Source organism: Aegilops tauschii, chromosome 6 (assembly GCF_002575655.3).
Source record: "Aegilops tauschii subsp. strangulata cultivar AL8/78 chromosome 6, Aet v6.0, whole genome shotgun sequence".
NCBI lineage: Eukaryota > Viridiplantae > Streptophyta > Magnoliopsida > Poales > Poaceae > Aegilops > Aegilops tauschii.
This window is the reverse complement of record NC_053040.3, coordinates 152,920,738-152,991,441: the sequence shown is the minus strand read 5'-3', so window position 1 is coordinate 152,991,441 and position 70,704 is coordinate 152,920,738. Positions and strand designations below refer to the sequence as shown.

At 45.6% G+C, this 70,704-nt stretch overlaps 4 protein-coding genes across 5 annotated transcripts; 3 read left to right on the top strand and 1 right to left on the bottom strand.

Annotated features, from left to right (window-relative positions):
- The first annotated feature begins 33,479 nt into the window (after positions 1–33,479).
- On the top strand, positions 33,480–36,518 carry LOC109765332 (chaperone protein dnaJ 6). The gene is made up of 8 exons (XM_020324129.3): positions 33,480–33,769; positions 34,854–34,952; positions 35,029–35,130; positions 35,211–35,270; positions 35,362–35,468; positions 35,571–35,653; positions 35,834–35,924; positions 36,053–36,518. The coding sequence occupies exons 1-8, from the start codon at positions 33,659–33,661 to the stop codon at positions 36,264–36,266; spliced, it is 867 nt and encodes a 288-aa protein (XP_020179718.1). The 5' UTR covers positions 33,480–33,658; the 3' UTR covers positions 36,267–36,518.
- A 1,519-nt stretch (positions 36,519–38,037) lies between these two features.
- On the top strand, positions 38,038–38,719 carry LOC109765331 (uncharacterized). Its single transcript, XM_020324128.4, has one exon. The coding sequence runs from the start codon at positions 38,205–38,207 to the stop codon at positions 38,442–38,444; it is 240 nt and encodes a 79-aa protein (XP_020179717.1). The 5' UTR covers positions 38,038–38,204; the 3' UTR covers positions 38,445–38,719.
- Positions 38,720–39,039: 320 nt separating this feature from the next.
- Positions 39,040–43,635, top strand: LOC109765330 (zinc transporter ZTP29). 2 transcript variants are annotated; one of them, XM_020324127.3, is made up of 12 exons: positions 39,040–39,322; positions 39,860–39,918; positions 40,025–40,117; positions 40,207–40,296; positions 40,407–40,488; positions 40,590–40,645; positions 40,843–40,899; positions 41,600–41,640; positions 42,092–42,159; positions 42,240–42,296; positions 42,373–42,490; positions 43,189–43,635. In XM_020324127.3, exons 1-12 carry the CDS (start codon positions 39,259–39,261, stop codon positions 43,232–43,234), a joined length of 831 nt encoding a protein of 276 aa, XP_020179716.1. In that variant the 5' UTR covers positions 39,040–39,258; the 3' UTR covers positions 43,235–43,635. The 2 variants fall into 2 exon arrangements, with proteins under 2 accessions (XP_020179716.1, XP_040248177.1); XM_040392243.2 differs by having other exon boundaries at positions 39,053–39,322; positions 40,404–40,488.
- Positions 43,636–44,155: 520 nt separating this feature from the next.
- LOC109765329 (outer envelope protein 80, chloroplastic) lies at positions 44,156–55,513 on the bottom strand. Its single transcript, XM_020324126.4, has 16 exons — positions 54,840–55,513; positions 54,658–54,751; positions 53,835–53,917; positions 48,924–49,021; positions 48,742–48,811; positions 48,243–48,336; positions 48,081–48,162; positions 47,872–47,907; positions 47,286–47,439; positions 47,052–47,195; positions 46,750–46,820; positions 46,384–46,462; positions 46,185–46,300; positions 45,911–46,058; positions 45,175–45,244; positions 44,156–44,582 (listed from the first exon to the last, which is right to left on the bottom strand). Exons 1-16 carry the CDS (start codon positions 55,323–55,325, stop codon positions 44,428–44,430), a joined length of 1,980 nt encoding a protein of 659 aa, XP_020179715.1. The 5' UTR covers positions 55,326–55,513; the 3' UTR covers positions 44,156–44,427.
- Positions 55,514–70,704: the final 15,191 nt, after the last annotated feature.

Genomic DNA, 70,704 nt, shown 5'->3' with positions numbered 1-70,704 from the left:
GTGGCACTTGCTTCAGATGGATACCATAGTCCTTGAGAGTTTGCTTCATCCACAGAAGCTGAGCGCAGCAAGATCCAGCAGCAATGTATTCAGATTCAGCAGTGGAGACAGACACACAGTTCTGCTTCTTTGAAGACCAACAGACAAGTGATCATCCCAGAAAGTGACATGTGCCTGATGTAGACTTGCGATCAACCTTGTCACCAGCATAATCAGCATCTGAGAATCCAACTAGATCAAACTCTGAGCCCTTCGGACACCATAATCCTAGCGTTGGGGTGTAAGCCAGATATCGAAGAATTCGCTTCACAGCTAAGTGATGCGATTCCTTTGGTGCCGCTTGGTATCGGGCACACATGCAAACACTAAGCATTGTATCTGGCCTAGATGCACATAAATAAAGTAAAGAACCAATCATGGAGCGGTATACCTTTTGATCGAACTCTTTACCATTGGCGTTGGGACTCAGATGACTTTTTTGGTTGGCATTGGCGTCATGTATCCTTTGCAATCTTGCATTCCAAACTTCTTCAGGCAATCTTTGAGATATTTCTCTTGAGGTATGAAGATGTCGTTGCTCTGCTGATGGATTTGAAGACCAAGGAAGAACTTCAGCTCACCCATCATGGACATCTGATATTGCTCTTGCATCATGTGTCCAAACTCATCACTGTATCTCTTGTCAGTGCAGCCGAAGATAATGTCATCCATATAGATTTGGCACACAAACAGTTCTCCATCATATGTCTTCGTGAAGAGTGTAGGATCTAGAGAACCAGGTTTGAAGCCTTTGCTCTTCAGGAAGTCTTTGAGTGTGTCATACCAAGCACGAGGGGCTTGTTTGAGGCCATACAATGCCTTGTTGAGCTTGTATACCATATCAGGATGTTTTGGATCTTCAAAGCCAGGTGGTTGTGCAACATACACTTCTTCTTCAATCTTGCCATTGAGAAAGGCACACTTCACATCCATTTGATACAAAAGGATGTTGTGATGGTTGGCATAGGCTAGTAGTATGTGAATGGCTTCAAGCCTAGCCACGGGAGCAAATGTTTCATCGAAGTCAATCCCTTCAACTTGAGTGTATCCTTGAGCAACGAGATGAACCGTGTTTCTGACAACTTGACCATGCTCATCTTGTTTGTTGCGATAGATCCATTTGGTGCCTATGATATTGTGCTTGTGAGGGTCAGGACGCTTGACCAATTCCCACACATTGTTCAGCTCGAACTGTTGAAGCTCTTCTTGCATAGCTTGAATCCATTCAGGTTCCATGAAGGCTTCAGCAACTTTCTTGTGTTCAGATATTGAGACAAATGCAAAGTGCCCACAGAAATTTGCTAGTTGTGTTGCCCTTGAACGAGTGAGTGGACCAGGTGCATTAATGCTATCAATTATCTTCTCAATATGTACTTCATCTGCAACATGAGGATGAACTGGACGAAGATTTTGCTCTTGCTGATCATTGTCTTCATTTTGAGTATTGGCTTCAGGCTGAGCATTGTCTTCAGGTTGACTAGGCGCAGAAATGATGAGTTCTTCTTCAGCCTGAGCTTCTGAAGGTATGATTTCTCCAGTTCCCATGAGCTTAATCGATTCACTAGGAGGGACTTCATCTAGCACATTTGGCAGGTGCTCTCTTTGCGAGCCGTTAGTCTCATTGAACCGCACATCCACAGTTTCAACCACTTTATAGTGAAAGAGGTTCAAGACTCTATAGGAGTGTGAATCCTTTCTGTAACCAAGCATAAAACCTTCATGTGCTTTCGGTGCAAATTTTGAAGTGTGATGTGGATCCTTGATCCAACACCTAGCACCAAATACTCTGAAGTAGCTTACGTTTGGCTTCTTACCAGTCAGGAGCTCATAGGATGTCTTCTTCAGAAGCTTGTGAAGATAAACACGGTTGATGACATGGCATGCAGTATCAATAGCTTCAGGCCAGAACTTCCTTGGAGTCTTGTACTCATCAAGCATCATTCGAGCCATCTCAATGAGTGTTCTGTTCTTGCGCTCCACGATGCCATTCTGCTGAGGTGTGTATGGAGCAGAGAACTCATGAGTGATGCCTAGTGTATCAAGGTAAAGGTCGAGGCCGGTGTTCTTGAACTCTGTGTTGTTGTCACTTCTAATGTGCTTGATCTTGATGCCATAGTTCGTCATGGCACGATTGGCGAAACGTCTGAAGACATCCTGCACTTGATTCTTGTAGAGGATTATATGCACCCATGTATATCTTAAATAATCATCAACAATGACGAAGCCATAGAGGCAAGCAGTGGTAGTAAGAGTAGAGTGGTGAGTAGGGCCAAATAAGTCCATGTGAAGCAGCTCAAAGGGTTGAGATGTCGGCATGATTGCCTTCGAGGGATACTTGGCCCTTGTCATCTTTCCAGCTTCGCAGGCACCACACAGATGATCCTTCTTGAACTTGACGCCCTCAATGCCTACGACCGGTTTCTTCTTCGTGAGTGTGTACAAGTTCCTCATGCCAACATGCCATAGCCTCCGATGCCAGAGCCAGCACTCTGAAGCTTTTGCTAGAAGACATACGGCCAACTGTGGTCCTGCTGAGAAATCTACCATATACAGATCATCTTTCCGATACCCTTCAAAGACTAGAGACTTGTCAGATTCCATTAGAACAAGGCAACGATATTTTCCAAATATCACAATCATGTTCAAATCACAAAGCATTGAGACAGACATTAAGTTGAAACCAAGGGATTCAACAAGCATCACTTTATCCATGTGTTGATCCTTCGAGATTGCAACTCTACCTAGACCCAATACCTTGCTTTTACCAGTGTCAGCAAATGTGATGTGACTCTTGTCAGATGGATGTAAGGTTGAGTCCATGAGAAGACTTCGATCACCAGTCATGTGATTAGTGCATCCACTGTCCATAATTCATTCTGAAGCATGTGGTGTCATACCCTACAGTGCAGTTAGGGGGATAGGCTTCACCAAGGGTATTGTGAAGCATAAACATTTGTCGGACAAGCGGATTATGAAAGCTCAGATCAAGGTTAGGACTGATAGGATGATTGGCAAGCGATTCAGGAACAAAATACATAGTAAGACCATTTGGGCATTTTATCTTGCGCCCCACAAGATGTTTTAGGTCCCCAGCATAAACATCAGACGCCTTTGATTTCCGGCTGGAGACCTTTCCCTGCAAAAGAGAGTTAAGTTTTCTTAACCACCCACATTTTCAGGGGTGGCTTCGAAGCAATGAGTCTAAGTGCAGCATCTGAGAACTTCGGCTTTGGAGCCCTAGCAAATAGCCTTGAGGAGGTGAATAATACTCATATGAATAAGCAAAATAGTTCTTAGTCTTATGAACATAGTGGTTTGATGAAACACGCTCATATTCATTAGTCTGAGTATGATTTCCCTACAAAACATTGGCGTTAGGGTGACTCTGGTGAGTCCTCTGTCTGTATGAAGCCTTTGGACCATATGAAGCTTTTGGTCTGGGGTTTGTCTTCTTCCCAGGTGGTGTCATGATGACATTCACAGGAAGATTCTCAAGGCAACTTTTGGGTACCCAGATCTTCTTCATAGGTGGCCCATTCCTGCAGTTAGTACCAATATACCTGGCAAACACTTCACCATTCTGATTCTTAAACAATTTATAGTTTGCATCAAAGGATTCATCAATGATAATCGGGTTAGCACAAGTGAAGCCAGATAAGGTGGATGGATCCACCGAAGGTCCCTTTGCAGCAACCCATGTGGTTTTGGGGTACTACTCAGGCTTCCAGTAAGAACCATCAACATTCATTTTCCTCTCGAACCCAACACCCTCTTTCCTAGGGTTTCGGTTCAGAATCTACTTTTTGAGGACATCACATAGTGTCTGATGCCCTTTGAGACTTTTGTACATCCCTGTCTCAAGCAATGTCTTCAACCTGGCATTTTCATCAGCAATAGTAGTGGTATCCTCAATAGAGGGGTTAGTTACCACATCAGCAGTTGAAGATATTGCAACAGCAGTAGCAGTAGAACATTCAGCAACAGAGGTAGCATTATCACGCTCAAGGCATTTTAGACATGGTGGTTCGAATCCTTCCTGAGCGGGACTGATCTGTTGAGCGCGAAGTGACTCATTTTCTTTTCGAAGATCTTCATGAGCCGCTCTCAATTTCTCAAGTTCTTGCTTCCTTTGAAGATAATCGTAGGAAAGCTTTTCATGAGTTGTTGAGAGCGCTTCATGACGACTTTCAAGTTCCTCGTACTTAACATGAAGATTTTTTATGTCTTCAATTAAGGACTGAGATCGGGTCATTTCCGCGTCCAACAGGTCATCGCTTTTGTCTAGCAATTTTTGAATATTTTCCATAGCTTTCTGTTGTTCAGTTGCAATTTTAGCAAGTGTTTTGTAGCTAGGTTTGGATTCACAATCAGAGTCATCTTCACTTGATGTTTGAAAGTAAGCATCGCGTGAGTTTACCTTGGCACCATGTGCCATGAAGCAGTAGGTGGGGGCAGCGTCGTCCTTGTCATTAGCATCAGCGTTGGTGACGGAGCCATTGTCTTCAGTGTTGAAGATGGACTTGGCAACGTAGGATGTGGCTAGCGCCAGACTTGCAACGCCAAAGTCGGACTCCTCCTTAGACTCCACTTCTGCCTCCTCAGAAGCAGACTCCTCCTCTGACTCCATCTCCTTGCCAACAAAAGCACGAGCCTTGCCAAATGAGCTCTTCATGTGTGATGAAGACTTGGACGAAGACTTGGAAGAAGACTTTGAGGACTTCTTCTTCTTGTCATCAGAATCATATTCCTTGCTCTTCTTCTTCTTCTTGTTCTCATTGTCCCACTAAGGACACTGAGAGATGTAGTGACCAGGTTTCTTGCACTTGTGGCATGTTCTCTTCTTGTGGTCATGAGTAGAAGCTTCATCATTTCTCGAGCTGGATCTTGAAGACTTTCTGAAGCCTTTCTTCTTGGTGAATTTCTGGAACTTCTTCACAAGCATAGAAAGCTCCTTTCCAATGTCTTCAGGATCCCCAGAACTGCAATCAGATTCTTCTTCAGCTGAGGAAACAGCCTTTGCCTTCAAAGCGCGAGTACGTCCATAGCTAGGACCATAGATATCTCTTTTCTCAGATAACTGGAACTCATGTGTGTTGAGCCTCTCAAGTATGTCAGACGGTGTCGGCGTTCTGGGAACGGGGGTCCCCGGACTTGCCTGCCTGCGGCCCACAGCGTGGCTCTGCGAGCGGGCCCATACGGCCCATCTTCACCAACAAGCATTCGAGACCCTCGCGAGGGGCCAAGCCTCGCAAGGCGGACGACACAGGACCTCCTCGGGAGCGGCCTCACCAGGCTGGCTCGTGAGGGGCGGAGAGATCAAGGCAAGGCAAACCTCGCGAGGTTCCAATGACACAAGCCATGATGATCGAGACCAGGCGGGCGCCAGCGTGCACAGTGTCCTTGCTTCCTCTTTGGTGCTAAGGAGGCAAGCGCAGGCGAGGAGTACCGAGGCGTCAAGCAAAGGTTTCCATATCGGTGCAACGAGACCAAGACCAGCAGGACGGCAAGACGGAGGTCATCATGGAGCCCAAGCCAGCGTCACCACCAGAGCCTTTGGCAGGCGAAGACTACTTTTGTCAGGATAAGCTGTACTACCTGTCCCCTTTCAAATTGGCCGTTGTGGCATCCCTTCCCGCTCAATATTTGGGAAGAGGACCAGGGCCTCTATAAATAGGACTAGCCACCACAGTAGGAGGCGGCTCGAACTGATCTTGAGCAATCCTCACCCGCACACCAGCTCACCGAGCACAAGAACACCTCACCTCAGGAGGCTGTTCTTCCCCTTGTACTGTTCATCCTCAGCCCGAGAGGCAATCCACCACACCACACTGGAGTAGGGTATCACACCACAATGGTGGCCCGAACCAGTATAAATCTTGTGTCTCTTGTGTTGCGAGTTCGTCGAGCCAAGCTTAGATATCCCGGTGAGGCTGAGGGCGTGATTTGGTAGGGGGAGATCTTCGCGCGCACCCCAGTGTTCGAACCTTGAGGGTTTTGCCGGAACCCGAAATCCGACATTTGGCGCGCCAGGTAGGGGTGCGCCGGAGCTTTCCTTCTGACAATCTGTGCTTCGCCGCCACCGCGCTCCGCCCACATGGCAAGCGCAGTGCTTTCCGCTTCGACGACCGATGCTAGCGGCGGGGCCAGGGGGCTCCGAGCCTTGGCCCCCGCCTTACGACAGGTGCAGTGGCCGCCCAAGTTCAAGCCGGAGATGCCACCACGCTACGGCGGCACGGCGGATCCGCTGGCTTTCCTGCTGGCGTACGAGGAGGCCATCCTCAAAGCTGGGGGCGACGACAGGGTCATTGCTAACTGGCTTCCCATGGCCCTTGCGGGCGCACCGCGTGCCTGTCTGCTCACCCTCCCAGGATCTTGCGTGGCGTCTTGGGAGGAGTTGCGCGACCTCTTCACTGCACGCTTCGCAGTGCCGGCACCCCACGCTGTGGCGGCCCTCCTCGGTGGCTCGCAAGCGCCGTCCTCAGACCATCACATCAAGTCGTTCCTTCGCCAGATCGGCGCCACTTCCAAGCGCCCGGGGGCTCCCCTGGGCTGGGCCGCGCCCGAGGCCGACCTCACCTTCGACTCAGGGGATCATCCCGTCTCCACCGCCGGCTTGGGTATGCTCCCAATGCTTTGCACACCCACCATCTACAATGTGTCCGTCACCAAGACCCTCGTCGACGGCGGCGCCGGCCTCAACTTGCTCTTCGTGGAGGCCTTCAGCCTTCTTCACGTACCACTCGAGCGGCTCCGCCTCAGAAAGCCTTTCTCAGGAGTTGGCGGCGGCACTGCCCACTCCCTGGGACAGATCCGCCTTCCTGTCACCTTCGGCACGCGCGACAACTACCGCACCGAGCTGGTCGACTTCGACATCGCCCGCATCGGCCTCCCGTACAATGCCATCCTCGGGTACCCAGCCCTGGCTCAGTTCATGGCGGCGACCCATCCGGCCTACAACCTCATGAAGATGCTCGGGAGCAAGGGTGTCCTCACAGTAGTTGGGGACACCAAGGAAGCCCTGATGACGCTCAAGCTTGCCCTCAAGGCCGCTGCGATGGTGCAGCCCGCCGACGCGGACACCTCCAAGGCCAAGGAAGCCGCACCAACCAAGAAGAAGCAGTTGTTCACTCAAGACAAGGCAGAAACCAAGCAGGTGCCTATCGAGGAGGACGGGTCCTCGGGGGCAACCTTTACCATAGGCGCCAACCTCGAGCCTGATCAGGAGGAGGCGCTGGTGAAGTTCTTGCACGCGAACAAGGAAGTGTTCGCTTGGGAGCCCAATCAGCTGGTAGGGATCCCAAGAGGGGTGATAGAGCACCACCAGAAGGTGTGCCCCAGCGTGCGCCCCGTAAAGCAGAGGGTGAGGCGGCAGTCCACGGAGAAGCAAGCTTTCATCGTCCAAGAGACCCGCAAGTTGGAGGCTGCGGGTGTCATTCGTGAGGTTCGGTACCCCGAGTGGCTGGCGAACCCCGTCGTCGTGCCAAAGAAGGGCGGGAAGGAGCGCATGTGCGTCGACTTCACCAACCTCAACAAGGCCTGCCCCCAAGATCCGTTCCCGCTTCCACGCATCGACCAGATTGTCGACTCCACCGCCGAGTGCGACTTGCTGTGCTTCCTGGATGCGTTTTCAGGATATCACCAGATCAAGATGGCGGTAGAAGATGTGGAGAAGATAGCCTTCCTGACCCCGTGTGGGGTGTACTTGCATGCCATTCGGGATGTGCAACGCAGGCGCAACCTTCCAATGGCTGATGCACATTGCCTTGGGTCGGCAGCTCGGGAGAAACGCTGAAGCTTACGTCGACGACATCGTGGTGAAGTCTCGGGAGGTGAGAACTTTGATTCAGGACCTGGAGGAAACCTTCGCGAGCCTCCGCCAGGTGGACTTGCGACTCAACCCGGAGAAGTGCGTGTTTGGCGTCCCTTCCGGCAAGCTACTGGGCTTCCTCGTGTCCCATGGGGGGATCGAGGCCAACCCAGAGAAGGTCAAGGCCATCGAAGACATGAGTCCACCGCAAACCCTCAAGGAAATGCAGAAGCTTGCTGGACGGGTGACTGCGTTGGGACACTTCATTTCCAAGCTAGGAGAGCGCGCCCTACCCTTCTTCAAGCTGATGAAGAAGAAGGGCCCATTCGAGTGGACCCCGGAGGCCGACAAAGCATTTCAAGACCTCAAGAGACACCTCTGAGACCGGCCCCCCAGTGATGGTAGCGCCACGAACCCTCGAGCCCTTGGTGCTCTACCTATCTGCCACACCCCACTCTGCCAGCGCAGTGCTGGTGGCCCTCAGAGAAGCGCGCCAGGTCAAGGGCCCGCCAAGTGAAACCTCCAGGCCGAACGAAGCGGCACGGCACCAAGGCGAAGCTCCTGAAGCAGCGACTGCTTCGACGGACCACCAAGCCCCTGAAGCCGAAGACCCCGAAGAGACACCTCAACCCCCGGAAGCCAAAGACTCCGTCAGCTCTCCCGCCCTCGTTAAGCACCCAGTGTACTTCGTCAGCACAGTGCTGCGGGATGCGAGGGCATGATACCCCATGCCTCAGAAGATCCTACTCGCGCTCCTGGTGGCCTCGTGCAAGCTGCACCACTACTTCCAGGGTCACCCCATCAAGGTCATCTTGGCTTACCCGCTGGAAAGAGTGCTCAGGAGCCCCAATGCTGTCGGGCGAGTCGCTGAATGGAACATCGAGCTGCAAGCGTTTGACTTGGAGTTCAGCATGACTAGGGTCATCAAGGGGGCTGCGCTCGTAGACTTTGTGGCGGAATGGACCGACGTCCAGAGCTCGAAGCAGGCGAGAACCAATCCCTATCTCCAGGGAGCAAAGCCCCGGACGGCTGGGTCATGTACTTCGACGGCGCATTCTCACGCCAGGGCGCGGGGGCTGGAGCGGTGCTCATCTCACCCACCCAGGACAAGCTCTACCTACACCGTGCAGCTCTGCTTTCAGCAGGGCGAGAAGGTCTCCAACAACATTGCAGAGTACGAAGGCCTAATAGCCGGCCTGAAGGCTGCGGCGGCCCTAGGGGTGAAGCGTCTCACCATCAGGGGCGACTCGCAACTCCTCGTCAACTTCTCCAACAAGGTATACGAGCCGAAGGACGAACACATGGAGGCATACCTCGCGGAGGTGCGCAAGATGGAGAAGCAGTTCCTGGGCCTGGAGTTGCAGCACGTGCCCCGTGGCACCAATAAGGAAGCCGACGACATCGCCAGAAGGGCATCCAAGCGACGGCCCCAAGAGCCTGGCGTCTTCGAGGAGTGGCTCTTCAAGCCATCGGCAACACCGCCGCTCTCAAGAGCAGCACTACCTCGGGAGGAGCTCCCTCAACCACCTGCCTCAGGAGCCCCGGCCTGCGGCCCGACCTCGGGAGCGCGCTTGCTCTTGGCGCTCGAACCTCAGGAGGGGTGCTGGATCAAGGAATTCAAGGAATACCTGGAGAAAGGGACTCTGCCGGAAGAGGAGGAGGACATGGAGCGTGTGGCCCGACAAGCCACGACGTACTGCATCCGGGACGGTGAGTTATACAGGAAGCGGCCAAATGATGTTTCCCTGCGTTGCATCTCCAAGGAGCAAGGAAGAGAGCTGCTGGCCGACATACACGGCGGGGACTGCGGGCACCACTCATCGTCACGAACCCTCGTCGGCAAGGTGTTTCGCAGTGGTTTCTACTGGCCCACGGCACTCAACGACGCGGCTGAGCTGGTGAGGTCCTGCGAGGCCTGCCAGTTCCACGCCAAGCAGATTCATCAGCCGGCTCAGGGCCTCCAGACCATCCCACTCTCATGGCCATTCGCGGTCTGGGGGCTGGATATCTTGGGCCCGTTCCCTCGAGCGCCCGGGGGCTACCGATACCTCTACGTTGCCATCGACAAGTTCACCAAGTGTGCGGAGGTGGAAGCCGTCCGCACCATCCCAGCTGGCTCTGCGGTCAAGTTCATCAAGGGTCTCATGAGCCTCTTTGGGGTCCCCAACCGCATCATCACCGATAATGGCTCGCAGTTCACCAGTAATCTCTTCAAAACATACTGTGTTAACCTTGGAACACAGATCTGCTACGCTTCAGTGGCGCACCCCCGGAGCAATGGTCAAGCCGAACGCGCCAACGCGGAGGTCCTGAGAGGCCTCAAGACCAGGACCTACAAGAAGAAGCTCGAAGCCTGCGGCAGGGGCTGGCACGATGAGCTCCAGTCTGTGTTGTGGTCCATCCGCACCACCTCCACCAAGCCAACGGGCGAGACCCCATTCTTCCTCGTCTACGGAGCAGAAGCAGTTCTCTCTCACGAGGTCAAGCATCGCTCCGCACGGGTCCTGGCATTTGATGAGAGGCAGCAGGACGCCACGCGGGGGATGGACCTCGTGCTGGGGGAGGAACGCCGCCGCAAAGCTGCACTGCAGGTGGCAAGATATCAGCAGGCGCTGCGGCGTACCACTGTCGCAGCATCCGCTCCAGGACGCTCGAGGTGGGTGACCTCGTCCTGAGGCGGGTGCTCTCCAGGGAAGGGCTGCATAAGCTCTCACCCATGTGGGAGGGCCCGTTCAAGGTCGTCCATGTCTCCAGGCCTGGCGCCACGTGCCTGGAGACGCAGGACGGGGTACCCATCCAGAACGCTTGGAACATCCAGCACCTCCGGAAGTTCTACCCATGAAGAAAGGCCGAGCGCCTGTGAAGAAGGCCCAGTGCCTGTGAAGGTCTCCGCTCGTGACACTCTCAAGTAATAATGAGTGGGGATGTACACGCCCCGGAGTCTCAGGAGTGCCGCCCTCGGGCCTCGGGGGCTCCCTTCCACGTCCTAGTGGCAGCACTTAGCTCCGCGCTGGTGAGAAGACATGAAGACTAGACTAGGTGCCGGACGCGGCTTTTCATTTGCTTTCCGCAGTTGGCTCGCCCCTCTTTAATTGAAGTTTGCTTCTGGTGTTCTTTGCTGATTTGGTTCCGTCGCCCTCTTCCTCTGTTTTCGTCTTCAGTTCAGCCTGTACTCTCTCTCTCTCTCGCATACCTCGCGAGGAGGCTGGACAGGTGCCCTCATGAGCGTTTTTCCTTTTTTTGCTTTTCGCGAGGCACCCTCGTTCGAGCTCGCAAGCTGGCTCACCTCTCCTAATCCGTGCCCCTCGGGTACCGCGATACGAAGCGCTGGGTCAAGGCCAGCGGCGCCTGCGACCAAGGCTCGGGTAAACGACAAGCCTCCTAACGAGTTTTTTGCAGTTCCTAAGCGCCTACCAGGCCAAGGAGGCCTCGACCGGCACCAGGAAGCAAGCACCTCGCGAAGAGGAGACTACTCTAAGCACGTCAAGCTAAGTTATCTCTACATAAAACGACGATGTCGCGACACAGCACAGGAATGATAAACATAGCATAATAACTGAGAAATCATAGTTCGTTGCACGCCCCTCCGGGGCCCCATACTGGTTTCTTTCTTAATACAGGAAGGAAAGGAAGAATGAAATAAAAGCAGCGCATGCCCCCACAGCGGTCCGCGAGGGCGGGCTCTTGGTGCCGTCCCGAGCTCAGCCGGACCCCTCCTCGCGCTTCACGGAGGCGCGGCGACGAGACGACCCGCTGCCGCCTTTGAAGCGAGCGCGGCAGCGTGGCGGCTGGTCGTAACCACCGCTGCTGGAGCTGTCGCCGGAGGAAGAACCGCCGTAGCTGGACGAGACGTGGTCGGCACCAAGGGCGGGTTCGCCTTCATCCTCGTCGCGACCAGCGCCAAGGACGAGCACTTCGTCGTCGTCGTTGACCTCGGGGCAGCACCCGGCGCGGTGACCATCTTTCCCGAACACCCTCACATAGAGGGTCGCATCACCGTCGTACTTGAAATGGAGGGTGCACCGCCTGCCCAGGCCGCGCGCGCGGGCAAACGTCTGCCAGCCGCGGGCCAGGGCTATGTTGCCTGCGACGGAGACCTCAACCGCGACCCAGGAAGCCCTGCTGCAGCAGCCATCCGCCTGCAGCCAGAGCCCGCCTGGACCTGCAGCCGGCAGCTCGACGGCGAAGAAGCGCGGGAGCTGAAGCCAGTTGCCGGTCGGGTCCTCCGACCAGACGACGAACTCCGGCAGCACCTCCGCCGAGTGGAAGCGCGGCCGGCCGCGCGACCACGGCACGTCTCCCTTCACCGACAAGGCTGCCACGACCGGGGCGACCCCCACACCGCGAAGCGGCACCGCCGCGGCTGCGGAGGGCCGCGGCGGGGGTCGCGGTGTGCTTGCGGGGACGGCCGCGTCCATGCTTGGGCACCGGGGAGCCGGGCCCCTCCTGACGGGCCTTTCCCTTCTCCGCGGCGGAGAACCTCTTCGACGGCGCCATTGGTGTCGCTACTGGCAATGGAGCAAAGGGGGAGAAGCGAGAGGAATGGGAAGAGATGGGCGACGGGGGCTCCGCCCCCCTCCACATTTATAGCAGGAGAAGGCCAACCAGCACCCCCACGATCGCAGGCAATTATGGTTTTACCTTGCATGCAGCAGGGACTCGTCAAGTCGGGCAGTTGCCGAGGCAGCATGGGGAAGCGGAGACGCCCACGTCCAATCAACCGTCACGCATCAACCGAGGCCGTAGGCTATTGGGGCCCGCGGCGCTCCGCACTTGCCCTTTGGCTTCGCCTCAAAGCCAAGTCCGAGCACGCCTTGGGCCCGGGGGCTACTGTCGGCGTTCTGGGAACAGGGGTCCCCAGACTTGCCTGCCTGCGGCCCACGGCGTGGCTCTGCGAGCGGGCCCGTACGGCCCATCTTCACCAACAAGCATTCGAGACCCTCGCGAGGGGCCAAGCCTCGCGAGGCGGACGACACAGGACCTCCTCGGGAGCGGCCTCACCAGGCTGGCTCGTGAGGGGCGAAGAGATCAAGGCAAGGCAAACCTCGCAAGGTTCCAATGACGCAAGCCATGACGATCGATACCAGGCGGGCGCCAGCGCGCACAGTGTCCTCGCTTCCTCTTTGGTGCTAAGGAGGCAAGCACAGGCGAGGAGTACCGAGGCATCAAGCAAAGGTTTCCATATCGGTGCAACGAGACCAAGACCAGCAGGACGGCAAGACGAAGGTCATCGTGGAGCCCAAGCCAGCGTCACCACCAGAGCCTTTGGCAGGCGAAGACGACTTTTGTCAGGATAAGCTGTACTAGATGTCCCCTTTCAAATTGGTCGTTGTGGCATCCCTTCCCGCTCAATATTTGGGAAGAGGACCAGGGCCTCTATAAATAGGACTAGCCACCACAGTAGGAGGCGGCTCGAATTGATCTTGAGCAATCCTCACCCGCACACCAGCTCACCGAGCACAAGAACACCTCACCTCAGGAGGCTGTTCTTCCCCTTGTACTGTTCATCCTCAACCCGAGAGGCAATCCACCACACCACACTGGAGTAGGGTATTACACCACAACGGTGGCCCGAACCAGTATAAATCTTGTGTCTCTTGTGTTGCGAGTTCGTCGAGCCAAGCTTAGAGATCCCGGTGAGGCTGAGGGCGTGATTTGGTAGGGGGAGATCTTCGCGCGCACCCCAGTGTTCGACCCTTGAGGGTTTTGCCAGAACCCGAAATCTGACAGACGGATCGAGAGTCTTGAAGTCAGGGCGTTCTTGAATCATCAGGGCTAGGGTGTCAAATGAGCTGTCAAGTGATCTCAGGAGCGTCTTGATGATTTCATGCTTGGTGATCTCAGTGGCGCCGAGAGCATGAAGCTCATTTGTGATATCAGTGAGTCGATCAAATGTGAGCTGGACATTCTCATTGTCGTTTCTCTTGAAGCGGTTGAAGAGGTTGCAAAGGACACTGATCCTTGAGTCTCTCTGGGTTGAGACGCCTTCGTTGACCTTGGAGAGCCAGTCCCAGACTAGCTTCGAAGTTTCCAGAGCGCTCACACGGCCATACTGTCCTTTGGTCAGATGACCACAGATGATGTTCTTGGCAGTATAATCCAGCTGAACGAACTTCTTGACATCAGCAGGGGTGACACCTTCACCAGTCTTGGGAACGCCGTTCTTGACGACATACCAGAGGTCGACATCAATGGCTTCAAGATGCATGCGCGTCTTATTCTTCCAGTAGGGGTAATCAGTGCCATCGAAGAAAGGGCACGCAGCAGAGACCTTGATTATCCCTGCAGTCGACATAGCTAAAACTCCAGGTGGTTAAACCGAATCACACAGAACAAGGGAGCACCTTGCTCTGATACCAGTTGAAAGTGCTAGTTATTGACTAGAGGGGGGTGAATAGGCGTTTTTTATGAAAGTCTTCAAAACACGGGGGCTTTGAAGACAAACGATAGAAATGAACCTATTGATATGCAGCGGAAGGTAGACTACACTAGACAAGCCATAGTCAAGTAAGTAATGAAGTGAAAGTACGAAGACTATAAGCAGCTAGGTAGTATAGATCAGGATGGAAGATAGTATGAAGCCAAACAATAATAGTCGTCACACAGTGAAGTCAATCAGATAAAGCAAGCAGGCAATGACTTCACGAAGACAAACTGTAAGTAAAGAGAGGGAGAAGATAGAACCAGTAGCTTGGAGAGGATAGGGATTTGTTGGACCAGTTCCAGTTGCTGTAACAACTGTATGTCTGGTTAGGGACGTTGAGATTCAACTCAGAAGACCGCATTTTCACCTTATTCCCCTTAAGCTAAGGACACTTAGTCCTCGCCCAATCACTCTGGTAAGTCTTCAAGGTAGACTTCCAAACCTTCACAGACTTTGTTCACCGGCAATCCACAATGACTCTTGGATGCTCAGAACGCGACGCCTAACCAGCTGGAGGATTCACAGTCCTCAACTGTAATAAGTCTTCTGATCACGCGGACAGAAAGACTTCAGTGATGCCTAACACTCTTTGGCTCTGGGTGTTTTGGGCTTTGTCCTCGCAAGGATCTCTCTCTCAAATGCTTCGGAGGTGGGTTGCTCTCAAACGACAAAAGCCGTGCACTAACTCTGAGCAGCCACCAATTTCTGGTGTAGGGGTGATACGTCTCCAACGTATCTATAATTTTTTATTCTTCCATGCTATATTATATTCTGTTTTGGATGTTTAATGGGATTTATTATACACTTTTATTATTTTTGGGACTAACCTATTAACCGGAGGCCCAGCTTGAATTGCTGTTTTTTTTGCCTATTTCAGTGTTTCGCAGAAAAAGAATATCAAACGGAGTCCAAACGGAATGAAACCTTCGGGAACGTGATTTTCGAAACAAACGTGATCCATAGGACTTGGAGTCTACATAAAGCAATCAACGAGGAGAGCACGAGGCGGGGGGGCGCCTACCCCCCCAGGCGCGCCCTCCACCCTCGTGGGGCCCATGTTGCTCCACCGACGTACTTCTTCCTCCTATATATACCCATGTACCCTGGAAACATCAGATACGGAGCCAAAACCCTATTTCCAGCGCCGCAACCTTCTGTAACCGTGCGATCCCATCTTGGGGCCTTTTCCGGCGCTCCGCTGGAGGGGGCATTGATCACGGAGGGCTTCTACATCAACACCATAGCCTCTCCGATGATGTGTGAGTAGTTTACCTCAGACCTTCGGGTCCATAGTTATTAGCTAGATGGCTTCTTCTCTCTCTTTGGATCTCAATACAAAGTTCTCCTCGATCTTCTTGGAGATCTATTCGATGTAATCTTCTTTTGCGGTGTGTTTGTCGAGATTCGATGAATTGTGGGTTTATGGTCAAGTTTATCTATGAACAATATTTGAATCTCCTCTGAATTCTTTTATGTATGTTTGGTTATCTTTGCAAGTCTCTTTGAATTTTCAGTTTGGTTTGGCCGACTAGATTGATCTTTCTTGCAATGGGAGAAGTGCTTAGCTTTGGGTTCAATCTTGCGGTGTCCTTTCCCAGTGACAGCAGGGGCAGCAAGGCACGTATTGTATTGTTGCCATCGAGGATAAAAAGATGGGGTTTATATCATATTGCATGAGTTTATCCCTCTACATCATGTCATCTTACTTAAAGCATTACTCTGTTCTTACAAACTTAATACTCTAGATGCATGCTGGATAGCGGTCGATGTGTGGAGTAATAGTAGTAGATGCAGAATCGTTTCGGTCTACTTGTCGCGGATGTGATGCCTATATACATGATCATACCTAGATAAGCCACTAGTGAAACCTATGGCCCCCGGGTCTATTTTCCATCATATTAATCTTCCAACACTTAGCTATTTCTATTGCCGTTTATTTTACTTTGCATCTTTACTTTTACTCTTTATCATAAAAATACCAAAAATATTATCTTATCATATCTATCAGATCTCACTCTCGTAAGTGACCGTGAAGGGATTGACAACCCCTTTATCGCATTGGTTGCAAGGTTCTTATTTGTTTGTGTAGGTGCGTGGGACTCGCGCGTGGCCTCCTACTGGATTGATACCTTGGTTCTCAAAAACTGAGGGAAATACTTACGCTACTTTACTGCATCACCCTTTCCTCTTCGAGGGAAAACCAACGCAGTGCTCAAGAGGTAGCAAGAAGGATTTCTGGCGCCGTTGCCTGGGAGATTCGCGCCAAGTCAAGTCAAGATTTGACTCCCAGCAACGAGCCATTTATGGCGCCGTTGCCGGGGAGTCTACGCACAAGTCAAGACATACCAAGTACCCATCACAAACTCTTATCCCTCGCATTACATTATTTGCCATTTGCCTCTCGTTTTCCTCTCCCCCACTTCATCCTTGCCGTTTTATTCGCCCTCTCTTTTCCGTTCGCCTCTTTTTCGCTTGCTTCTTGTTTGCTCGTGTGTTGGATTGCTTGCTTGTCACGATGGCTCAAGATAATACTAAATTGTGTGACTTTACCAATACCAACAACAATGATTTTCTTAGCACTCCGATTGCTCCTCTTACCGATGCTGAATCTTGTGAAATTAATGCTGCTTTGTTGAATCTTGTCATGAAAGATCAATTCGCCGGCATTCCTAGTGAAGATGCCGCTACCCATCTAAATAGCTTCGTTGATTTGTGTGATATGCAAAAGAAGAAAGATGTGGACAATGATATTGTTAAATTGAAGCTATTTCCTTTTTCGCTTAGAGATCGTGCTAAAGCTTGGTTTTCGTCTTTGCCTAAGAATAGTATTGATTCATGGAATAAGTGCAAAGATGCTTTTATCTCTAAGTATTTTCCTCCCGCTAAAATCATCTCTCTTAGAAACGATATCATGAATTTTAAGCAACTTGATCATGAACATGTTGCACAAGCTTCTGAGAGGATGAAATTAATGATACATAATTGCCCTACACATGGTTTGAATCTTTGGATGATTATACAAAAAAATTATGCCGGATTGAATTTTTCTTCTAGAAATCTTTTAGATTGGGCCGCGGGAGGCACTTTTATGGAAATCACTTTACGAGAAGCTACTAAACTCCTAGATAATATTATGGTTAATTATTCTCAATGGCACACCGAAAGATCTACTAATAAAAAAGTGCATGCGATAGAAGAAATTAATGTTTTGAGTGGAAAGATGGATGAACTTATGAAATTATTTGCTACTAAAAGTGTTTCTTCTGATCCTAATGATATGCCTTTGTCTACTTTGATTGAGAATAATAATGAATCTATGGATGTGAATTTTGTTGGTAGGAATAATTTTGGTAACAATGCGTATAGAGGAAACTTTAATCCTAGGTCGTTCCATAGTAATTCCTCTAATAATTATGGTAATTCCTACAACAATTCTTATGGAAATTTTAATAAGATGCCCTCTAAATTTGAGACTAGTGTTAAGGAGTTTATGAATTCGCAAAAGAATTTCAATGCTTTGCTTGAAGAAAAATTGCCTAAGATTGATGAATTGGCTAGGAACGTTGATAGAATTTATCTTGATGTTGATTCTTTGAAACTTAGATCTATTCCACCTAAGCATGATATCAATGAGTCTCTCAAAGCCATCAGAATTTCCATTGATGAGTGCAAAGAAAGAACCGGTAGGATGCGTGCTAAGAAAGATTGCTTTGTGAAAGCGTGTTCTTCTAGTTTTTATGAGAATAAAGATGAAGATCTAAAGGTTATTGATGTGTCTCCTATTAAATCTTTGTTTTGCAATATGAATCTTGATAATGATGGGACTGGAGATGAGTCACCTTTACCTAGAAGGCGTCCCAAAAATTAGGAGTTTTTAGATCTTGATGCAAAAATTGGTAAAAGTGGGATTGAAGAGGTCAAAACTTTAGATATCAATGAACCCACTATTTTGGATTTCAAGGAATTTAATTATGATAATTGCTCTTTGGTAGATTGTATTTCCTTGTTGCAATCTGTGCTAAATTCTCCTCACGCTTATAGTCAAAATAAAGCTTTTACCAAACATATCGTTGATGCTTTAATGCAATCTTATGAAGAAAAACTTGAGTTGAAAGTTTCTATCCCTAGAGAACTTTATGATGAGTGGGAACCTAATATTAAAATTAAAATTAAAGATCATGAATGCTATGCTTTGTGTGATTTGGGTGCTAGTGTTTCCATGATTCCAAAAACTTTGTGTGATTTGCTAGGATTCCGTGAATTTGATGATTGTTCTTTAAACTTGCATCTTGCGGATTCCACTATCAAAAAACCTATGGGAAGAATTAATGATGTTCTTATTGTTGCAAATAGGAACTATGTGCCCTTAGATTTCATTGTTCTTGACATAGATTGCAATCCTTCATGTCCTATTATTCTTGGTAGACCTTTCCTTAGAATGACTGGTGCAATTATTGATATGAAGGAAGGGAATATTAGATTCCAATTTCCGTTAAGGAAAGGCATCGAACACTTCCCTAGAGAGAAAATAAAATTACCTTATGAATCTGTTATGAGAGCTACTTATGGATTGCCTACCAAAGATGGCAATACTTAGATCTATCCTTGTTTTTATGCCTAGCTAGGGGCGTTAAACGATAGCGCTTGTTGGGAGGCAACCCAATTTTATTTTAGTTTTTTTATTTTTGCTTCTGTTTAGGAATTAATATTTGATCTAGCCTCTGGTTAGATTCGTTTTTATGTTTCAATTAGTGTTTGTGCCAAGTTAAACCTATAGGATCTTCTTGGATGATAGTTATTTGATCTTGCTGAAAATTCCAGAAACTTTCTGTTCACGAAAACAATTGTTAAAAATCGCCAGAACGTGATAAAATACTGATTCCAATTGCAGTAGATCAATAAACAAATCTTATAGGTCTTCCTATTTTGGTAGATTTTTCTGAGTTCCAGAAGTTTGCGTTAGTTACAGATTACTACAGACTGTTCTGTTTTTGACAGATTCTGTTTTTCGTGTGTTGTTTGCTTATTTTGATGAATCTATGGCTAGTAAAAGAGTTTATAAACCATAGAGAAGTTGGAATAAAGTAGGTTTAACACCAATATAAATAAAGAATGAGTTCATTACAGTACCTTGATGTGGTGTTTTGTTTTCTTTCGCTAACGGAGCTTACGAGATTTTCTGTTGAGTTTTGTGTTGTGAAGTTTTCAAGTTTTGGGTAAAAGATTTGATGGATTATGGAACAAGGAGTGGCAAGAGCCTAAGCTTGGGGATGCCCATGGCACCCCAAGATAATCTAAGGACACCAAAAAGCCAAAGCTTGGGGATGCCCCGGAAGGCATCCCCTCTTTCGTCTTCGTCCATCGGTAACTTTACTTGGAGCTATATTTTTATTCACCACATGATATGTGTTTTGCTTGGAGCATCTTGTATGATTTGAGTCTTTGCTTTTTAGTTTACCACATTCATCCTTGTTGTACACACCTTTTGAGAGAGACACACATGATTCGGAATTTATTAGAATACTCTATGTGCTTCACTTATATCTTTTGAGCTATATAGTTTTTGCTCTAGTGCTTCACTTATATCTTTTAGGGCATGGTGGTGGATTTGTTTTATAGAAACTATTGTTATCTCATGCTTCACTTATATTATTTTGAGAGTCCTACAAAACAGCATGGTAATTTGCTTTAATTATGATAGGCATTCAAGATTAGTATTTTTTTTCTTATTAGTGTGTTGAATACTATGAGAAGTTTGGTGCTTGATAATTATTTTGAGATATGAAGATGGTGATATTAGAGTCATGCTAGTTGAGTAGTTGTGAATTTGAGAAATACTTGTGTTAAAGTTTGTGATTCCCGTAGCATGCACGTATGGTGAACCGTTATGTGATGAAGTCGGAGCATGATTTATTTTTTGATTGTCTTCCTTATGAGTGGTGGTCGGGGACGAGCGATGGTCTTTTCCTACCAATCTATCCCCGTAGGAGCATGCGCGTAATACTTTGCTTTGATAACTTGTAGATTTTTGCAACAAGTATATGAGTTCTTTATGACTAATGTTGAGTCCATGGATTATACGCACTCTCATCCTTCCACCATTGCTAGCCTCTCTAATACCGCGCACTTTTCGCCGGTATCATACACCCACCATATACCTTCCTCGAAACAGCCACCATACCTACCTATCATGGCATTTCCATAGCCATTCCGAGATATATTGACATGCAACTTACCACCGTTCCATTTATTATGACACGCTTCATCATTGTCATATTGCTTTGCATGATCATCGTATTTATTATGACACGCTTCATCGTATTTATTATGACACGCTTTATTATGACACGCTTCATCATGATCATGTAGCTAGATGGCTTCTTCTCTCTCTTTGGATCTCAATACAAAGTTCTCCTCGATCTTCTTGGAGATCTATTCGATGTAATCTTCTTTTGCGGTGTGTTTGTCGAGATCCGATGAATTGTGGGTTTATGATCAAGTTTATCTATGAACAATATTTGAATCTCCTCTGAATTCTTTTATGTATGATTGGTTATCTTTTCAAGTCTCTTTGAATTTTCAGTTTGGTTTGGCCTACTAGATTGATCTTTCTTGCAATGGGAGAAGTGCTTAGCTTTGGGTTCAATCTTGCGGTGTCCTTTCCCAGTGACAGCAGGGGCAGCAAGGCACGTATTGTATTGTTGCCATCGAGGATAAAAAGATGGGGTTTATATCATATTGCATGAGTTTATCCCTCTACATCATGTCATCTTACTTAAAGCATTACTTTGTTCTTATGAACTTAATACTCTAGATGCATGCTGGATAGCAGTCGATGTGTGGAGTAATAGTAGTAGATGCAGAATCGTTTCGGTCTACTTGTCGCGGACGTGATGCCTATATACATGATCATACCTAGATATTCTCATAACTATGCTCAATTATATCAATTGCTCGACAGTAATTTGTTCACCCACCGTAATACTTACGCTCTTGAGAGAAGCCACTAGTGAAACCTATGGCCCCCGGGTCTATTTTCCATCATATTAATCTTCCAACACTTAGCTATTTCTATTGCCGTTTATTTTACTTTGCATCTTTACTTTTACTCTTTATCATAAAAATACCAAAAATATTATCTTATCATATCTATCAGATCTCACTCTCGTAAGTGACCGTGAAGGGATTGACAACCCCTTTATCGCGTTGGTTGCAAGGTTCTTATTTGTTTGTGTAGGTGCATGGGACTCGCGCGTGGTCTCCTACTGGATTGATACCTTGGTTCTCAAAAACTGAGGGAAATACTTACGCTACTTTACTGCTTCACCCTTTCCTCTTCAAGCGAAAACCAACGCAGTGCTCAAGAGGTAGCAAGGGGGTGGGCTATTTATAGCCAGGAGGCAACCCGACCTGATTTGTCCGAAATGACCCTGGGTCACTAAGGAACTGACACGTGTCCAATGGTCAGATTTCAAACACACGCGGCAGCTTGACTTGGGCTACAAGTAAAGCTGACTTATCCTGCTCTGGATAAGATTTGCTCTCATTGTCTTCGCTCGAAGACATAGGATTTGGTTGAGCATCACTTCAGTCACTCTGACTTTGTTCACTTGGACCCCACTTAACATTATGGTGGTTCCTATGACTCAACAAAGAAGAAAAGGAAACTACGAAACAACTATGTCTCTGCACTCCATAGTCTTCATGCGATGTCTTCTCATGTCAGTCTTCATTGTGAATATCTTCACATACCACCATTGTCTTCAATGTCTTCACACATTTTAGGGGTCATCTCCGGTAGGTAAACCGAATCAATGAGGGACTACTACCTGTGTTATCCTGCAATTCTCACAAACACATTAGTCCCTCAACCAGGTTTGTCGTCAATACTCCAAAACCAACTAGGGGTGGCACTAGATGCACTTACAGGTGGCACCGAGATGCAGAATCGCAAGCGGTTACTGCAACTCGGTGTGACCGAAAGGTTCAAATTGGTTGCACCGAGATTGAAAACCTATATCAACTCAGTGAACTCGGTGTGACCGAAATGCACAGAGAGGTTTTGGAAGTTTAAGTCTATAACGAATCGGGGACTCCGAGTGCTCCTCACACAGAGTGGTTCGAATCTGACTTGATCAAACTTTGTGATGTAGCATGAATAGAGTTTGAGATGAGAAAGCATAGATAGCTAGAGGAAGTTCTTAGGCATTCTTGCCCATCCACTTGGCAAAAGAAAAAAAGAGCCAATAAATCAAAGCAACAAGTGGATGTCCTTGAATGAGTAAAATATGCAATCAACACGCTCACACAATAAAATGGCAAATGAAATATGTGACAAAGCATGCACAAACACTCTAGCATCTATCAAGCAATTGGCGATGACTAGGTCATCTATATATGAGTATATTGACTTAGGAGTCAAATGAGAACATTTGATCATAAGTCATACTCATCGTTAAAGCACAAGTGGGGTTACCACTTTTACATAAAGCATTGTTGTGTTCACATCATTAGAGTTGCTTTAGCTCGATTGTTATAGTAAAGCTCCCCCTAGATGTGATATCCCCCCTAAGAGGGATGAACTAACCTTGGGTTTTGTCGATGATGACTTCATGTAGATGTTGAAGATGTGGATGCTCAATGTTGATGTAGATCATTTGGAGCAGTCCATTGGAGTGAGTTGCACTTTCAATACCTACACGGGTTAGTCCCACAAGAAACAAACAAGGATATCCATACACATAGAGTGATGTTCACACAATATGATGTCCATGAAAGCATTAGGTTACCTTGTCCCTTGTCTTACCAACAAGAGGGTTTGTGACTCCTTGAACTAGTGCAAGATGTGGAAGTTGTTTGCACTTGTCGTCGCCAAAATGATATGAGTGAAGTATGTTGGCGGAGTCACCCTCAAGAAATCTCTAGTTCTTCTTCTTCGGGATCCACATCATCTTGATGGGAATCCTTGGAGTTATAGTCGTACTTGACGTGGTAGAACTTGATGTAGTCTTGGGAACCCACTTGACCAAGGCCTTAGGAGCTTATTCAAATGCATCAATCTCCTCTTGAAGCTTGTCCTTGCCTTTTTGCTTGTGGTCTTGTGGTGGAAGATCATCTTGAGCTTGTGTTCCTTGGAAAGAAGTAGAATCATACTTCTCTTGTTGAGGAACAAACTTCGTCTTGGGGTATTGATCTTCTTCCCACTCAACTCCATTGGCATTGAACTTTTGTTGAAAACCAACACCTTGATTCTTCCGGTGTCTTCCTTGCTTGCGTACAGTTTCCTCAAATTGCTTACTCCCGGCAAGGCTCTTGTAAACACCTTTCTCTATGATTCCCTTCAATAAGCTATTTTCTTGCTCAAGTGTAACTTGGCTAAGAGAATCATTAGTGGAATCAAGAGAACTACTAGAAGCAACAACATTGGATTTAGCATGATTATTGTTACTACTAGATGAAGAATCTTTCTTACTCTTCTTGCTAGATTTAACTTGTGGCATGTAAGTAGACAAGAGTAAACGCTTGGCAATGTAAGAAGAACTTTTCTTGCGAAGATCATCATTGATTGCTTTTAAGAACCCATGCTCTTGCTCGAGGTTGAGCTTTTCAAAGCGTAACTTTTCATGAGTCTTTAAAAGTTCTCGATGATCTTCCAAGGTAGTTTCATGAGCTAACTTAAGAGTGTTTAGTTCTTTAGTTAGACACTCAATCTCATTCTTATCATCATCATTTGTTTTATCTTGATTATCATGATTAATAGCAAGTTCATCACAGTTTTCATCACTAGAGTTGTCAACAAGTAAATCATCATCACCTAGCAAATCATCTTCATCACTATTGAAATCAACATACTCAGGGTGTGATGCCTTTGGGCCTTTAGCCATGAAGCATCTTCCAATTCCTTCATTTGGTGAATCAAATATGTCGTAGGAGTTGGTTGACACAAGTGATAGACCGGCAACACCTTCATCTTGAGTATATTCGGAGGCGGAGTGATAACTTCTTTTGGAGTGATGGTCGGAGTCAGAGCCGGATACCCATTCACCAACATGAGCTTGATGTCTTTGTTTTGTGTAGCTCCTTGATGATTTGTCCTTCCTATCCAAATCCTTGCTTCTCCGAGAGGTTCTTCGTTCATAGCGATCATCCCTACTCCTTCTCTCTCTTGGTGGTGATTCTTCTCTTCTACTTCTTATTTTGGGTGAATCTTCTCTTCTTTTGTAGGGAGCCGTATACTCATTGGAGTAGTGTCTGGGTCTTCCACAATTGTAGCAATTACGTTCACGACTCGAAGATCTTTTGTCATTGTAGGACCTTGACTTGGAACTTCTTTCCTTGCTTCTACTCTTGTAGAACTTGTTGAAATTCTTCACCATTAGGCTCAATTCCTTATTGAAGGTTTCTTTCTCACTTGAAGATGTGGGAGCATCACATGAGGCTTTGTAAGCACCACTTGACTTGTTGTGAAGCTCTTCCTTATCCTTGAGTGACATCTCATGAGCAACAATTCTTCCAATGACTTCCGTAGGCTTCAGATCTTTGTAGTTGGGCATCATTTGGATCAATGTGCACACGGTATCATATTTTCCATCCAAGGCTCTTAGGATCTTCTTGATGATGAATCTATCGGTCATCTCTTCGCTTCCTAAACCGGCAATCTCATTTGTGATGAGAGCAAGCCTAGAGTACATTTCAGCGACACCTTCACCATCCTTCATTTTGAACTTGTCAAGTTGACTTTGGAGCACATCCAATTTGGATTCCTTGACGGAGTCTGTACCCTCGTGCATATCAATCAAAGTATCCCAAATTTCCTTTGCATTCTCAAGACGGCTGATTTTGTTGAATTCTTCGGGGCACAATCCGTCGAAGAGGATATCACAAGCTTGAGCGTTGTATTGCAACATCTTCAAATCTTTCGCGGTAGCTTCACGATTCGGTTCTCTCCCATCAAAGAATTCACCTTGCAAACCAATACACACAATAGCCCAAACGGCGGGGTTATGTCTAAGAATATGCATTTTCATATTATGCTTCCAACTAGCAAAATTAGTACCATCAAAGTAAGGACCTCTACGGTGGTAATTTCCCTTGCTAGACGCCATACTCTCCTAGGTTGTGAAACCAAGGCTATGATCACCAAATGTTATGGAAATCACGGCAAATGGAGACAAAAGCTCTAATACCACTTGTAGGATCGAAAGTATGTCTAGAGGGGGGTGATTAGACTACTTGACCAAATAAAAATCTAGCCTTTTCCCAATTTTAAGTCTTTGCAGATTTTAGCAACTTAGCACAAGTCAAGCAATCAACCTACACATGCAAGTCTAAGAGTATAGCAGCGGAATGTAAAACGTTGCACATGAAGGTAAAGGGAGGAGTTTGGAGGGAGCAAACGCAATGTAGACGCGGAGATTTTTTCCGTGGTTCCGATAGGTGGTGCTATCGTACATCCACGTTGATGGAGACTTCAACCCACGAAGGGTACCGGTTGCGCAAGTCCACGGAGGGCTCCACCCACGAAGGATCCATGAAGAAGCAACCTTGTCTATCCCACCATGGCCATCGCCCATGAAGGACTTGCCTCACTAGGGTAGATCTTCATGAAGTAGGCGATCTCCTTGCCCGTACAAACTCCTTGGTTCAACTCCACAATCTTGACGGAGGCTCCCAAGTGACACCTAACCAATCTAGGAGACACCACTCTCCAAAAGGTAATAGATGGTGTGTTGACGACGAACTCCTTGCTCTTGTGCTTCAAATGATAGTCTCCCCAACACTCGACTCTCTCCCACAGATTTGGATTTGGTGGAAAGATGATTTGAGTGGAAAGCAACTTGGAGAAGGCTAGAGATCAAGATTTATGTGGTTGGAATGAAATATCTTGACCTCAACACATGAGTAGGTGGTTCTCTCTCAGAAAATGTATGCTGGAAGTGTAGGCATGTTCTGATGGCTCTCCTCACGAATGAAGAGTGGGTGGAGGGGTATATATAGCCTCCACACAAAATCTAACCATTACACACAATTCACCAAACTCGGTGGGACCGAATCAGAAAACTCGGTCAGACCGATTCAGTTCAAAATGTGAACGTTAGGCTTTTTGGTGGGACCGACATGACAACTCGGTGGGACCGATTTCATTAGGGTTAGGGCATAGCGTAATCTCGGTGAGACCGATTACACAAACTCGGTGAGACCGACTTTGGTAATAAGCTAACCAGAGAGTTGGTCAGGCAAACTCGGTGGGACCGATTCGCTCATTTCGGTGAGATCGAAATGTTACGAAGGGGAAACAGAGAGTTTGCATTTCAAACTCGGTGGGACCGATCGCTCATCTCGGTTAGACCGAAATGTTACGAAGGGAAACAGAGAGTTTGCAATCCCATCTCGGTGAGACCGAGATCCCTATCAGTGAGACCGAAGTGACTAGGGTTTCTGGCAGTGGCTATGTCAAATGAACTCGGTGGCGCTGGATAGAACATTTCGGTGGGGCCGAGTTTGACTTTTGGTTTTGGACATATGTGGATATGAGAAAGTGGTTGAGGGCTTTTGGAGCATATCACTAAGCATTTTGAGCAAGCAAGCCATTAAGCAACACCTCATCGCCTTTTGATAGTATTGGCTTTCCCTATGGACTCAATGTGATCTTGGATCACTAAAAAGAAAATGTAGAGTCTTGAGCTTGAGCCAATATATGTCCTTAGCATTTTGAGGGGTCCACATTCCTAATCCATGCCATGCCAATCATTGAACTTTCTGAAATGATCATCTTGAAATAGCATTAGTTCAATGAGCTATATGTTGTTAGTAATTACCAAAACCACCCAGGGATAGTTGCACTTTCACTAACAAAGCTTTTATTTCTTCGAGTCCGGCCGTTGCAGCATTCGTCCACTCAAAGTGGTCGGTGCGTCGGAGCAGGCGATACAATGGCAATGCCTTTTTCCTAATCTGGAGATAAAGCGGCTTAAAGCTGCCACGCACCCGACTAGTTTTTGGACATGCTTGAGGTCTGTTGGTATAGCCAATTGTGACAGGGCTCGGATTTTGGCTGGGTTTGCTTCAATTCCTCTATTGGAAATGATGAACCCAAGCAGTTTTCTGGCGGGGACGCCAAAAACACACTTTTTCGGATTGAGCCGTATGTCATATGTTCGGAGGTTGTCGAATGTGAGGCGCATATTGTCCACCAATGACTCGACGTGCTTAGTTTTGATGACTACGTCATCTGCATATGCTTCAACCGTCTTGTCGATTTGCTTCTCCAGGCATGTTTGAATCATGCGTTGGTAAGTGGCGCCGGCGTATTTGAGCCCGAAGGGCATGGTGTTGAAGCAGAAGGGCCCGTATGGGATAATGAATGCCGTTGCGGCTTGGTCGGATTCCTTCATCTTGATTTGATGGTATCCGGAGTATGCGTCGAGGAAACATAGTGAATCGTGTCCTGCGGTTGCATCAATGATCTGGTCAATACGAGGAAGGGGGAAGGGATCCTTAGGGCAGACTTTATTGAGGTCTTTGAAATCGACACACAGGCGCCAGGATTTATCCTTCTTCGGTACCATCACCAGGTTTGCTAGCCAGTCCGGATGTTTAATTTCTCTGATAAACCCGGCTTCAAGTAGCTTGGCTAGCTCCTCCCCCATAGCTTGTCGTTTGGGTTCAGAAAAGCGCCGCAACGTTTGCTTGACTGGTTTGTATCCCTTCAATATATTGAGACTGTGTTCGGCCAGCCTGTGTGGGATTCCTGGCATATCCGAAGGGTGCCAGGCGAAGATGTCCCAATTCTCGCGCAAAAACGCGCGCAATGCAACGTCGACCGTAGGATCCAGCTGTGCCCTGATGGAAGCTGTCTTCTTGGGGTCCGCCGGGTGAACTTGAAATTTGACTATCTCGTCTGCTGGCTTGAAAGAAGTGGATTTAGACCTTTTATCAAGAATTACATCGTCTCTATCCACTGTGGAGCGCAGAGCGGTGAGCTCCTCGGCCGCCAAGGCTTCGGATAGTGCCTCGAGGGCCAAGGATGCGGTTTTGTTTTCGGCGTCGAGTGCTATGTCCGGATCACTCGCGATAGTGATAACACTATTGGGTCCGTGCATTTTGAGCTTCATGTACCCGTAATGAGGTATGGCTTGAAAGCGTGTGAATGCGTGAAAGAACATGCGGTGCCCCCATGTTTGGTTTTGGTAATTGATGACAATCTCTATGGACTAATGGTTGCCTTGAGTTATATTTGAAGGATTTGTCCATAGGCATTTCTTGAAGTCCATGTGTTGGTTTCAAGGAGTTTATGTGGTGACCAAGGTGTTATTAAGGAATTATCCAAAGATTGGTCATGTGAGAGTTGAGCTTATTGCAAGCATGTCTTGAAGAAGAAGATTGTGTGATCATTCATGTTTACCTTCAAGACATCATCCAAATGAAGAGAGTTGGAAAGATTCAAGGTTGATCAAGACTAAGTCAAGAGTGAATCAAGTTGATCAACACACAAAGCGCACAAGATGTACCGAGGGATCAAGCGATCCCATGGTATGGTAAGCATTGTCAATTACGCTTTGTGTACTAACCCATGGTCTTCGTGAGAGTTCTTTGTGGGGTTAGGTTGCGGTGTGCAAGTTCAAGTGAAGCGGGCAAGTTCAAGTAAAGCATCACGAAGAGATCAAATGTTTGAAGCCATTGTGGTGACAATGGACTTGTGAAGATGTGCGGAAGGGTGGCTCACCCATAGTGGAGTATGGGGGAGCAATCAACTAGTCTTCATCGAGCCAACGCAATCAAGAAAGGTGGTCCATCTTGAGGGAGTCAAGATCGTCATCATCTAGCTCAAGTGGACCATGTGCAAGGCAAAGGTTTGCTCTTGATAGGTTTTCTATTTTACCGGTCTCATGATGGTAGTTGGGAGACCGGGTTATAGGATCGATTGCCGTACTATCAAGGGGGGCTCTCGATGAGTAGCTTGATCGTATCATTCATAGAGAGCTCAAACCATTGCATCCTTGCATCATCTTTATTGGTTCTTGTTTGGTTCTTCTCTTTGTGAGTTTTGGAGCTTATGGTCATCTTGATGACAAGCTCGAGTTCATCGAAAACGGAGTTCACTCGCATCTTCTATGATGTTTTCGATGTTGGAGGTTATGCCGGTTCTTCTCGGTTGGAGGTTTCACTCCTCTATTTGTTGGCATACCTCCCCTGCCTCTTCTTACTATAACCAGTCGCTGTTTTGATGCTACTCGTCGTCTTGTATCCAACAAGCTTGAGTTTGCTCAATTCGGAGCTCAAATGAAGAAGTTTTGGCAGTTCTGTTTTTCTCCCTACGGTAGTACTGCGGTGGCAGCGGTAGTACCGCTTGTAGCGTCAAGCGGTAGTACCGCTCCAGTACCGCTCTACTACCGCCTCGATTTTGGGTCTGCTCTTTTCGTGTCGGGTTCAGCGGTAGTCGTGCGGCAGTAAGGCACGGTAGTTCCGCCTATAAGCGGTAGTACCACTCCGGTCAAGCGGTAGTACCGCTACTGCACTACTGCCACCGTACTCTGATCTGTCCTGCCTCCTTTTGTCCCGTGTTCTGCTCCTCCAGCGGTAGTACCGCTGGGGTGAGCAGTAGTATCACTTATCGGCGGTACTACCGCCCCAAGGTTCTTGTTTTGTTGCTCCTTATCACTGCTTCTTCCGCCCGAGCGGTAGTACCGCTCGTGTGCGGGCTGAGCACTTAACGGTTGGATTTTCCCCCTCCTATAAAAGGGGGTCTTCTTCCCCAATGAACCTTATCCTTTGAGCTCGTGTTCTTCCCCCATTGTTGACCTTCTTCGAGCTTGCTAACTCTCAATCCCTCCATGGATTCTTGCTAGTTTTTGAGGGAAAAGAGAGAGGAGATCTAGATCCACATTTCCACCAATCACTTTCTCCTCTATGTGAGGGGAACCCATTGGATCTAGATCTTGGAGTTCTTGGTGTTCTCCTTCTTGTTCTTCCTCTCATTTTCCTCCCTAGCATTAGTTGCTTCGGTGGGATTTGAGAGAGAAGGACCCGGGCACTCTGTGTGCCCTTGCCATTGCATTTGGTGCATCAGTTTGAGTTCTCCACGGTGATACGTGGAAGTTACAAGTTGAGAAGCTTATTACTCTTGGGTGCTTGGTGCCCTTGAGCTTGTTCCTCTTGGGTGCTTGGGCGCCCTAGACGGTTGGTGGTGTTCGGAGCTCAATCATTGTGGTGTAAAGCTCCGGGCAAGTGTCGGGGTCTCCAATTAGGTTGTGGAGATCGCCCCGAGCAATTTGACGGGTACCGGTGACCGCCCCCAAGGGTTGCCATTTGTACGGGTTTGGTGACCGCCCTCAAGGGTCCCTTAGTGGAATCACGACATCTTGCATTGTGCGAGGGCGTGAGGAGATTACGGTGGCCCTAGTGGCTTCTTGGGGAGCATTGTGCCTCCACAACGCTCCAAACGGAGATTGGCATCCGCAAGGGTGTGAACTTCGGGATACATCGTCGTCTCCGCGTGCCTCGGTTATCTCTTACCCGAGCTCTTTACTTATGCACTTTACTTTGTGTTAGCCATATTGTTTCTCGTCATATATCTTGCTATCACCTAGTAGTTTGTCTTGCTTAGCATAAGTTGTTGGTGCACATAGGTGAGCCTAGTTGTTGTAGGTTTTGTGCTTGACAAATTAACCGCTAGGTTTATTCCGCATTTGTTCAAGCCTAAACCGTAATTATTTTAAAGCGCCTATTCACCCCCCTCTAGGCGACATCCATGATCTTTCAATGCGTCTCGCCCTAACAGGGCATGATATCCATTGTTGAAAGGGGCCACCTGGAAGATTATCTCTTCGGACCTATAGTTCTCTGGCGTGCCGAATACCACGTCGAGTTTAATTTCCCCGCGCATATTGCTTCCTGACTGGGGATAATTCCTCGAAAAGTTGCATTGCTTTGCTCGATGCGACTCCTGTCCATTTGCATTTTATTGAGCGTGTCTTCGTAAATGAGGTTTAGTCCGCTGCCGCCGTCCATGAGCACCTTAGTGAGACGAAAGCCGTCTACAATTGGGTTTAGAACCAAAGCAGCCGGTGCTCGGACTGATCGGGCCCTTGGCTCGTCATTGGTGTTGAAGGTTATCGCCATATCGTTCCAAGGATTTATTATGGCTACATGATTGACTTCGGCGAGGTCGCGGAGTGCCCTTTTATGCCGGTTGTTTGAAGAAAAGGTCTCGAAGACCTTAAACATGTTGAGGTCATTATCCTCGGGGGAATGCCTCGCCGGGGTAGTGTTGGTGAGAATAGCCTCACCGCTTTTGGATACCTGCCGGAGTATCCAACATGCCCGAAGGCTATGAGTTGGTTCGGAATTTGGCGTCGTGTGTATCTGACAGGGCTTGTCGAGCCATTCGTCAAGGATAGTTTTGTGTCCCGGTAAGGGCTTAGTTTTCCTTTCCGCGAAGTAATGATCAGGTGCCCCGTAAGGGTGCATCCTTTTTGCCCGGCCGGTGGTTCCCACCGAACTGTCTGGGCTTTCCAAGCGCTTTCCATTGCGTAGTACTTCTGTACTATGTGTGCCAAATCTGCAAAGTGCAGTATGCGGCGCCGATTGAGGGCATTAATGATCCCCTCGTCTGTACAGTTGTGGCAAAAGGCTGATACTGCATCGTCGTCGCAGCAATCCTTGATCTTGTTTTTAATAAGTAGGAATCTAGCCCAAAAGTGATGGACGGTTTCCTGGGATTGTTGTCGTATATACATTAAATCGCATATGTCCAGGGGACTGGAATTGCTTGGAGAGTATTGATTGTGGTGGGTGGGTGGTCTTAAATCCGAACCCTGACCTACTGTGGAATCCGGATTTTGAAAATTTCCTGAGATTGTTGGCCCAGGATCCGGAGTGTCCTGGGGTTTTTTAGACTCGGCACCTAATTCTATGTTCGGAGGACAGATGATCTCATCTTGACGATGAGTGTCCGGCTCGTAGGGCTCGAAGATCCGGACATAGTTTGTTTTCAGCATAGGAGGAGTAGTATCCTCAAGTTGTTCTTCCACAACAGTCACCAGGTGGGTGACAGGTGGAGACCTGATTTCCCTCTGATCGGGTTTAAGCCCAATCAGATCGTAATCTGTTGCGACCCCTAGGGCGGCGATGCGATCTAGCAGTTCATTTAAAGACGAGACATCCGCCGGATCCATCTTATCAACACTTTCAGGGTTGATGCGGAGGTGATTTTTGGCAATCCGAGGGACCGTCTTGGGCTTAATGGTCGGGCGGGCGCCTATGGAGAAATTGCCAATCTGGAGGATCTGCCCGGGAACTAGGGCCCTTCCAGAGGTGATTTTGTCGCTGACGACGAGGCGAGCCATCGATCCTTCCGTCGACAACACAGATGAACTCTCAATGAAAGCACCAATGTCGGTGTCAAAACCGGCAGATCTCGGGTAGGGGGTTCCGAACTGTGCGTCTTAGGATCGAAGGTAACAGGAGACAGGGGCACGATGTTTACCCAGGTTCGGGCCCTCTTAATGGAGGTAATACCCTACTTCCTACTTGATTGACTTTGATGAGTATAGGGGTTACAAGAGTTGATCTACCTCGAGATCATAATGACTAAACCCTAGATGTCTAGGGTGATTGATTATGATTGCCTCTACGAACTAAACCCTCCGGTTTATATAGACACCAGAGGGGGCTAGGGTTGTACAAGGTCGGTTTACAAGGGAAGGAAACTATACACCCAAACGTCAAGCTTGCCATCCACGCAAAGGAGAGTCCCATCCGGACACGAGGGAAGATCTTCGATCTCATATCTTCACGGCCCATCAGTCAGGCCCACATCACATAGTCCAGACGCCCGAGGACCCCCTAGTTCAGGACTCCCTCAATGGGAACAACCGCCCATGGAGGGAGAACCACCATTGAATATCAGCTCAAACATCCGAATGAACAATATTCTATCCAAGTGGTGTTCTCAGGGTTTTGCTGATTTTCTTCACCGGCCTGCGAGCCTCTTCTGAGGTCGTTTTACTTCTGTAATAGATGCGGACTAGGCGTCTTGGCTTGATTATTATGGTTTTCCCTTTGGTAAGGACAAAATGCCGATTTTGCTCTCTCGGAGTTGGAGAGTTTCTATAATACTAACTTGGTACTCCAGTCGTGTGGTTTCTTTCTATATGAAATGGAGCCGGGAACCCCTTTTCATTGAAAAAAAAAAATACTATTATCTCCCCGCTCACCCCCCGCACCCCAAGCATTTTGATCGGGACGGTACCGGTACGGGAGTCCGCCAATTTCCGGCGCGCGGGAAAATTTCCCGCACTCGCGCTCGAGCCTCGCCCGCTATAAGAAAGAATCGCACCACCACGGTTTCCTGCTCCACTTCCCCCACTTCCGCCGCCTCCCACCGAATGGGCCGCAAGAGGAGGGCTAGGGTTTCCAGCGACAGCGACGGCGACGACGTCGAGATGAACGGCGATGAGCCCGCCCCCGCCGCCGCGGAGAGCAAGAGCCTCTACGAGGTAATACCTCCGTCCAGACCCTAGGGCTTCGGATTCCGGCGCTAGTGTTCGATCTAAATCCTGCACGGATGTTTCGGATTCGTGGATGAACAGTAATGGCGTCGTATATACGTTTGTTTGATGTCGCTGCCCGCCCAGGGCTGTCCGCTGTTAAGTCAGGTGCTCCCTTGGTAGGAATTTCTCGTGGATCTCCATGCTAATCGCTCAGTTGTTAGTATTATATTTGGGTATTATGATTAAACATGCGCACACAGGAGGTTAGCCCCGAGATATGGAGTCCTATGACGTTACCTGCGTGTATAAACCCGGACACGTATCTTTCCCCTGCTGTCATGACATTTTTTAACACAAAACAGTAGCCTAGTGAACCGCAGTCAATTCATATCAAAACCGGACACATGCCCATTTCGGATCCAAAATATGCCGGGGTTAAAGGATCACATGCCGCACATATTGGTTAGTAAGTGTGCTAAAGGGCTTTTATCCTTGCCCTGTTTCTGCGGTCAAGCAGTTATGTGGCTGGATGTGAAAGGGAGATGTTTGCTTGGGATTTTGGAGTTAGGATCTGCTGGGCTGCTATATATATGTCGATCCAGGAACATACAATTGTTCAGTTAAAGGTGTCAATTGTCCTGTAAGTCATATGTTAGCAAATAGGAACATTTTTATTCACTTTATGGATCAGAATTCAGTCCTCACTTCCATGAGTTATAAAGTTTCTGGTTCATGTCCAGTTAAGCCAAGATATAATTTTTTGTTACAAGAACAAAAGCTGCACCGTGCTTGCATTCATGGTTTCTTCTCAAACATCATCACTAGTTTTTTTTTGTTTCTGCAAAGTTGCAGTCAGTTGGTGGATACAACTTGATTGCACTTACTATGGTAGAAAACCCATGTTTAAATAAACATGCAGAGAGCTGCAAGGGTACATGCAGTCCATGGCAGCGACCTCAAATTGGATTAAGTCTGAATTTCTACAGGAGTACTTTAATAAACAATTGTTATGCTGATATGCTCCACTTTGCTGATCTCATAGTATGACAGACATCTCATTTAATATGCTTGTTTTTCCTTCTTTCTGCAGATATTAGGGGTTGCGAGCACAGCTTCACAACAGGAGATAAAAAAGGCATATCACAAGTTGGCCTTGCGTCTTCACCCAGATAAGAATCCTGGAGATGAGGTAGGATTTCAACCCTGAACCTTTGTTGTAGTAAATACGTACCATGTATCTGAATTGAAATGCTATGTGTTGTCAGGAAGCCAACGAAAAATTTCAGCAGCTGCAAAAGGTGATATCTATTCTTGGAGATCAGGAGAAAAGGGCATTGTATGATGAGACTGGAATTACTGATGATGATGTGAGCACCTAATCCTAGCAATTTGGTTTCCACCTTTGAAGTTTCTGTGTAATATTCTCAAATCTTTTCCCTTGTGATAGGCACTGGTTGGAGAAGCTGCAGACAATCTCCAAGCGTACTTCAGAACAGTGTACAGAAAGGTATGTGTTTGCTCCATGCCAGTGAGAAACTTACGTTGCCCATTTGCTTATACAATGCATGATGAACTTGCTTTGTCTAAATTATTCTCAGGTCACAGAGGCTGACATTGAAGAATTTGAAGCTAAGTATAGAGGGTCAGACTCTGAGAAAAAGGATTTAAAGGAACTGTACACAAAATTTAAGGGCAACATGAACAGGTGATTGATGCTGGATTAAATGTTTGTTCCAAAACTTGATACTGCAACTGAACAACTGTGTTTCATTTCTTTTTTTTTCTAACCCTCTGCCTTTTTGTGCAGACTCTTCTGCTCAATGATTTGCTCAGATGCCAAGCTTGATTCTCACCGCTTCAAAGATATAATTGATCAGGCAATTGCTGAAGGTAAATAATCATATGCTGTTGCCACTATGATTTTTCCATATATAATTGATTTATTGTCCCATTTTCTTCATACAATCTACAACGAGGTGCTAGTAAAGTGCTTGATTTTACATGTTTGACTCAACCGGCTCCTCAAAACTTCTGTATGCGCAATTATCTTACCGCCTCCTTTCTTTGTAGGCGAGGTGAAGTCCACCAAAGTGTATGCGAAATGGGCTAAAAAGATCTCTGAGATAGAACCACCCACAAACCCATTGGAGAGGAGAGTGAAGTAAGTTCCCTACTAGCATTTATCCATCCCTTGAAACACTTCACTCGAGTTTGATCCTCTCAAGATACTAGTCGCTATCACCTGCTTATGTGAAGTCTGCACTGTTTTGTCTCCTGAAACTGCCATAGGAAAAAGAAGAGCCAGGAGAGCGACCTCATCCTGGCGATCTCGCAGCGCAGGGAACAGAGGAAGGAGCGGTTTGACTCTGTTCTGTCATCTATAATGTCCAAGTGTGATGACAACAAGGCGGGCAGCTCAGAGCCCACGGAGGAGGAGTTTGAGCGCGCTCGGCAGAGGCTTGAGAAGAAGCGCACCAAGGGGCGCAAATGGTATGAATCTTGACATGCATGCGCAAATGATATGAATCTTGACATGCATGCAGGCCCTTCGAGAAAAGATGGGTGTTGAGTGGAGTGGAGTGGAGGGGTTGTGTCGCAACTGTAGTGTCGCTTTGTTTTATGAGTGGGCGTGTGTATAAGTAACTGAATGCAAGTGTGGTGTGGTTTTAGATGTGAACAACTGTGGAAGTGTCCTGTCCCATGAATGAAATGAAATCCTCGGCATGCCGGCATGGCCAGGTGATAGTCTGTTCAATTCGTGTGTGATCAAAGTTGTTTTGATGCCTGCCGAAGGGAGATGTGAGACGACAGGTCGTGGGTATGAATTATTACTATTCAACCGATCAAACTCATTGATACACGTATTTTTAATCAAGCTGGTACTACTATTTTCTTCCTCAAGGGCAAGGGAATCGTTTGGTAATCCAATTCAATTGATCAAACTCATACCATGGGTTGATTAATCATCATATTAGATAGTTGGATGTTGATTAATCAAGCTGGTACTATGTGCCTAGTATCTAATTTATCTTAGATAGTTCGATGTTGATGTAGTGTTAATGGTGTTAATTTGGTAATGTTGTTTAATTATGCAATGAAGTAGTTAAATTTGCGTTTGAAATGATTCTTTATCAAGAAAGTGTGTTTGATTTTTTTCTGGATATCAAGTCTTTTTTTTGACAAAACGTCGACGGAGCAAATTTTCATTTTAATAAGTGAGAGGAGTTTTACAGAGGACTAGAGTATAGTAACAACAACATCTGCAGCGCCGCAAACAGCAGCAGCAGATATGGTCTATCCATTACAGCGCCGCAAACATTTACAGCGCTTCCAACAGCCATTGACACGGACCATGGAGGACGTCGTGGACAACCTAGGATTAAGTTTTGGATGATGCGCTAGACAAAGAAAACGTTCAATTCAGAATTAAAGGATGAGTAATGACAGAGAATTAAGTTACTATCAATGATCCATATTACTTAGTGTTGATTTAGCATAAAGTTGTACTAAATCAACGATATTGATATGGATCGGGTGAGTACAAGGGATGGGCAGTGATGCTCTTATATCGTGGTACTCGAACGTTCTTCACAGGTACTAGTGGCACCCGATCGCACTTGATTGAACTGTTACTGGGCACTGCTATTTGTGCTTGATTTTCTTCCTCCTGTCACAAGCTACTAAACAATATACTTCCACATTCTATGTCACATGAGATCAAAACGTGGAGGGGCAATTGTTTGATAATCGAATTCAACTAATCAAACTCATATTCTGTGGGCCGATTAATCATCATCGTTCCATTTTTCGTCCTTGCACCTCCATGACTTCGTCCTCGGTATCTGAACACGCATAACACATCCATTTGAGGTAGTAGTCATGTCTCGCATGTGGACTTAGGGAATTCACTAAGAGCAAGTTCACCTCATGTTCAATGGCGCGTGCACGAGCTGTTGTGGTAGGTTCACTCGATGGTTGGGGAGCTGTGCAGTATCCATGGGATGACCGTAGGTCGTTTGATAATCGAATTGAATTAATCAAATTCTTATTCCGCGGGCCGATTAACCATCACCGCTCCATTTTTCCAAGCACACAAACGAAGGTAATGTCCTCCGCATGCTCCCGCCGCGCGCTAATGGCCACCCGTACGGAAGCTGGGCACCCTAATTTGGGCAGAGCGGCAACCGACGGCCAGGCGAGGCCCTCTCATGGCCGCTCGCGCGCCCTACAAAACGCGGCGCCGCGCCACCCCACCCTCTCCCAGGCCTTCCAGAGAGCGACCGAGCCGCCCTCCCCCCACCGCCCCGCTCCCACCACCGGAATAAACCGCGCCTCGCCGGCCGACCTCTCCTCCTCGACCGCCTAGCCGCTTGCTGTTTGTTTCTTTTGCGCAGGCCCCGTGCAACCGTACCGTACCCGCGAGGAGAGAGAGGCAGAAGCCATGGAGATGAAGAAGATCGCCTGCGCCGTGCTGATCGCCCTGGTGGCCTCCGCCTCCCTGGTCGCGGCGACCGCCCCGGCCACCGAGGCGCCGGCCGAGTCCCCCGGCGCGACCGGCGCGGCTGCCGGCGCCGCGGCCGGAGCGGCCGGAGCGACCGCCCCGGCCACCAGCGGCGCCTTCGCCGGCGCGCCCGGCGCCGCCGCGCTCCTCGTCTCCCTCGTCGCCTACTACCTGCACTGAGACGGGCCGGAGCTCGCGCTCCCACGTTCCCACGCGGCGCCACGCAGACGCGTCGGTTGATTCAATTTAATTTAATTTCAATTCACCGATCAACTAATGACCACTCTATGATGATTACACCACACATTATCGGTACTATGTAACTGCGCTTGTAATTCTTCTTTTCGACCCGTTTGGTAAACTCAACCCAATCCGCGTCTGTAACCCGTGGCTAATGGCGCCGTGTTATCATTTCATTCGAACAATTGAATGATATTTGTTGTGATTCTATTCTACCTGTTCGTGTTGCCTTGGTCTCTTCTTTCCTTTTTGTTTTGATGATATGACATCGGGTTCTTGATTGGCTTGTGGCAGTCGTGACGGTTGCCAACGGGCTTGTTTGGGTTGGAATCTTTGAGAAGATTATCGTTTTCGGAATCTATAGTCTTTGAGAAGATATATAAATTGATTGCCGTCAAGAGCAGGAAAATAATAGTAATTCGACAAAAACGGTCGTGGGAGAAGGTGCAGTGAGCACCATGATTCATGCCGCACAGACCAGTAGTGCCACGATTTTCACTAGTATTTCAACATGCCTTTATTAATTTCAATATTCACTACAAATAGATTGAAATGCCACAAAGGCAGTTGAGCAGTTCGTGATTAGCAGTTCCCCTATTCCTCCCATCCCCATCCTCCCTGATGATCCCCCCGCTCCACTAGTCGTATCTCCCTCTCCTCGCCTCCGCTCTCCTCGCCTCCGCTCTCCTCCCCTCTCTCCGGTCCTCGGCCGGCGGCCCCTCAAACCCTAGCCCCGAGCGCGAGCGCGGCGGAGATGGAGCAGCACGTGCTGGTGGCGCTCGCCCTCTCCTTCGTCGGCGGCCTCAGCACCTCCCTCGGTACGCGCCACCCCGCCACAGATTCTCTCCCCCCGAGCCCCAACTCGGCTGCTTGCCTGCCACCGTGCCGCCTGACTTGAGGATTTTCAGTGTTTGCGCGGCCTTTTCGGGGATAATTCTAGCATCTTCTTGTTCAGTCGTGTTATAGAATTATTAGAAAGAACCTAAGCAGTTTTGCAAAGTGACGGAGTTTTGTGCCGTGTTACATGAACCCAAGCAGGACAACTAGTCATCAATCGCCGCGGCCCAATATTCATCAGAATGCATAGATAGATGAAGCTAGTAGTCCAGGGGCCTGTCAGACTGATTTACAGAGCGCCAAAGCCAGTTCCACACTGAGGCTATTATGGCTTTCCTATCGTTTTTACGACGCTCAGATACAGGTAGTAACGGCAAACCGCAAACCTTGCTTGTTGGCCTAACACGGTTGCCCATTGCGCCTCCACGTCCTAGTTAGCAGTTTCTGACGCTTCTACTTGATATCCTGCGAGGATTCTTTGTGACCGCTTAAGCTGAGCTCGAGATTTGTGTCCTCAGGTGCGCTGCTTGTGATCGTCAACCCTTCCCCTGACCTTAAGAGGCTCGGCCTCCTCCAGGTCATCATCAACTGCCTCTTTTAAGTTATTGATTATCTGTCGTTTAGGTGAGTAGTAATGGTTGTCTGATCGTTCGTGCTCTATGTGTTGCTCATGCTGCATGCAGGGTTTTGCTGCTGGACTTATGTTGAGCATCTCGTTTCTAGACTTGGCACACAACGCACTCAACTCCATTGGCTTCTTGAAGGCCAATCTATGGGTGGGTTGGATCTTTCTTGAAGTTCTAGAATCTGTTTCATGAAATGAAATTTCAGTCTATCTCAGATAACACATTGCGGTATTTTGCAGTTTTTTGCAGGAGTTCTTTTCTTTGGGTTCGTTGTCAAGTTTATTCCAGAGCCAACCTTTGTGCCAACAACTGATGCAAGCAAGAAAAAGGTTGGAATGAACAATCCTCGGGGATGTTTCCAGCATCATTCATATCAAATCTGTTTTCTAACCAAAATAAGTGGGCTGAATAGAAGTTGGTTTTCTTTTGTGGAAAGCAGACTGATGATGACGGGTCGGGCAAAGATATGATGAAAAAACATCGCCGGCAAGTCTTATTCAGTGGCATCATTACTGCTGTTGGTAAGTTACTGCCTCTGTTTTTATATACTCAGCATATTAGCTTTGACTGAAGTCAAACATTCATCACAATCATTTGACTTTGTACTTATTCTGAGCTGCAGGAATTAGCTTGCACAATTTTCCTGAGGGAATGGCGGTATTTCTTGGATCCGTGAAGGTAATGCCATCGTGTATTCATCTCAGTGTAGTGGCATCATTGATTTGCTAAGAGGACGTTTTGCACCTTGCATTTTGTTACAGTAGAAAAATTGCTGGAGCATAGCTTGGTTGTTTTGGTTTTCGAAGAGTTCATGCACCTTTATTATTATTATTTATAGCTTGCACTAATTATATTCGGTTATAACAAAAATGCAGGGTCTTCGCGTGGGAGTTAACTTGGCTTTCGCTATTGCTTTACATAACATACCTGAGGTATATAAATCAACCTATCAGCCTTTCTGGTTAAGTAGCCTAAGAATTCTTGTATGCAGTTATAATTGCATCATTGGCACTTAGGATAGCCCTTGGGGTGCTCTTTGTAAGAAGATTCAACTGCCATAAAAAAAATTGTTTGTTATACTGCACCAGGAAGTCAATATATAGGTTTGATATATGAAAGCCTAATCTCATGGCAAACTAATTCATGACAAGACAAGAGGGCCATGATGAATCTTAACTCATTTGCAGTGCTTGTTTTGCCATGAAGTTTCGAGTATTTTGATATTTGCTAGGTCTCCGCACTATCCAAATTCTATATTTTTCCTTTTGATCTGTGTAGTTCAGTTTGATTCTTAGTGACCATACTAGAATTAGTTGGTATCAAACATATCATTACGTACAAGGGAGAGTTTGCAAATTGTGTTAGCAGGATCTATTATTTTGAAACAAATTACTACACAGAAAATTAAATAATTCCATTTTATGAAGAGAAATTAAAAAGAAGCTATAGTTCTACAAAATCATACTCCCTCCGTGCCAAAATAAGTGTTGCTGATTTAGTACAAAATTGTACTAAATCAGTTACTTATTTTGGGACGGAGGGAGCATATCCGAGACTCCTGACAGTCTGACATGTTGCCAATTTCCTTTTTGATCTACTATCCTAACTAGTTGACACTTTTTACCTTCTCAGGGGGTTGCTGTAGCTCTGCCACTCTATTTTGCTACCAAAAGGTACCTGTTTTCCCCATGTAGAGATGAATAATTAGTGAAGTTTGTAGTTCACACCAGCTTTCACAAATGAGTCTTGAGTCCACTACCGCAAATGCTATGAATTATTGGTTTTCTGTAGCCAAATGTTATAAGTTGGTTACACAAAAATAAGTCATGCTTGTTATGCATTATTATTAAATGACATACAATCTAAGAACTTCTCAAATGTGGTGAGCCGCGCTGATCTTGGCTATGTGAGCTTTATCTGTTCCTCCAGTCTTAAAGGGCAATTGGATTCCAAAGCACCTACAAAGCATGACAATGTTTGAAATGATTGTACTTTAGAAAGAAGGGAAATTAGAATTTGCATTTATAGCTCAATATTTCCTTTTATTCCTAGTGTAATTATTGGACTTACTTTTTTGCAGCTGATAATGTTTCTCTGTGTTTCCTTCTTTCTTGCATATAAAAGCAAATGGCAAGCATTTAAATATGCAACACTCTCTGGTTTGGCTGAGCCACTAGGAGTATTTTTTGTAGGTATGCTATTTTTGTGAGCCTTTCTCGAAGATTATTCTTTAATAACCTGTCGACCACTGATGCAAATGTAATTATTGCAGCTGTCTTGTTTCCGAGCAACTTAAATCCTGAAATTCTTGAAGGCCTACTTGCATCAGGTTAGTCTGTTGGTAGAGCTAAAACGTGATATTTCATGCTTAGTACTTTGTTGACTTCCCATTTGTCTTTACGCAGTTGGTGGTGTTATGGCTTTCCTCACTTTGCATGAGTTGTTACCTCTAGCATTTGACTATGCTGGCCAGAAGCAAGCTGTCAAAGCAGTCTTTGTTGGCATGGCCGTCATGTCTGCGAGGTTTGTTGATGTTTCTGAACAAAGGGCTTGTCTGTATAGTTCTGAAGCACTTCTACTGTGATTTGAGAAAAAACAACTAATATCTATGTAGAGGGTGGTAATTGAGTTCTTGTATTCTAGTTGATAGTATCGTAGCAGATTGACATCATATGCTGTTGGCAGTGAGTGCATCATAGAGAAAATGAGTAAATGACTTATGTTCTATCATCTATAGGGTGTTTATGGCATGAAGGTTGCATTAGTATAATAATATGTTTGCAGCAGTGTTTGACAATAGGCTTAAACATACCGGTCCCTTTACCCAAACATGGCATAATAATATGTTTGCAGCAGTGTTTGGCAATAGCCTTAAACATACTGCTCCCTTCACCCAAGCAAAAATATGGATCTGAGTAAATTTGGTCAGCAGCCATATGCATTAATGTAATCATCAATAGTCATTAGCCAAATGCATCCGTGTTATACCCATATTCGCACAATTCTAACCTGTCATACGCATTTTCACAGTACAAATGCATAACCCACATTCCTTCACACTTCACAGCACATGCTAATTTTGTCACAATTGCTTTTCATTATTACGTTGTTATACACAGCCCCATGCCTTGAAAGCAGAGGATATTGTTATATTTTTGGAAAATAAGCAGCACACATTATTCTTTTCTCTACATACCTAATTTGCGATTCCACATTGGCAGCTTGTATTTCCTGGAGATCAGCCTACCGAAGGAGATCAGCTTGTAACATATGACTGCACCACTGCAACTATACCAGGTGTTCATAGTGTCTTCTGAAGCCCGAGAACTTTGCCACACATCAACCTTTCTTTGCGCTCTGAAGGCAAGGACCAAGAAACACGATGGGATTGCGTTGGCCATGTGTAGCATACACTATTACTCCTGGTCATTGTGTCTGACCGTTGTTTACTAGGAAATATAGCAGTGTGGCGACCCATATGCGGTGGCTGGACATCCCTCATTTTGTTGTTTAAGAGAACCATATGGGGTGAAAGATACAACCGTTGGGTTTGTTGTCCAGTAAGAGGATGCAACTAGAACTGATTTGTGGCATTTTCGCCGGCCGATTTGACACTTGTTAAATACCTGCTCACAATCATGGCTCCAGACTGCAGTTGGTCCTGTTAACCCTTTTGATTGTGTTGAAAATTTATACATCTTCAATTTCTTTTCTCTTGCCATATAGAGTATTTAAAAGCAATCTTGCTTTGGAGTACTGTTTCCAACTGGCTTGTTGAAATGATGTTGTGTTTGCCTGCTAGAATTTCTAGACTGAGTCTACTTAGATTATGATTTCATCCAAAGGTAGGTGCAGAGAAATTAGTAACTGTACTTGAAGAATCAATCGCCTTCACCAAATTCTCTCTTGCCGTGATTGTTTTGCTGTCGTTCACGAGATGTTGCACATGACCATTGTGGTTAGTTACAGCTCATAACACGACACTGATCGTATCAGATTATTATTACAAACTTGGAGATGAGGAAAGTCCATCAAGCTGAGCATGGGACATTCCCAGGAATATGTGTTGGCCAAATTGTTCAAAGTTTCAAACAACCTAGCAGGATGGCTACCTGGAGGTGCTGCATTACATGGGAACATGGCTTGCTGGATTCAAGCAAGCATGCGGCACATTACTGACACAGGTCCTCAATTTTGATTTCTTAGCTCAAATTTTCATATCAACAAAACTCACTGCGACTTGCCAGCTGGAGAACCTTCTCTGGTTGTGGCTTCCAGCAAAGTTTCCACAGGATTGAAGGAAAGGAGAACTGTATATGTTCAGGCAATCTGGGCTACACAAAATTTGCTTTGGGAAACTTCTATCGACATCGCAAAGACGATGGCACTATCCCTAACAGTGCAAATGCTCAGTAAATCAGATTAAGGCTGACAGATCAAATAACAGACACCTCGATAGTTTAATTTCTGTGCCCAACCCCAAAGTGAAATCGTCTTGCTTGTTTGTCGTTGAAAGCGTATTCAAGTCTCAAAGGTCCCAGCGGGGAGTCCACACGGATGCCAACACCATACCCGTAACCGCTTCCTGGCTTCCCACGCGCTCCTGCTGGGTCACCTAAAAAAACAAAACGACGAGAGATTGCGCAAATGAGAAGAGGAGCTGATACATCAAAATTGCTCTACAAAATCTGGAGGTGGAACCCCTGTCAGGCCTATTCCAGCAGCAGCAAAATCTTCTAACTAGAATAAGGGCCAAAAGCAATAGTTTTCTTCATTCTGAATCTGAATTAGAGATAGGCCTCGTTTGATAGTAAAGTATTTTCTAAGTATTTTAAGAATACTACAGTTTTTGAGATCACCATATTTTTATTTACAATGAGCTGTTTGGTTGCCCCTAACAACTGTGGTTTTACTACTATAGTATTGGGAAAACTGTAGTTTTTTCTCTGCATAAAGAAAAGAACCCCAGACCTCTTTTTAAAAAACAGAGCTGCTGAGTGCTTAAACACAACGGCTAGGCAGCAAAATTTGCAGCGTTGTGGGGCAACAGCCAAACAGGTTCTATGTATTGTCAATACTCCAAAATACTCGGTTTTGGTAAAACCATGGTTTCTCATACCTACACTGAAAATTACTGCAGTTTTTGATACTTTGGTTTATATAGTACTTTGCTATCAAACACAGAATTTGAGTACAACATGACTTACCAGGAACTGTTGGACCAGAGCCAAGATCACTACCATAGTCACCAAATACCACACCTTCCAACGGACCAAACTACACAAAAAATGACAACTGTGAGTAATCAAAGCAGGCTGATTTTTTTCTTTAATGCAAATCATACGGCAAGCATAACATGCATCAGAGTAGCACAAAAACTAGTCAAATGCATTTGATGTCACGGCAGGTAGCAATCATGAATAGTCCACGATTAAAGTACTAATGTTCCAGCCATGAAATCATGTATGACAAGTAACAAATCATTGGATCATTAACACTAGTACAGAAATAATTCAAAATAGTTTGTCATTGGCAAGTAACAAATCATTGGGTATTCAAAATAGTACCCTCCTATGCGTGGCTAAGAAGAGCCATGCATGCACAGGTACCAGGTCGCACGCATGCATAATGCAGTTAATATGTGTCCAACATGGATTGGAGATGTTACACTGAACTGCATGTGTATTTTTTTTTGTCTCAAACAAAATAATCGATTTACTGTTATATTCTTAAATACGAGCAACTAAGACTTCATCCTAAAATTGCAAACTAATTCAAATACTACACTTTTAGTTTTTTCTTGGATATGTGTGCATTGATGTTGCTGACTAGGTCCTTATGAGAATAGCATATGGTTGTGTGCATTTTATCTAGAGGTGTTTCATGTGAATGTTCAGTTTAAACAAATAACTTAATATTGCGAACAAGAGAGGCAAGGCTTACCAAGCGGCAAGAGACTTCACCACTACCAACTGCATATGAGCGGCCAGAACCAACAGCACCTTCTTCATATCCTCTTACACTGTTTGTCCCACCAATTGCAAATGCTTCATGAGGCGAAAAGTTTCCCTCCACATGACCTCCAGAAGCACTGGATCATAGAAGAAAATGATATATTAGGTAACATAACAACAAAAATGTAAGTCCACTGTGTGCAGACCTCCAGGTTAAACTGATGTTTTCACTATTGGTATGGCATGGCATGCCTAAAACATACCTTAGAAGAAGTCGGGCAGGACCAATTTCATAGCTCTGCCTCAAACGGGCTGTCACTCTGTTGAAACTAAGCCACTCTGGAAGAATGGGCAGACCTTGCTCGACGTTGAAAACGAACTGGAAGCAGTAACAACAGTAGGATATAAGAAATTGTCACAGCAAGATTAGAAAATAGTAAAATGCAGAGGATAAATACTAACCATTGTAGAGCTCTGATCTCCAGAGTCTGTGTAGACACTTTCAAGCTTAGCAAGTAATGTATCATCATAAGGATTTCCGCTGCATTTTCATGACAGGACTATCACATTTCGAATAGTAACTTAATCTGACAACTGTATTCATGATGTACACTGTTATGTACTCCCTCCGTCCCTAAATATAAGTCTTCTTAGAGATTTCTATATGAAGTACATATGAATGTATATAGACGTATTTAGAGTGTAGATTCACTCATTTTGCTCCGTATGTAGTCCATATTAGAATCTCTAAAAAGACTTATATTTAGGAACGGAGGGAGTATATACTTGTGACAAACTAAAGTTGAATGAGAAATCAGGATTTGAGACCTTGCAGTTAATTGGCTGTTATAAAAATCTCTGATCATAGGATTGCCTTTGTCATCACGAGCACCAGCATGCTGCATAGAAAGTGTCAACAGAAAGCAGTTAGGCTATTTTTATGGAGAGGTAAGCAAAGAAAACAGTAATGCATATTTATACGGTTCAATCAACAAAGTTAGTACCAACATCACATGAGTACACGACTATGTCTGCTTTAGACTTCTGCTACAACTATTAATACAACTATATAGGCGTACATGCAGGGGAAAAGGTGAATCGATTACTACAACTCTTATTCACGTGTTTACCTGAAATATCAATCCAAGAGTACCACTCCATTTAGGCCTGAAAGGTCGACTATATTCAATGCCAGCAGTTACCCGTCCAATTGTAATAGGACTATGGTCAGGATGCTCCCCACCATGGATAAGTGTTCCAGGGGTCCTAGAGTTCTGACAAGGAAAACTATCGTAAGCGCATGCACATGATTCACAGCTGATTGAATCATCGAACTGTGATGATATCATACTAAAGGAAAATACCTGAACCATGACAGTTCTGGAAGTCCTCTTATTGTCACCGTCAATCCAAGGGTCAGTGTAGTTTAAACGAAATATAGAATCTATTTGGCCCCTCTCTAGTGAGAGATTCAACTTCTTGTTCCTCCCAAAAACATTCCGCTGAGAATATGCAAAGCTGTTTAAAAACTCCAGTGTGAGGTAAAAAAAAAGATTTAGAACTTCCTAGTTTAACCAGGCAGGTATAAGATAAATAACAAAATTAAAAGCAACATCTAAAATTGCCAGTTCTAAAGTCATGCTTGGGTTTTGGAGGGTCATCTTAACTTTAGCCCTACAATGTGATGGCGGGGCTTGAGAATAGCTCATATCATGAGCACGAGCCCCTTTCTAACTGATACATTTTAAGCCTATACTTAATTATCAACAGGTTATATGTCAGGTTGCTTCTTGGAATTGTTATTGTTATTTTAGAAAGGCTCGAAGCTCAGTTGGAGCTAAGAACGATTATATCTTCAAAATATTACCATGGCAATATTATTACATAATTAAACAAGCCACATTCCATCCCAGAGGAAATAAGATAGTATTTACTGAGGAATCTACTGACCTGCCTATTAATCCAGAAAGAGGCCCATTCGTTATCCTGCACAGAAAATAGCATGATATATGTTAAGACAATTGTTTTGTATATATGCTACATATGGTATTCGAAATCCAGTACATAACAAACTACCTCAGTGCCTCACTGGTTAAGAAACATACACTATGAAAGCATACAATTCACTCAACGGGGTTCACTAAATAAACAGCACTAACCCACTCGAAATGCCACCACCAGCAGAGAAACCACCGGATTTGCGTTCAACAAGATTCATGACAAGATCCACCTTATTAGAATCTGCACAAGACAATAGATAAGAGCACAGGTACTTGAGAAAGACCAGCTTCAAGAAAATGGGAATTATAAATTAGCTTCACCTCCCACAGGCTGCGGAATTATTGTGACATCCTCCATAATTCCCATAGTGAGTATTGTTTCAACATCTCTTTTCACCTGTGCTCTATTGTATGCCTATTTTCATCATTAATAAGATAGGTAAGATGTCCATTACAGCATCAAGGCTAGAGGACAGCAGTTTCAAATTGACATCAAACCAAGCCTACATACATAAAAACTATACAAGCATGATCCGATTCCAACCACATTTGGTATATTGTTGACATCCTTTTAACAATAGTACTTGTAGTTTTGGTCATGGTATTTGCATAGCAACTTCCACACCACACTAAAAATACTTAAACGTACATCACCATATACCTATACCCAAGTGTGAAATGAGAAATGTTCATAAAATCATGCCATTTAAAATTGTGCAACGAGGACATAATCAAAATAAACATTCATGGATATCATCAATAATACGTCCAAAGTAGATTAAAATACAAATAGAGCAAGTAACTTCTAAAATGCTCTGACCTGACCCTTCTTGGTGGTAAGCTGCTGAAGTATGGTCTCTGGTTTTGTTTTCCCGATAGTTGGTTCACCACTAAAGATAGAGAGATGGAAAGAGAAAGAAGATACAAATGATCAGAGTAATACATGGCCATAAAACACTAATCAGCAAAGAGGATCTCACTAAGTCAAGCTATGATTCTCACGTTCTTCTATCTAGAAAGCGAATATTGATATTATTAACCTCAGCTTCAGAAACTTGCAGCCTTAGAATTCCTCCAGAAAGGATTTCAGCATACGAAACCTGAAATAAAATCAAGTGCCTTCATTGATTTACCATTATGTAGCAATAAAATATTATTTTACTAGCTAAAATTGTAAATAATATTACTTTTTACCAAAAAATGGTAGGCACCTAAATGTTTGCTAGACACAACTAACATGTTAGCAACTCCCACACATTCAATTTTTTTCTCGCATCACGTTTCTAGTTTGTTACAATTAAGAACATGTAGAATCAAAAGCATAGCGTGACAATTATGTTCAGGATGATAACAAGAGCAGCAACCTTTTCTTAATTAATGCCAAGGGGGATAAGACTCCGTTGAATATGGAATGGGGGGATGAGCGCGATCCTGAGTCTGATACTAATGAATATACTCTGGTGAATCCAGGAAGAAAAGAACGAGGAAACCTACGGTGAATGTCAATAGACCTATCACTAGGAGTCAAAAGAATAAGGATGCGTCCTTGAATAAAATAGGTAACCTTGTTCAGCCTCCTAACAAGGTTACCAGGGGGAGGAAAACACTACGGTTATTAAATGAGTGGTGTATTTTGGAATTGTAGGGGGGCAGGGAAAAAAGGGATGTCCACCTGCCTCTCCGATCTCATTAAGGACTACTCCCTTGATTTCTTGGCGTTACAAGAAACTATGAAAAAGAATTTTCATAATAGTTATTTTAGAAAAGTTGACCCCTATGATCTCTTCACTTGGCGTTGGGTCCCCTCGATAGGTAAGTCTGGTGGTATCCTTTGTGGGATAAAAAAAGAGAAATTTGAGGTTGTTTCCTGGAAAGTGGGTAAGTTCATCTTACAAGCCACTGTGCATGATGTTGAAAAAGATGTAGTCTGGGCCCTTTTGGTAGTATATGGAGCGGCTCAAGAGGATTTCCTTGTCGAAATGGCTTCCTTCTGCTCCCATATTGACATCCCCTATGTTATAGGTGGTGACTTCAATATCCTGAGAGGGGGAGATGATAAGAACAAAGATATGAGACGTAATCCATATGTTGATAAGTTCAACTCTGTGATCAATGCTTTTAACCTTAGAGAGATCCATCTGACCGGTGGTAAGTATACCTGGTCAAACCATCAAGCACATCCTACTCTTGAAAAGTTGGATAGGGTGCTTATGAGTTATGCTTGGGAGGATTTATTCCCCTTGGTGTCGGTTCGAAAACTTGTAAGAGACATTTCTGACCATAACCCCCTTTTGCTTTCCCTGAAAGCTGATAGACCCGAATCCCCTAAGAAAAAAGAATTCCATCCTGGTGACGGCTGAGCAATGAGCTTTTCTTGCCTAGAGCCAGAGAAATTTGGGAGCAGCCTGTTAATTCGAACGACCCCATATACATCCTTAATATCAAACTGAAAAGATTCAAGAGATATTTTAAAGGATGGGGGTCTCATATCTTTGGCCACGAGAGAAAAAGGAAGAAGGAAATTCGTAAAGAACTTGAGGAGATCGAAAAGATAGAGGAAGAAGGTACTATTGATGCAGAGATGTGCTGCCGTAGGGCCTCCCTTTTGGCTGAGCTCAATGTGATCCTCACCAATGAAGAACTCTTTAGACTTCAACAATCTAGGGAGAGGTGGCTTCTGAAGGGTGATCAAAATACTGCATATTATCATCGTATTGCTAATGGCAGAAAACATAAGAAGACTATTCAATCCTTTACCAACGGTGAAAATGTGATTGAGGGCACCAAAAACCTTCTTAATCACGCTACCGCCTATCATAAAGAGCTGTTTGGGGCAGCTCCAGGCAACCTTTTTCACCTTTCCCCTGACACCTGGGGAGATCATGAGAAACTTAATAATGAAGATAATGAGTTTCTGACCCGTCCTTTCTCTGAGGAAGAGGTCAAGGTAGCCTTGTTCGGTATGGAGAGTAATAGGGCTCCTGGTCCTGATAACATTCCAGCAGAGTTTTATAAATCTTGCTGGGACTTTGTGAAGCTGGATATCATGCGTATCTTTGAGGCTTTCCATGCGGGAAAACTGGATGTAGCCCGTCTGAACTATGGTGTGATCACCCTGATTCCTAAGATGGTGGGGGCCAAAAAGATCCAACAATTCCGTCCTATATGCCTTCTCCGTTGTCCCTATAAACTGATTACAAAGGTGCTGGATAACCGTGTAGCTATCTACGCGGATAAATTGATCAGCCGTCACCAGAATGCTTTTATAAAAAACAGAAATATTATGGATGGAATTTTGTCTTTGCATGAGGTGCTGCACCATACTCATGTTAAGAAAAAGGTTGGGGTGGTTTTGAAACTAGACTTTGGAAAAGCCTGCGACAAAATTAATTGGGACTTCTTGTTGGAGTGTCATAGGATGAGGGGCTTTAATGATAAGTGGTGTGAGTGGATTAACAAAATCCTGAACAATGGCACGGTTAGCATCAAGCTGAATAATGAGACCGGGCCATATTTTATGAGCCACAAAGGGGTTCGTCAAGGTGACCCCCACTCACCTTTCTTGTTTAACCTTGCCGTTGAGTGCCTTTGGAAAATGATCTTTAATGCTCAAAAAGAAAAGTTGATTACTGGTCTAGCCCCTGATCTGATTGAGGGTGGTGTAGCTGTGTTGCAATATGCGGATGATACGGTGATATGTTTTGAGCATGACACCTCTGCTGCAGTGAACCTCAAACTGCTCCTATATATGTTTGAGCTCATGTCGGGCCTTAAAATCAATTATCTTAAGAGTGAAATCTTGTGTGTGGGAGGTGACAACAGCATCCTAGATTACTATGCGGAGCTCTTTAATTGCCAAATAGGGCATTTTCCTATGCGATACCTTGGGGTACCAGTCAGTTTTTCCTCTCTTAGATGCCTTGAGTGGATCTTTGTTGATGAAAAATTTGGCAAATGCTGTGAGTCCTGGATAGGTAACGCTGCTTCCTCGGGTGGAAGACTCACCTTATTGAATTCCTCCCTTTCTAGCATAGTGTATTATTATATGGCAATGTTTCTTCTCCCTAAAACTTTCATTGAGAAACTGGACAAACGCAGACGTCGTTTTTTCTGGCAAAGTATGGGGGGGCGCAAGAGATATCACTTGGTTCGTTGGAGTAGAGTTCGCCGCTCTAAGGACAAAGATGGCCTGGGGGTGAAAGGCTTGCGTAAACAAAATATCAACCTCCTTGTTAAATGGTGGTGGAAACTCGATACCCAAGAGGGGCTTTGGCAAGATATTGTTAAAGCCAAATATCTGAAAAGGGACACGGTCGCCACGGTGAAGAGTAAATTTAATGACTCTCCTATTTGGAAAGACATTATGAAAGTGAAAGAATATTACATGCGTGGCAGGATAATCCACATCAAGTCTGGGAATGTGGCTAGAGTCTGGGAGGACTCCTTGAATGGGCTGCCCCCTATGTGCATCCAATACCCTCAATTATTTAGCATATGTACTATGCCTGAGATCACGGTTGATAAGTTGAGGGGGGTGGGGGTAGGTGATATGTTTCGCAGGAGACTAAACCCCCCTCTTGATGATATGTGGAATGCTATGCGTGCGGCTGTGCTGAATATTCCCTCCTCAGCAGAGCCTGACCAGGTTGGCTGGGCTCCTGGACCTAACCGTCGATTTACTACGAAATCCATGTACAAGATGCTTGAAAGCAATCTAGCAGGGTGCGATTTCCAGTGGATATGGAAATCCAAAGTCCCCCTAAAATCAAAATCTTTCTATGGCAGTTGTTCCAGGATGCTATTTTGACTAGAGATGTTATGAAGCGTCGAAAGTGGCCTGGCAATGCTAAATGTTCATTTTGTGCTGAACGGGAGACTTCCCAGCACCTCTTTTTCCTTTGCCCAGTTTCAAGAATTATCTGGCGCTCGGTGGGGGCGGTCCTGGGCACCGGCCTATGTCCCAACAACTTATGGCAATATTATTCATGGTGCTATATATATCTTCCTGATGGTGCTAAGTTCTATACTTTTGGGCTAGCTGCTGTTTGCTGGGCTATATGGAACAGCCGCAACAGGGCCACCTTTGAGTTTAAACTGCCTAAAACCCCTTTTGAGATCGTTTTCTCCGCATGTGTCTTCATCACCTATTGGGCAGGTCTCTTGAAAGGACCGGACTGTGAGGCAATGGAGCGGGGGGCGCAGATGTTGAGGAGCAGCACAAGCAACATGATGATGATCTGCGCTGCTGCGACGGAGGATTCGGCAACGACCTGAAGATCGGCTTCAGCTTCATGCATCTCTCCGTCTCCGGCTACTTGTCCAGGAGGATGTGCTGTTTTGTTTTACTCCTGCGCGAGTGTGTGACCTGTGGGGGTCTTGTATTTTGCAAAGTTTGATGCTGGAGTTGTTGGTCCTTGTGAGATATAGGTGTCGCCGGGTTTTCGCCCCATAGCAGGTGTCCCGTAGGAGAGTTCCTGTGGTGGGTTTCCCGGCGATGCGTTGAACTCGCTTTCCCCTTTCCCGCTTCCTTCTAGTTTCTGCTCTGGGACTATGTATTTCCGTTATTCAGTTAAAGGAAAGGGGTTATGCCCGGTTAAAAAAAAAAAGGAAGTAACAAACAACAGGTAAAACAGAACGATGTTGTATGCCCTACCAATTTGGAACTGGTGACAGGTGAGATGTAAATGATGGCAAGTGCATTACAAAAACAGAAATTGACAACTCAAGTCCTGTGGAACTAGAAGGCCAAGAATATATAAAGCATATACACTTGTTCCTTAAGACAAGTGCAGCAGATGCCTATTGTTCAGCAATGTTCTCAAACAAATTGCAATACATCACCAAATAGAAGAAAACAAAAAATTATGCACAATGGTAGAATATGAATATATATTAATTGCTTTCCCCACCTACCATGCCAGTAAGACCGCGCTCCTGATACCATCCGTTAATGGACTTAATCACTTGATCTAAATGTCTTATGTTGATTATTTTCCCTGCATAATGCAACACCAATCATAGGTCTCAAGAACAAATCTTAGAAGCTAATAATAATAGACTAATATTAAAAAATCCTTTCTCTTTCTTTTAGAGAAATAATATTGAAGAAACACGCAGGAGGAACTACATGTTCTGTTAAAGAAGAGATATACGCCCCACACTAAAATGGAGAGGACTTGAACCAAGGCTGTAGAATTGTACACTCTCCCACCAAACTGAGGCCCACTCAGTTCCTAATTCAGTAGTTTTACATCATTTCTCTATAAAGAAAGGATACTGAGAGATTATGTCACTGTAGATGGACCTATTTTACCATAGATTCCTATGCAGTGTAGAAAAACAGGCTTTAAGATTAAAACTAAACCAACAACAAGAACCATGTGAGTCCACATAAAAGGCGTGCTTTATTTGCCATGTCGCTTTTGCATTGTAACTGTCGCATAATTATGCTGCACCACAATCTATTGGCATCATAATAGGAGCAAAACGGTGATAATTTTTCAATGCAGGCCTCATTTTAGACCAGTGTTACATCAGATAAAATAGGCATGGTAGGGGTAATTCTCTTATGCATTCTAGATATCTCTGTGCCAGACAAATTTACATACTTAAATGGCCTAAAGCTAACATGCAGTGTTGGTTCATGTAGCATTGTGCAAAGTAAATCAATACACTTAGTTACACAAATGAATAATCATATCTAACGTAACAGACTCTTAAACATGAGAACAAGTACCATGGCGGTCGCGAAATGAGTCATCTAGGAACTTGGAAGGCAGCATGTTGGCACCCTCACAGACCAGCCCGTGGAAGTCCTGGTTCGGCTCCACCTAAACAACAGAACATCCCAAATTTCGCAACCTTCAACTCCAAAAATAAGCCATGGGAAAGGGATTGGGGAACAGGCAAAATCCTGACCTCAAAGACGAGGCGAATGCCGTCGCGGGTGTCGACAGCAACGGGCATGCAGGAGCGGAAGAGGCCGCTCTCCACCACGCGGTGCACATCCTCCTGCACCTCCCTCACCGTAAGCGCCGCGTTGGGGCGGCACGCTCGCAGGGCCCCGGCGGCCGCCTCCTCCAGCTCGGGCCTCTCCAGGGGCTCCCCGTCCTTTCCGCGCACCGCCACCTCGCTGATTAGAACCCGCTCCTCGCCCCCGGCCCCGCCGCCGTCCTTCCCGTGCCTCCGCGGCAAGGGCGCGGTCGGACTCTCGGCCCGCGCGGCTGGGACGCGGGGGAACGACGCGGCGACGCGGCGGGCCGCGGCGTCGATGGCCCGGCCGATGTGCGCGAACGGGGGGAGCGCGGCGGAGAGCAGGGCATGCGCCGGGGCAGGGGCCGGGGAGGCGCGCGGGAGCTTGACGCCGGAGGAGATGAAGCGGACGCCGTCTCGACGAGGCCCCATGGCCGCCGCGCCGGACGTGTGGACTACGGTGGCGGGGTTCGGCGGTGGGATAGGGTTTAGGGTTTTGGTGACGAGGCGGGGGAGGCCGCGAGGGTTTCGCCCGCCATGGCTGATCGGGGGACGGAGGCGTAGTGGCGGCGACTGGCGAGCTGTGCTCCGGAGTGGACGGTTTGCTGATGGTGCAACGGCAGCCGTTCGATGTCCTCCTGTGATCCGTTCGGTGAAGCCTGTGCGTGCATCTGATCCGTTGGCTGGTTTTTATTTTTTTGAAATAAACATGTACTTTATTTATTAGAAATAATTGTTACCTCGTCAATAAGTAAATGTACAATGTCCCTCACAGGCTCCTCAAACCAGTCAAGTAGTAACTGAAAATTTCGCTAGCCTAACAATTTCATGAGCCACCTTATTTGCTTCCCTATTACAATGTTTAAATCTAACAAGCGGAAAATCACAAGCTATGAAATAGCAATCATCGAACATTGCCGCCGCCGCCCCGCCGAATGTCCTCCATTTTCCATTGTTTCAATCACCTTCAGATTGTCAGAATTAAGACAAGACGATTGCAACCCGCCTTTTGTGCAAGGAATATGTCAACTCTAAGAGCCAAAGCTTCTGTTGTTAATACATCAGCACACCACTCAATCCTCCAGTTTCCACCAACAATGAATCTTCCATTATCATCTCTGAGAACAGCTCCAGCTGTGCCCCTAAGTAAATCATGGTCATAAGAGACATCAACATTAAGCTTAACAAAACCCATAGGAGGTCTTGTCCATCCTCCTGATTTAGTAGTTGCCTTAGGGGAGTGTGCATTAACATAGTTAGCCATTATAGCCCGGGGACCCATGAAAATTTGGTTTGCATCTTGAAACTTTCCTTCATGAACCAGTTTGCGTCTATCCCACCATAAGTACCAGGCTGTAACAGCGATCAGTTCACGTGCTTTTGGAGAACCCATTATCGCTAATTCTTGTTCTGGCACAAGTAGTAAGAATTCCAAACCCGCCTCTCCCGCATGATCAGTAGCACAAGCTTTATTGATCACCTCATGTAATCCTAACTTGCCCCATATCTCTTTTGCCTTTTGACACATGAATAAAACGTGTTTTGTATCTTCTGCCTCCTTTGAGCGTGATGGGCAATTGGGCGATGCTTTCATGTGCCTATTCGCAAGCGTAACACGGCATGGGAGGGTTCCATGCAAGGTACGCCAGATGAAAATTTTAACCTTTGCCGGACAAGATAATTTCCAAACCTTACCCCAAATAGGATTAGCCTTGATTCATCCCATACCATCATCATGTTGCAATTTTGTTCTATGTTGCTTGTTCCATTCCTCCAAATAAGCTGACCATACAGTGAAAACACCATTTTTTATATAACTCCAAGCAATGAAATTCGACATATTATGCATCGAGTGGGGAATTGCGAGCACCCTTTGAGTACCAATTGGCCACAACGTTTGATTCACCAAATCTTCATCCCAAGAATTCGTGACTGGATCGAGATCAGAAACCCTTGACAGAAGGTGCCCCCTTCTCGGAGTAATGACCCTCCTATTCACACAGTTCGGGATCCATGCATCTCTCCAAATATCAATATTTTGTCCATTTCAACCCGCCAGATATAACCATTTTTAAGCGAGTTTACTCCCGCCATAATACTTTGCCAAGTAAAAGAGGAGCCCTTTCTTCGTTTTGCATTCATTAAATCCCCTTCCGGGAAATATTTAGCCCTCAAAATCGATGCACATAAGGACTCGGGATTATCAATCAGGCGCCATGCCTGTTTAGCTAACAAAGCCAAGTTGAAACAATGTATATCTCTAAAACCCATACCTCCTTGATTTTTTGGTACACACATTTTCCACCATGCCATTCAATGCATTCTCTTCTTGTTGTCCTCGTCACCCCACCAAAATTGCGACATCGCGTCAATAATTTATTTACAATTTTTTTAGGACTTTTAAAGACGGACATGGCGTAAGCTGGGATAGCTTGTACAACAGATTTGAGCAATATTTCCTTTCCTCCAGCAGATAACAATTTTTCTTTCCATCCACTTATTTTCATGATGATTCGATCGATCAGGAATTGGAAACAATCACTTTTGTCCATACCCACATTAGCAGGTAAACCCAAATATTTATCATTAAGTGCTTCAGTCATAATATTCAGAATTGTACAAATTTGCGCTTTATCTTCCACATTTGTATTGGGACTAAAGAAAATACTGGACTTTTCAACACTAACCATTTGCCCCGAGGAGGCACAATATAGATCCAAAACTGATTTCAAAGCCTCCGCATTCATAACATTTGCTTTCATAAGGATCAGAGAATCATCTGCAAAGAGAAGGTTCGAAACCGACGGTGCGTCTCTACCGACCTTTATTCGAGAAATATTTTCATTCTCCTCCGCTTTTGCTAAAAGGGCAGTCAGTCCCTCCGTACATAATAAGAACTAGATGATGCCCCGCGCGTTGCTGCGAGATTTTTTTCATAAATTTTCAAAGAAAGGTTAGGATCCAAACTGAAGTGCCAAAACAGTACATTCTAGAAAACTGACGATCTAAACTAAGGTAAGGTCAAGAGGTCAACATATGACTCACATTGGAAGTTTACAGAAAAAGTCTGAATGATATATTTGTACTTTTGTATGCCTCAAAACACCTAGAAATATGAGAATGTTTTTCACTTACAATAGGTGGTGATTGTTAAGGGGGTTGTGGATATGGTCTAAGCAAGAATTTTACGTTGGAGATTAGAATTCTATCAATCAACATGTACTGTATGATTTCTCATATACATTTGCAAGGACCGTAGGTGTTTTTTTAAAGGGGAATAATCCGACCTCTGCAACATTATGATACATGAATAGTAGGTGTGCACCCGTCATTAAAGTGAAGTGTGCAAAATTACCAAATTGAATCATCGAACGCTGCCTAATTGTTTAGGATTGGTAAAATAATCACCCTCTTCAGAGCATTGCATAACTTGTCGAGGGAAGAATGAACATAATCTGCAAGATGTAAAACACAGGTAGCATAATCTGTGTGTATTTTCTGTATCATATAAGATCTGAAAGAATCAAAGTGCTACTTGCATGGTTAATAAAAGACTACCTCGCACAACATGGGAGCCCGCCTCGGTCAGGCAGTGGGCGACGTACACGACCTTGAGATCGCATTGCGGTGAGACGGCAGCCAACGACGTGCGGACCAAGCAGCAAGAGATGATCGGCTCCCGTGGCGATGATGGGCGGCGCCGGTGAGACAGCCAACAACAACGCGTGAAGTAATCAGTAATGGATCTCCGTCTCTCGCGACGATGATCCGCGGCTGTGAGACCGCCGATGACGACGTGCGGAGCAAGCAGCAAGGGATCGCCGCTCGCCGGCTTCCGTCACGATGATCTGCGGCGGTGTTGAGACAGCGGTCGTCGACGCGCGAAGCAAGCAGCAAGGGACCGCCATCTCTCGCGGCGATGATCTGCAATGGGCTGATGACGATGAGCAGACCAAGAAGCAAAGGATCGACGTCTCCCTCGACGATCATCTTGCCTTGGCGCCGCGAGCAGTTAGTGCGGTCGCAAGGTAGTATGGTCCTGTGGGCAACGTTCGACAGCATGACGAAGAACGTGGAGAGCTCGGTGGCGGCATGGGCGATCGACGCGCGATGACGCTGTTCCTGGTGCTGCTCGGCGATGTCTCTTCCCCCGGGACTCTGCATTTATATCCGGTGCGTGTGCGTCGCTTGAGAGCTCCAATTTAAACTCTGGCTGTGAATGTTGAAGGGGAAAAGACAACAACCATGGAGATCCATAACTCTGGAGTTCGGACCTACTACCTTTTATGCTCCACATCCTAACGCCTCGGTTATTTATCTTCCTTAATTAACTGCAGCAGAGCATGATATTTACTTTGGGTCGTGCATACAAGCACGATTGCATGTTCCTGATTTCAAGCACCCTCTTCCTTCAGTTATCCAGCTAGTGGATTTCTTTACCTCAAACGGCACACGTATAGAAGGGAGACCGAGGGAAAAAACGGTTGTTCTTATTCTCTGATGCAGGAAAAAAAACCTATTGTTCGGCCTGTAGAAACGGAGGACGCTTCATGGCCCGCTAGCCTAATAAGTTCTGTACGTTGGTAATGACAGAATGACATGGCATCATACATGTTAAGAATTAGAGCCATGTGATGCTGACGTGGCATGAAGACGATGCGGACATTGTGCATGTTAAGAGAATTGATAGTAATGGGGATCAACTTCTTAAGAATGGAAGATAAGTATGGAGATAGAGGATCTCCTTGCCTCAATCCTCTAATGGGTTTAAAACTCTCAGCTTCTTCCGTATTAAAACGAACACGGTATTCCACAGAGGATACACATTGCATAAGATTTACCCAGTTTTCTTGAAACCCAGTTTAAGCATAATTTCCTTCAGAAAAGACCACTCTACCCTGTCATACGCTTTGTGCATGTCCAATTTGATTATGCATTGGCCCTCTTTACCATTCTTTTTTCTCTAAATTGTATGGAAGCATTCATATGCCACTAGAATATTATCAGTAATCATACGTCCGGGCACAAATGCACTCTGGGTCATGCTAATGCTAATGATTTCTGAAAAGATTATCTTCAAGCGCGCCGCAATCATTTTTGAGATCACTTTATATACCACATTGCATAGACTTATAGGTCTAAATTGAGTTACCTTGTCTAGGGATTAACCTTTGGGATCATTACTATTGCAGTATCATTGCAGCCCTCAGGTATCGAGCAAGTGTTTACCGCCTGGAGTACCTCTTTTGTCATGTCATCCCCAAATATAGGCCAAAATCTTTTATAAAAAATGGCGTGCAGACCATCCGGCCTAGGCGCTTTTAAATCTCCAATATCAAAGTGGGCCTTTCGTACATCATCTTCTGTATAAGAGGCTAGAAGGGCCTTATTCATTTCATCAGTCACTTTCCTTTTGACAAGGGATATAACCTCCGGATTCGGTTGAACCACTTCTGATTTGAAAAAGGTTTGAAAAATACCCCCAAAATGTGATTTTTCATCTACGTGTCTTGTACCCAGACACCATTCTCATCAATTAATTTTTTTGATCTGGTTTCTCTTCTTTCTCGCCGTTGCCACATTATGAAAAAAGAAGTATTACGATCACCATGTAATAGCCCGTTTGCACGACCCCGTTGTAGCTAGTATATCTCTTCTTGTTCCAAAAGATTTTTAATAAGGACTAGGGTCTCCTTTTGTCGCGCTTGAGTTTCCGCATTCATAGGGCCCTTCGCAATTTTTCTAGATTTTTTTAGTCTTTTAATTCTATTTTTCGCCCCCCTTAGTATATCACGATCTCAGGTATGCAAATCCGCGTGCACCGCCCTGGTACGTTCAGCGAGAGACGGTCCAATGCCTAACATCTTCGCTTTTTCCCATGATGTACGTACTATTTTTAGGAATGTCTCTTCTTTGAGCCAACGAGCTTCAAACTGTTTTACTCGTCCTCCAGATTGATTAAACATGTTACAATCATAATATTCTGTATCCAAGACAAGGGGTCGGTGATCAAAATGGACATGTTCTTCGTTTTAGCCCGTGGGAATTTGTTCGCCCACTCCACATTACAAACCCCACGATCAAGTCTCTCCCTAATCTCACCTCTTCTCCAAGTGAAGCAATCACCAATATAGCCCATATCTTCTAGACCGCATTCTCCTAAGCAATTACAAAAGTCTCTCATCATTGCATTAGGCCTCACATTCCCTCCCTCTTTTTCTGAAGACAATAATATTTCATTGAAGTCTCCCAACATTATCCAGGGGTGATCACCCTTATCATGCAGATTGCGGATATCATCCCAAGAAAGATTACGCTCATTCCAATTCGGATAACCATAAAAACCTGTAAAATGCCACTGTACAACATTTTCATTCATAAATAGAACATCAATAAAATGAGCTGACTCATAGTTTAAAATGACTGTATTCATCTTTTGATAAAACAAAACAAGGCCACCGGCCCGACCATCACTTTCCACTACAAACATAGCATCAAAATTTAGAACACGACGAAGCTCATCGGCTTTACATTTATTCAAATGAGACTCAGAAAGGAGAATCAACTCCGCCTCGACACGCCCTTGAAGGTCCAAGAGCTCGCGAACTGCCGTGGGGGAGAGCATACCACGACAGTTCCATCCTATGATTTTCATTTGGCCCGGCGGACCTCCTTATCGGAGGCCGCCGATGCGCCATCATCTCCAACAGATTCTCTCCTCTTCTGCACGTAAGCTTCTTCTTTCTCCTCTACTTCTCTCGCTACATGTGTCACCCCCATTCCCATCCCTCACTGCTTCCACTCTACCCGTACAAATTCTCTTGGAAGAGACACTTATATCTCCGTACAAAATACACTCATAGCTATCCATCATTTTTTCAAAAGAAAAATCTACTTCACTACCAGCCGGAGGCGCATCAACAAGATTCTTCCTTTTTTACCTATGATATTTTTGCGAGCTTCGTTTGACCTCTCATATCCTCTCTCCTTCCTTTCTTTCCTCCCCCTCCCCTTTGGCTTAACCTGCGTGGGTATCTTTTTAGCATTAAACATGAAAGCAGTACTATTGTTTGTATCTGTAGTGGCCAGCCTTGCAGCAACAGCTCCTGAGAGTGCCTCCAGCACACCCGGTTTGAACAGGAGCTGTTCGGAGTAAACTGGGCCAGGAAAAGCAGCAGAAGAGGCACAATCAACTGCACCCAGCAGCTGGGTCGCCTGGCCCTTCTGGCCGGCTGGGATCTGCCAAGAAGCAGCAGCTTCAGGGATCACGTTTGGTGCTCCAGGTCCACCCAAACGTACTTGTACCTGGCCCTCCTGGCCAGGCAGTACATACGGGAGGGAAACACCCCCCGCAACCAGGCCAAGACCCTCCTGGCCAAGCCTGGCAGTGGTGGTTTGAGCAACAGCTCGGTCCACCTGACCAAGCTCAGCCCCAGCAGGGGTGTTCAGGGGCGCCACAGTAGCCCGGCCCTCCTGACCGAGCGGCGGCGCGCCTGAATGGGAGACCCCCTTTACCGCCAGCTCCATGCCAAGGTTGGCCTGGTCGAGAGGGAAAGTCGCCAGGTCCTCCTGACCCGGCACAGCACCAAGGGAGGCCCCCTGGGGGCGACAAGGGCCCGGCCCTCCTGGCCGAGCGAGTGGCCTACCTTGGCCGTCGTCGTGGGCGTCGCAGCACCCTTGTCCATCACCGTGAGATCACTCACAGCTTTGGTCACCTTGACCACCATTCCCTCCGTGGCTCTAGATATGGTATTGTTGTTTGAGCCACCGAACATAAGAGCTCTCTTACTTGACGTTTGACCCTTCCAGTAAGCATCCACACTAAGGTTTTTTTGGAACAGATGCTACTCTCCTATCCTTAGGGATCCCACAGAACCTCTCAGACATGTGTCCTACAAGCCCACAACACTCACAATACGATGGTAGTTTTTCATATCTTACATCATACTGAATACTCTCTTTACTACCTAAGGGCGTGAATTCTACTTTACTTTTGAGAGGCTCATGTAGTGGAATTTTAACACGTACACGCAGGTACTTTTCTACTATCATGTGATCCCGACGAGATACAACAATCACCTCCCCAATTTGGCCCCCTAGAGACCGACCAATACTCTCAGTTTTCAATTCAAAAGGGAGGTCACGAACCTGTGCCCATATGGCCATGACTCCGAGGTCAACTTTCGCCAGGTCACCCATGCCATCAAACTCAGCGAAGATAATGTCGTCGCGCTTGTAGTGCCATGGCTGGGCCTTGAGCACGAAACGCTTGTCCTCCTCAGAGGTGAAGTTGAGGATGAAACGACCGTCCTCGCTGGCCACTTCTTGGATAGTAACCGCACCTTGCAACTTCCATGCCGAACAAGCACGGAGTTCATCCACGAGGATTCGCGGATCTACTTGGAAGGGCGATAGGAAACGCCCCACCACCAGGGATCCGCTGACAGCCCTCCGTGCAGCCTCCAAGTCAATGATCAGCGGAGAACCATCACCCCGGGGGCGCCTCGGCACGCACCTCCCCTCATTGTCTGACGTAGGAGGCAGAACAGAGAGGTCACCCCCAGAGATGATCACCGGCTCACTCTGCCCCGTCGGCGCTGCCTGCACTCCCCCCAAATCTCTCCCTTCTCTTTCACCATCTCCGCTTGCTTCTCCATGTCTCCCCCACCCAAGAAAGATGAACCTGAGAGAAGGAACGGGATAGAAAGACACTTGTTTTCCTCTATGATATGAGCTGGAGAAAGGAAATGCAGTTCCCTGGAGCTGATATAGCTCTTGTTGATATAGGCCCCTTTTAACCCATCCAGGGTAAAGATTGGGAAGAAACTGACATAATAACCAGCAAATAAATGGTCATGAAAAGGCAGTTTCCAAAATGAAAACGCGTTGATTACTCCTATTCCCCTAATTCTGTCGGATCCCTCAGCCCACTGATTCTTCTTTCCTCTACTAACGGCACTCCAGAAAACAAAATCTCTCCTATCCCAAACAAAAGAAATCACTTCCAAAACAAAAGAACTCACGCTGGAAAGCACCCCTCCTCCTTTGACAGATAAAAATCCCTCCCTACTAACTTTTCTAGAATCTGCCAGCAAATTCGATATGTTGCCAAAATTGTTGTGGACGTTAACAGCTAAATCGGGAAACTGATGGCCTCTGTAGAATTGGATAGTAACCGCACCTTGCAACTTCCATGCCGAACAAGCACGGAGTTCATCCACGAGGATTCGCGGATTTTACTTGGAAGGGCGATAGGAAACGCCCCACCACCAGGGATCCGCTGACAGCCCTCCGTGCAGCCTCCAAGTCAATGATCAGCGGAGAACCATCACCCCGGGGGCGCCTCGGCACGCACCTCCCCTCATTGTCCGGCGTAGGAGGCAGAACAGAGAGGTCACCCCCAGAGATGATCACCGGCTCACTCTGCCCCGTCGGCGTTGTCTGCACTCCCCCCGAATCTCTCCCTTCTCTTTCACCCTCTCCGCTCGCTTCTCCATGTCTCCCCCACCCAAGAAAGATGAACCCGAGAGAAGGAACGGGATAGAAAGACACTTGTTTTCCTCTATGATATGACTGGAGAAACGAAATGCAGATTCGTTGGATGGTTAATACTACTACCAGGGATTTGACGCGACCAAGATTAGCAGCTGTTTTGTTCCTGCCTTCCTGGGCCAGTTAGATTAGTGTTAGTTTTTTGCCATACGACCTCTGATTGATTGGGAAATGTATGCTTCCACGAGTGCACAGAAATCAGACTATTTATAGTTTCTCAAATCACAAAACTAGATTCTAGGCAATGCATCTGACAATTTTTATTCAAGAACAAAGGACATACCAAAGTAGTAAAAGATTTTGAAGGTGAAAAAAATCCGGACTGCATTAACACTGCACATTAAAGTAGTACTCCCTCCTGTCATTTTTACTCTGCATATAAAAATTGTCTGAAGTCAAACTTTGTAAAGTTTGACCATATTTATATGAAAGAATATCAACATCTACAATGCGAAAGTTATACAATATGAAAATTTGAGTCACGACACATCTAATGATAACGATTTCACATTGTGAATGTTCGTATTTTTTCTATAAAGTTGGTCAAACTTTACGAGGTTTGACTTCAGACAAATATTATATGCGAACTAAAAAGGACAGGAGGGAGTATAACCAAATTCACTATGTTCATGAAAGTAAATGTTTTTGAATAAATAAAAAGGTTTTTGTCATTTATGTCACTTGTTATGTCACACTACTCGGTTTGCCACTAGAAATTTCAACTGCTGAAAAATGTCATCGCTTCATTAGGCACATGCTCAAAAGTGTCACTGTACACCATTAGTGTGATCTCAAATCTCATTTGCCATGTTGTAATGACCAAAATACATATGGACCAACATGTCAGCTCTCCCTCTATCTACCACAATAAAGTGTGCATCCCATTTAACCAACAACACTCTTATTTTCCTCTAAAATTATTCGCTTGCTTACTCTTGACAAGTGGAGCCCACACTTACAATTGTGATAAAGAGAGAGCTGACATATGAGTCTAGGGGTATTTTTGTCATATAAGATGGTCAACGGGTTTGACCTGACAATAATGATGTCTAATGGCATTTTTTAGCAAACATCTAATGGAACGACGACTTTTTTAGATATCTAATGACATTTTTTAGCAAGCATCTCACGGAACGATGACATTTTTGAGCAGTTGTAATTTCTAATGGCAAAACTGAGTAGTGGGACACAACTAGTGGCATAAATGATAAAATCCCTAAATAAAATCTCTAAAGACATGTCACGCAAAAAGAGGAACCGTATGTCCATCCAGTTTTGGTGCTTCTACTATGAAGATAACTAAAGCCATTTGTCTATACAGGAATACCCCAAAGAAAGATACTTCGGTGTGGATAAATCAATCTAGGTTTATTGAATATATTGTGCAAGAACTAATCCATATTACTGCATTCCCCTGGCATAGAAGGATCACACCATAAGTAACTTACATTCAGCAGGAAGTTCATATTCACTGTTCAAACATAAAAGGCCATGGTATTTCAGAAATTTTGCATTCATTTCAACTTGACTAGCACACAATGGCAGAGTTATAATTAGGTGGAGATGTAGTAATTGCTGATCCAAACCCGCCGTGTTAGCCCTGCATTTTTTTGATATGGAACAACCTCTTGATCATTCTGTTACACCAGTCTGCCCAGCAAGATCGTTGGTTATTGTAGGATCGAAAGTAGGTCTAGAGGGAGGGTGATTAGACTATTTGACCAAATAAAAATCTAACATTTTTCCATTTTTAGTTGTGGGCAGATTTTAGCAACTAGCACAAGTCAAGCAATCAACCTACACATGCAATTCTAAGAGTATAACGGCAGAAAGTAGAACATTGCATATGAAGGTAAAGGGAAGGGTTTGGAGAGTGCAAACGCAATGAAGACACATAGATTTTTGGTGTGGTTCCGATTGGTGGTGCTATTATACGTCCATGTTGATGGAGACTTCAACCCACGAAGGGTAACGGTTGCGCGAGTCCATAGAGAGCTCCACCCGCAAAGGGTCCACGAAGAAGCAACCTTGTCTATCCCACCATGGCCATCGCCCACGAAGGACTTGCCTCACTCGGGTAGATCTTCATGAAGTAGGTGATCTCCCTGCCCTTACAAACTTCTTGGTTCAACTCCACAACTTGACGGAGGCTCCCAAGCGACACCTAACCAATCTAGGAGACACCACTCTCCAAAAGGTAATAAATGGTGTGTTGATGGTGAACTCCTTTCTCTTATGCTTCAAATGATAGTCTCCCCAACACTCAACTCTCTCTCACGGATTTGGATGTGGTGAAAAGATGATTTGAGTGGAAAGCAACTTGGGGAAGGCTAGAAATCAAGATTCTTGTGGTAGGATTGGTGTATCTTGATCTCAACACATGAGTAGGTGGTTCTCCCTCAGAAAATGTATGGTGGAAGTGTAGGCACGTTCTGATGGCTCTCTCTCATATGGAGATGGGGGTGGAGGGGTATATATAGCCTCCACACAAAATCCAACCGTTACACACATTTGACCAAACTCGGTGAGACCGAATAGATGAACTCGGTCTGACCGATTCGTTCAAAATGTGAACGTTAGGAATCTCAGTGGGACCGACTAGAACAACTCGGTGGGACCAATGTGCTAGGGCTTAGGGCAAACCTTATCTCGGTGGCGCCGATTGCATCAACTCGGTGAGACCGAAGTGAAGCAATAAGGCAACATAGATTTTGTCAAGCCAACTCGGTGAGACCGATTGCAATTTCGGTGAGACCGAAATAATTGCAACAAGTCACAGAGTGTTGGCAAGGCCATCTTGGTGAGATCGAGATCCGTATCGGTGTGACCGAACTATTAAGGTTTCTGGCTGTGGCTATGTCATATGAACTCGGTGGCGCCGGATAGGAAGAATCGGTGGGGCCGAGATGGAGTTTAGGGTTTTGACATATTTGGATGGAGAAAGTGGTTGAGGGCTTTGGAGCAATATCACTAAGCATTTTGAGCAAGCAAGCCATTAAGCAACACATGATCCCCTTTTAATAGTATTGGCTTTCCTATGGACTCAATGTGATCTTGGATCACTAAAACAAAGATGAAGAGTCTTGAGCTTTTGCCAATATGTGTCCTTAGCATTTTGAGGGGTCCACATTCCTAGTCCATGCTATGCCATTCATTAAACTTTCTGAAATATTTAACTTGAAAGGATATTAGTTCAATGAGCTATATGTTCTTATGAATTACCAAAACCACCCGGGGATTAGTTGCACTTTCAGTTACAGTTGGGAGTACAAAAACAAGGATTTGAGAGAACCAATGTCTAGATTCCCCCTTAACCATACATGCCCTATGGGATGCTAATACTTGAGCAACATTGTTAGAAGACCTTGGGCACCAGCCTACATTAACCGAATTAAAGTACACATTGAGCAAATGCTTGATTTCTTGACAGATAACTCCATGAGTCACCAAATCATACACATTGCTCGTTGTAGCCTATTTAAGCACTAAGCAGTTTGTCTCCATGGTTATGTACCTCAAGCCTAGTTCCACAACTCTGCAAATTGCCTTAATGAACACACAGGCCTCCGCTTGCAGAGCATCCTTGACTGCACTTAGGTTGCCAGCTCCTACTACTACTACGCCTCCCTCTTCATTTATGACCACAAACTCCCAGCATCCCTTTTGAGTGCCTTCGCTGAAAGCACCATCAATATTTATTTTAAGGAATAGTGGAGGAGGAGGCACCCACTAGTCTTGTTCTTTCTGAGCTGGTCTATGCTTCTTCATTTTCATTAGATGTTCCTGATACTCCAGGCTATGCACTTCTATTGGTTGGGCCACTTTTTATATGTTCCTTCTTTGTTCTCCAACATTTGTTTTATTTCTCTCATGCCATCACAACCATAGCAGTGTAGAAACCCTATGCATTTATCCATCCTCATTTGCAGCATAACTGAGATAATTTCAGTGGGACTTACACAACTCAATAGGTCAAGTCTTGACACCCTCCATTTCCAATAATTCCCATAAGTGGTTGACTGGATTGCATTTGAAAAAACAGTGGCCTCCATCCTCTTCCATTCTTGAGCATATGGGGCATTTAGTGTCCAGCTCTATGCCTCTCCTTGCCAACTTGAGTCTGAATGGCGAACTATTATTGGCTAGGCGCTAAAGAAAATGTTCCATTTTGATAAAATGACATCCAGGTGGTCACTGCTCACTAGTCAAGTAGTCATTCACTAACCCAAGTTGACAACATGAAGGCTATCAAATGCTAGCAGGGAGATGATGGAAGTCTGCTAGTTCTGGCGTAGCTGAAACAGAGACCGCCTAAGAAAGTGAATTGTGTAACTGATATAATTGCATAATTCCATAGAATGGAATCGACTCTTGATAACCCACAAGTATAGGGGATCGCAACAGTTTTCGAGGGTAGAGTTTTCAACCCAAATTTATTGATTCGACACAAGGGGAGCCAAAGAATATTTGCAAGTATTAGTAGTTGAGTTGTCAATTCAACCACACCTGGAGATTAATTATCTGCAGCAAAGTGATCAGTAGCAAAGTAGTATGATAGTTTTGATAGTAGTAGCAACAACAATAGTAACGGTGACAGTGATAGCAATGATTTTGTAGCAAGTGTAACCGTAACAATAGCAGTAGTAACTTAGCAAGAACAATATAAGAGAAATTTGTAGGCATTGGATCGGTGGATTCGTTGGATGATATTCATCATATAACAGTCATAACCTAGGGCGATACGGCACTAGCTCCAGTTCATAAATACAATGTAGGCATGCATTCCGTAAATAGTCATATGTGCTTATGGAAAGAACTTGCATGACATCTTTTGTCCTAACCTCTCGTGGCAGCGGGGTCCATATGGAAACTAAGGGATATTAAGGCCTCCTTTTAATAGAGAACCGGAACAAAGCATTAACACATAGTGAATACATGAACTCCTCAGACTACGGTCATCACCGGAAGTATCCCGAATATTGTCACTCCGGGGTTTACGGATCATAACACGTAATAGGTGAATATAACTTGCAAGATCGGATCTAGAACATAGATATAATGGTGATAGCATAAACGGTCCAGATCTGAAATCATGGCACCCGGGCCCAAAGTGACAAGCATTAAGCATGGTAAAGTCATATCAACATCAATCTAAGAACATAGTGGATACTAGGGATCAAGCCCTAAGAAAACTAACTCGATTACATGATGAATCTCATCCAACTCCTCACCGACCAGCGAGCCTGATGTCTACTATGCAACCTTATTCTTGTAGACGTTGTTGGGCCTCCAAGTGCAGAGGTTTGTAGGACAGTAGCAAATTTCCCTCAAGTGGATGACCTAAGGTTTATCAATCCGTGGGAGGTGTAGGTTGAAGATGGTCTCTCTCAAACAACCCTGCAACCAAATAACAAAGAGTCTCTTGTGTCCCCAACACACCCAATACAATGGTAAATTGTATAGGTGCACTAGTTCGGCGAAGAGATGGTGATACAAGTGCAATATGGATGGTAGATATTGGTTTTTGTAATCTGAAATTATAAAAACAGCAAGGTAATAAGCGATAAAAGTGAGCGTAAACGGTATTGCAATGCTAGGAAACAAGGCCTAGGGTTCATACTTTCACTAGTGCAAGTTCTCTCAACAATAATAACATAATTGGATCATATAACTATCCCTCAACATGCAACAAAGAGTCACTCCAAACTCACTAATAGCGGAGAACAAACAAAGAGATTATTGTAGGGTACGAAACCACCTCAAAGTTATCCTTTCTGATCGATCTATTCAAGAGTCTGTAGTAAAATAACACAAAGCTATTCTTTTCGTTTGATCTATCCTAGAGTTCGTACTAGAATAACACCTTAAGACACAAATCAACCAAAACCCTAATGTCACCTAGATACTCCAATGTCACCTCAAGTATCCGTGGGTATGATTATACGATATGCATCACACAATCTCAGATTCATCTATTCAACCAACACAAAGAACTTCAAAGAGTGCCCCAAAGTTTCTACCGGAGAGTCAAGACGAAAACGTGTGCCAACCCCTATGCATAAGTTCACAAGGTCACTGAACCCGCAAGTTCATCACCAAAACATACATCAAGTGGATCACGTGAATATCCCATTGTCACCACAGATCAGCACATGCAAGACATACATCAAGTGTTCTCAAATCCTTAAAGACTCAATCAGATAACTTCAAAGGGAAAACTCAATCCATCAGAAGGAGATAGAGGGGGAGAAACATCATA

What these genes read in the sequence shown, in the direction of transcription:
- LOC109765332 (XM_020324129.3), top strand. Translation starts at nt 33,659, where the DNA reads ATGGGCCGCAAGAGGAGGGCTAGGGTTTCCAGCGACAGCGACGGCGAC. An exon ending in ATAAGAATCCTGGAGATGAG is followed by an intron (nt 34,953 to 35,028) that starts GTAGGATTTCAA and finishes ATGTGTTGTCAG; the next exon opens with GAAGCCAACGAAAAATTTCA. An exon ending in TTTAAGGGCAACATGAACAG is followed by an intron (nt 35,469 to 35,570) that starts GTGATTGATGCT and finishes CTTTTTGTGCAG; the next exon opens with ACTCTTCTGCTCAATGATTT.
- LOC109765329 (XM_020324126.4), bottom strand. Translation starts at nt 55,325, where the DNA reads ATGGGGCCTCGTCGAGACGGCGTCCGCTTCATCTCCTCCGGCGTCAAG. An exon ending in GGTGGTGGCATTTCGAGTGG is followed by an intron (nt 47,908 to 48,080) that starts GTTAGTGCTGTT and finishes TTTTCTGTGCAG; the next exon opens with GATAACGAATGGGCCTCTTT. An exon ending in GTGAAGTCTCTTGCCGCTTG is followed by an intron (nt 45,245 to 45,910) that starts GTAAGCCTTGCC and finishes TTTTTTGTGTAG; the next exon opens with TTTGGTCCGTTGGAAGGTGT.
- LOC109765331 (XM_020324128.4), top strand. Translation starts at nt 38,205, where the DNA reads ATGGAGATGAAGAAGATCGCCTGCGCCGTGCTGATCGCCCTGGTGGCC.
- LOC109765330 (XM_040392243.2), top strand. Translation starts at nt 39,259, where the DNA reads ATGGAGCAGCACGTGCTGGTGGCGCTCGCCCTCTCCTTCGTCGGCGGC. An exon ending in TGGCATCATTACTGCTGTTG is followed by an intron (nt 40,489 to 40,589) that starts GTAAGTTACTGC and finishes TCTGAGCTGCAG; the next exon opens with GAATTAGCTTGCACAATTTT. An exon ending in ACTAGGAGTATTTTTTGTAG is followed by an intron (nt 42,160 to 42,239) that starts GTATGCTATTTT and finishes TAATTATTGCAG; the next exon opens with CTGTCTTGTTTCCGAGCAAC.